Below are 72,089 nucleotides of genomic sequence, written 5' to 3'. Positions count from 1 at the left end.
ATACCCTGTAACATTACAAAGTGTTATTCTTTCTAGTCTTTCTGTGTTAAATTCTTGCCTTGTGTTCTTATTATTGATTCTTTGCCGCCTGTACTGACCATTTGCCTGTTACTAGTGGTGGGCAGAGCAAGGCTTTATGAAACATTGAAACAGTCGAAGCAAATGTGTTGAAGCTTCGAAACGTTTCGAAACCCGTTTCTACAGTGACACCTGTAGACTACGTTCCCGTTAGTCTATTGCCGGCCTGACTACTTCTTAAAAAAACTACACATGGATACTTAACTTCATTGTCCAACGTCCCACAGTTACAGCAACACAACAAATATCCAACAAAATAAGCATATTGTAAATTATATTGTGCATTACTATTACACTTAAAAAATTACTTACCTTACTTTTTAAAAAATGAGTAAACTTGTTGTCTAAAAAGCAACAAGTTGACATTACTTTAAAATGTGAGTAATTTTATAATTATGCTAATATTATGGCCCGTTTCCACTAAGTGGTACGGTAAGGTTCTGTTTGGTGCGCTTTTATAGCCGTTTCCACTGTCAAAAAGTGTCCCGAACCGTACCGTAGCCCTTTTTCGGCACCCTTTCGAAAGGGTACCAAACACGAGAAAGGGTACCAAAAGGCGGAGCTAGACGCGCAGCTGAACGCTATTGGTTTACAGAGATACGTCATTCGTTTACGCAACAAGCCAGAATGAAAACAAAAAAACCGCCATGTTTAAAATACACGCACAGCCGAGAATTACAGCGGAATTATTTATACACATAATAACGAGCCATGGTCGATCCGGGCTTAAACAAACCTTGTCGTCATCTTGATAAACAGCCACAAAGCCATAGAGTAGAGCAGATTTACACTGTGCCGCGTATTTTTTTTTACGAGGCACTCTGAAGTGCGAGCGGTTTCGCTTTCTTCCTCGCGCTCGCCGCGCGTCTATTTCTAAAATAACAAACTTCTTGAGCTGATGATAATAACGTGCGCTTGATTATTGACGTGCTTTTGAAACCCGATCCTGTCAGAAACTGACAAACGCGAGAGTGAAACGCAAAAAAAACAAAGGAGAAACCGAAAAAAAGGGGCACGTTATTTTTCAGCAAACATGAACAAAACGTCGTGTATAACTTATTATCTTCACTTTTGGACTAATATGAACCGGGAATGACGGAATTACTGTCTAACAGAGGCTACATGTGCTGCTGAAGATTACAGACACAGATAAGAGGTTTTTACAGTAGGCTATATTTTGTGTTGCTTTTGAACCTAAACACAGACAAAATGTCTGCTATATGTAGTTTTTCTTTTTTTGATAACATATCAGAGATTGTAAGGGGCTGTATGTGTTTATATATGTTCATTTATTTATTTATTTAATATAATTACAGACGTTACAATAGGCTGTTTAACACTGTCATTTATCTGCAGTTATAATCAACTCATGTTCATAGAAAAGTTAGTAATAAACATTATACTGAAGTATTTATGTGTGTAAAGCATCTGTTTTGTGAGAAGTGCTTCTCATATGATATGCGAGCGACCTGTACAGCTTTACTGTAGACATTTCCTCGAGCGAGAATGATGTCGACTGAAACTTTCTGTCGTACACCACGCACACCAAAAGGGTACCCTTGTTAGTGGAAATGCAAGCCTGATAAAGGTGACCCGTACCAAACCGAACCGTACCGTACCGTACCAGTCCGTGGAAACGAGCCAGTAAAGCAACATTTTTTTACGTACAGTGTACTTAAAGTGGTCTTTTTACAATGTATTTTACTCTTTAACCTTTTAACTTTTCCCTCTTTAATCTAACAATTGACTTAATTATTATTTCCTTTTTTGTCATTTTTTATCTTTTTTTAAGTATGTGAGATGTCATTTAGAAATGAATGTTAATTTAATGTTAAATGCTTAAAAAGCAGTTATCTAACTGTCGGAATGACTTTTTATTTTTAAATGCAGAAGAAATATTATCCTTAGTTAGCAGAAAAAAAAATACAATTTTCTTAAAGGGACAGTTCACCCCAAAATTAAAATGTATTCACTATTTACTCAATCTCAAGTGGTTTTAAACCTTTATGATTTCCTTTATTTTCTGTTGGACTGTAAAGAAAATAATCTGAAGAAAGCTGAAAAACTGCACCCGTTGACTTCTATAGTGAGAAAAACATATACTCTGGAAGTCAGGGGTTACAGGTTTAATAATCTTCTTTTGTGAATAGAGAAAATAAGGTAAACAGGTTTTGAACAAGTCACGAGTGAGTAAATGACAAAACAAAAGTGATCTTTCATTTAACTTTATGTAATTCTAGACATTTTTGAAAATCACTTTAAAGGGCACCTATGGTGAAAAATCTACTTTTCAAGCTGTTTGGACAGACATATGTGTAGGTATAGTGTATAGACCGTCATATTGGGGTGACATAAACACACCCAGTCCTTTTATTTTCAATTTAACAACATAAAAATGGTGGACCAATTGGAGCGGTTTTCAGATCGACTGCAAGTTTACATAGGAGAGCGGTCCCCCCACCCACCAACATTGATTGACAGGCACGTCATCATATCCTCAGTTTGTTATTTCACATCCGCCATTTTCAGCGTGAGTCGAAGCGATGTCACTAAAGAAACACCCTTGCTCTGTTTTTAGATGTAAGGAGCTCATTGGGCTCAACACAAGATCAATATTCTCCACATTATCGCTCTAATCGGAATTATTGTTTGTAACTTTAGGTAGGTTTGCAAACATCTGTACTTTTCATTGCGTCTACCTTAAACTTCAGCCATTTCTCCCAGTCACAGAAGCTCCCTGTGATCTTAACTAGGTGCAGCTGGAAAGTGCGAGCGCATTGCCTTACGTGCGCGTCTCTCTATTGGAAATAAAATAACAAACTTGCCTGCAGGTCACACACTAGAAGCTCCGCTCTGCGTGGCGAGACACTCAGCGTCGCGCCACACAGCGCCATGCATTTTTGAATTCTAAACATAGGTTTCTATCAGGGTACACACAATGTCGGCGGCTGTCCACGGCGCCCAGCCATTGGACACTTCATGTTTCTGCCGTACCACAGAGCGCCATCTGAATAGTTTCGTTTTAAATAACATCCGAATGTGCGTGTCTGAGTGTGCCGTGTCGCGGCTCCGAGCGGCGCATCCGGTGCCTCAGTCAGTTTATTCAGTGTGCGTGGTTATTAGTCTCAGTGTACAGGCTCAGAACTTATAACTAGCACACAGTTGGCTGTAAAACTATACAAAGACACAAATGATTTTCTACTCTCTGTTTGGTCTTTGTCTGAGTCGTACATGTACGGCTGAATGCTGATCCTCTCACTCATGTTGCTTCTTTCTGTCTGCCTCTCTGTTGCCAAACACAGAGCTGGGGAGCTCTTGGCTCCGCCCCCTTGTTACATTGGGCGGGAATTTTAAACTCATTTTCATGTGAAGCAAAACACCCCTAAAACAGCGAGCAGTGAAGACGACCCCAAAATAACACTTTTTAACACATTAAAATAAAAAAAAAATCTGAATTGTGTTTTGAACTGAACCTAAACTGGCACACTCAGAAGAACCAAAATATTATTATTAAATCATAAAAAAGGGGTCAACTAGGTGCCCTTTAATTAAACACACTTTCTGATGAATTGACTGGCAATATTATCCATCTCGAGTCAAACTGGTAACAGTGTCACTCTTCTAACCTTGTAAACAAATTTAGATCTTAAAAGGAATTTATTGATTGAAATAAAACGTTGTTTTCATACATGTTATGTTTTTATAGTCACAAAACTAGTGTTTTAATTTCACAAGAGTTGAGTAATCAATTTTGAGTGAATAACCCTGATTTTCCATCACAACAAATTGAAAACACTGACAAACTGAAATTTTTAACCCAGGCTCATTCTGATTACATATCCCTATATACATTTCTGGAGAGTGCCAAATACTTCCTAGGAGCTACGTTTGTTTGCAGTTTAGTTTTGGTAAATCCACCAGAGGCCGCTGTGTATGATTTTTAGATCGACTGATCGACTGTCCCACCCACCTCCTTCCCTAAACCCAACTGATAGTGTTTTCAAAAGCACAGATTGACACAAACACCCACTAACCCAACCGATTGGGTTTTCGAGTGTGCCTGATTTTTTTTTTACCGCGTTTTCAACTATTACCACATTCTCACCCTGTTATTTATTTGTTTGTTTAATTTTTTTGGCTTTTGTTTTTGTCCTACTTGCTTTCTGGAACCTTTCTTCACCGGACTCAAACACCGTCATCGCGGTCAACTCTACTCCACATCACAAGTCCATGGCGAGCCACTGGACAAGCTGGTAACACCGGAAAAGCTGTCCATACGGAGGTAAGCGGTCAGCTGTAAGCGTGAAAACTATCCATACATTCCTTTGGCTACATTATTTGCGATCTCCAGAATTGTACTATTTCAGAATGAGCCTATATGTTTCTGAACAAAAACAATTACTCTAAATCAGTGTTTCTCAACCACGTTCCTGGAGGACCACCAGCTCTACACATTTCCCATGTCTCCTTAACCAAACACATTTCCCATGTCTCCTTAACCAAACACACCTGATTCAGATCATCAACTCGTTAGCAGAGACTGAAAGACCTGCAATGGGTGTGACAGACAAAGAAGACATCCAAAACATGCAGTGTTGGTGGTCCTCCAGGAACGTGGTTGAAAAACACTGCTCTAAAGGATATTTTATGTTTGATTTGCAGATATGTTGTCATACCTTTATAGAATAAACAAATTGTAACATTTTAATCAAACCCATATTTAATAAATCCAGAGAAATCAATATTCTCACATTTTTTCAAGAAGCTGTTTTTACATACCAAGTCAATAACTGTGAACTAAACTTGAGTCAACATCTACAGACATTTATTATCATTTCTAGCATATGCAATATATATATATATATATATATATATATATATATATATATATATATATATATATATATATATATATATATATATATATAAAATTTATCTATATATTTTTTTTATTATAGACTATTGACTATAAAGTACGATAAAGTGTGTGTGTGTAGATCTAATTAAACATGCTGATTTCTCCATATGTCTGTTACGTTTTAATCTGATTCAAAGTGGACAGGAACATAAGGGTTTGCTCTATAAATGAACATGAAGAGGCACCATAAAAACAGAAGCGCATGTGAAGGATCTGTCATAAAAGCCAAGGTCATAAAAAAAGATCAAATAAATCGGAGACAGCGCATGGAAAAAGAGGCAGATTGAGGTAGTAAATACCTGCTCCTTCCCCCATGATGCTCTTAATAGAGGTGGTGTAAAAACCTAATGCCCACTTCTGGCTTTTTGGCAAAGAGTTGGACATGCTCCATAACTCTGCTTCATTACATGTAGACTAAATAACAGCAAACAATGCACTACAGCGAGTCTTTGAAGAGTATCTGTGTGTGAATTAAGCTGTCTTGAAATGTCGCAGATTGTAATTTACTACATGTTTAGTTTGAAATGTGTCAAAAATATGTGTCATTATCACACTAGCGAAGTATGGAAGGACATTCTGCCAGATGAGTAGACAACAAACAGTGCTTTGATAGTAATTTTGATGTAAGAATTATAAATATATATCGGAATGATTAGATAAAACATCATGCATGAGTGAAAATTCTGTCAAAGTTTATATAAAGGTCACAATGTCACATGTCAAATTTGACAGTTGTTATGTGTTGATTATTTCAATGTTTTAATTTATATTTTTGTCATAATTTAGAGTTTTTTATCTCATAATGGCATATATATATATATATATATATATATATATATATATATATATATATATATATATATATATATATATATATATATATATATATATATATATTTATATATATGTGACCTTTATACTTCACTCCCGAACCCACTTCATTCACCCTTCAGCAATACACAGACACTGGACTCGGATGAGGAGGATTTTATTTTGCCCTGCACACAGAGCAGTAACAGTGAGATCAACACGGTTTATCTTAGCATCCACATCCACAGCAGTTCTCCCTAACTCTGCTGCAGTCTATCTTGAAAGTTTAGATCATTATTATATAAAACAAAGATAGAAATATAAAAATACAGAAAATGCGTAACTAATATCGCTGAATAAACACATTTAATACCTAAACACAAAATATAATAGAAAATTACCTGCACACAGAGCAGTAACAGTGAGATCAACACGGTTTAACTTAGCATCCACATCTAAAACAAATATACTTCATTAGCACTTGCTGTATAAGCACATGGGGGAAAACATTAAGATGAGATTAAAAGTATAAAAATCAAACAAATATGAAAAGAAAACGCACTCTATCGATCAATAAATGTATATAAAGTGTGCTAGACTTTTAAAGCTGCATCCAATCAATCATTTAAATGATATTTTTATATTTTAGTGTGGAGCTAACACATAACCCGACTCACCCACAGCAGTTCTCCCTAACTCTGCTGCAGTCTACACAGACTCTGTGCTAACTAGCAGGAACTGCACTTCCATTAAAACTATTAACATGGTATATATTTATTTCGTATATTTATTTATTTCATGGTATATATATATAACTTTTAATGCTCAGAATTGTGACTTACACCTAATTGTTTCTCAGATTGTGTCTTATTAAAATGTTTTATCTTGTAATAACATTTTGCATAATATGAGCTTTTTATTTTATAGTTATTTCTTTTATGTAATAAATGTAATTTAATAAGACTCATACTGTTACTTATATGTTTACTTGTGGGGAAGAAATAGGTTTCTGTTAAACATATGAGAAAGAAAGAAATCTTTAATCACTTGAAACATTAACTATTAATATTTTACTTCATAATAAATTATTTGGTAGTTTACATAACCTGTCTTTTAATTTATACTATAATTTCAAAGAAAGGCTATGTTAACTACCAAATAATTTCACTACTCTCAGTTTTATTAGGCTATGTCTATCCAGTTAATGTCTGCATTTTGTCTAGTTGTTTTTAGCATTGTAACAAGTACGAGGTCAACAGTATGGTGTCTCCATTGTTGCATTTTGTGCTTCAAAATGCGCCACAGATTCTCTATTGGGGACAGGTTGGGACTGCAGGCAGGCCAGTCAAGTTCCTGTATCCTCTTCCTCCACATCCAGGACTTTGTGATGTGTGCTGAATGGTTTTGTATTGTCTTGTTGAATTATTCATGAGCGTCCCTAAAAAAAGAAGGAAGCATATTGTGCTCCAAAATCTTTATATACTTTTCAACATTAATGGAGCCATCACAGAAGTGCAAGTAGCCTTTGCCGGGGGCACTGACACAACCCCATACCACGACAGACACTGGCTTTTGGACTTGTTACTGGTAACAATCTGGATGATCCTTTCCTTCTTTGGTCCGGAGCACACAATGCCCATTTCTCCCCAAAAAAAAATTCTGAAATACTGAATCATCTGACCAGTACACATTTCCACTGTGTGATGATCCATCCCAGATGCCTCTGAGCCCAGAGAAGTCGACGGCGCTTCTGGACACTGTTAACATAGGGCTTCCTATTGGCACAGTTCAGTTTTAACTGGCATTTGTGGATGTAACTACGTATTGTGGTACTTGACAAAGTTTGCCAAAGTAGTCCTGAGCCCATGTGGTGATATCGCTTATAGATAAATAGGGATTCTTTATGCAGTGCCGCCTGAGGATCAGAGATCACTGTTGTTCAGCTAAGACTTGTGCCATTATCCCTTACACACTGAAATTCCTCCAGATTCCTTGAATCTTTTAATTATGTTATGCACTGTTGAAGGTGAAATATCCAAATGTCTTCCTGTCTTTCTTTGAGGAACATTGTTTTTAAACATTTAAATCATTTTCTGATGTATTTGTTGGGAAACTGGCGATCCTCAGCCCATCTTTGCTCCTGAAGGACTAGACCTTTCTTTAATGCTGTGTTTGTACTAAATCATAATTACAGTCACCTGTTGACATCACCTGTATCAAATCACATCTTCATTTAACTAATTTACCTGATTACTAGCCCTAAACTGCTCCTGTTCAGACTTTTTTGGAATATGTTGCAGGTCTTAATGACAAGAAAGGGTGTGTATTTACAAATGAAACGACATTGACCAGAAAAAAACATTAAATAATTTGTGTTCATATTGTCTGCAGTTGAAATAAAAGTCATTGTAAATTTGGAAATCACTGCTTTCTTTTTTTATTTGTGTTTTCCATACTGTCCCAACTTTTTCTGATTTGGGGTTGTATATTTAAGGTAAATGCACACGATCATATCCCATCTGTGGTAAATATAATGAAAACAGGCAAAGCTTCATAAAACCAACAAGAGAAAGAAATATTGAATAACATGTGAACAGTAACAACACATGTAATTTGTTGTATACATTTAGTTTCTAACCACTTCAGTTGTGTCAGCCTTCACAGGAACAGCTCATCATGGACTGACTGAACGTGTACTGACTTGTTTGTCGAGTGCTGCACAATGTTTTTACACATCTGCACCATTTTACATCACTCTCAACAACAGCCTTGATAAATTTAGGAGTGAGATAAGAACTGCAGAATGAGATTGTAGTCTAATATTTTCAGGAAATAACATGTATTTTTGATCTGTTTAGCAATACTGCTGTTATTTTAATTCCAAAACGCAAATACATGATTATATTCTGCACCTGCTACACAAAAACAGTAAAAGCGCCAGAAGCTTCTTTCACCTGTGATCAACGGCGCCCTCGAGAGGCATTTCCTTGCCATTTAGTCATTCGGCAGTGAAAAACATGGTCATATGTCTGATAATGTTTTGACAGTTAATATTTGATTTGATTTTGACAGTTAATATTTGAGTTAATTATAACCAGTGATTTGATGCTTCACCAAAGTTGCAGATGCCTTTACCAATATTAAAATGCTTTTGTAAACATCCAGTTAGTCTTTACACTGATTAAGAAACCGGCTACAATAATACTACTATGGCTACTATAAAGAAAATCTGCTCCAACTGTAAAACTAAATAAATTGCCAAGCATGCAGCCCACAACAAGGTGGACAGTTGTTGCGTATCATATTTAACAAACTGTTTTACTGCGAATTTTATGTAATTTTGCTCACATAGATAATTGAATATTAATCAGATTATGTCATTACGCTGCTGTGCTGTCAGCCAATTGTTGCATTGCTGATCATGATTTCAAGGATCGATATATCAGTCCTTCACAACATGCTCTGGATCTCAGATCAATTCATCCAAACATTTTAATCTGATTCACAAACTAGTTTGAAGAACCAAATTAGCAAGCGATCAGTTATCAAGATTAAAAGATCAACAATCTGTCAAATCATCTTAGATCATTTAAGTGAGCTACGAAGAACAGACCCCTGAAGTATTTGGCAATAAATGTCATGTAAAATGGCAGTCAAACTCACATTATTAGCATTTAACCCTGAACTAAGCACATGAGGTTTACCTGAGGTGATCGTTGCCATAGTTTTCTGTTGTTCCTCCGTATTCTAATACGGTTTAAATCAGTCGCACATGTCCTCAATCTGGCAATCTGCGCTTGCGGTTGTTTTGATCAAGGAGTGCAATACCTAGTTCAACCACTGGGTGTCAAATTTACATACTGCACCTTTAAAAACTACAGACATTTCAGAGAAAAGATGGATGCAGTACTACTCTGCATGTAGTCAAAATTAATATGCGATTGGGCAAAAATGCCCTAAAAATACCTTTTCTTCATTCATTCATTCATTTTCTTTTCAGCTTAGTCCCTTTATTAATCTGGGGTCGCCACAGTGGAATGAACCGCCAATTTATCCAGCATGTGTTTTACGCAGCGGATGCCCTTCCAGCTGCAACTGGGAAACATCACACACATACACTACAGACAATTTAGCCCAATTCACCTATACAGCACATGTCTTTGGACTGTGGGGGAAACCGGAGCACTCGGAGGAAACCTACATGAACACGGGGAAATACCTTTTTTCAGTGAATTAAATTGCATAAATGAATTGTTTACTTAAAGAATAAACAATGTGCACTAGCAAAATAAAAAGTGTAAATTCGGATTTCACATGGACTTTAAAAAGATCTGCCAAAGAATCAATTAACAGCAAACAAACCGAAAAATCTAATTATTTTCATTTGTGTTTGTAGACAACGAGATGAGTAGAATTTAGAAAGAAAAGAGAAATAATAGGGGGCAGGGACATTTTAGTCCATTTGAGGGGCCCGTCTGCCTGAGCAGCGGGATGTCCCATCAAGTGAAACGCAAAGTGCAGACAATTACGGTCTTCAGAATGTGGGAGGGATGAGCAAATGTAGTGAAGATGCAGAATTCAGACTCTTCTTGATGCTCACGGGGGGTCACTGAGGGATTTCCCCCATTTAAACACACAGATATGGCCAGACTTGCACGACCTCCATGTCCTAATTAAAATCAGGCAGCTTATCCTTTAAAAAAAAAACATAAATATTAATGTGGCCCCAAAGTGTTGTTACATTGTGCCACTCTTGTTAGGTGCACAGATGAGCTAATAGAGTCATGTGGCTGCTTGTGGCTTGCTGAAAAGATTGCTTTAATCTCTCTGTTTTTTAGAAAGAAATCCCTCCCAGTGAATAAAGACAAGGAGGAGGGTGAAGCCCAGGCCTTGTTCACCCAATCAATAGAACAGCAGGGGTGAAAGTACAGGCAAGAGGCCCCAACTGTCCCCCTCTGATGAGCCCAAACATATGCTTGTGATCATTTTAGTGAAAGGTTGCCATAAGGGAAAAATACAATGTATCTTTTAGTCAACAATGCCGCCATGTGTGAATGAGACAGAGATGGATGTTTAGCTTTGTTTTAGCTAAAAAGTGTATTGCTTGACAAGTCATTCACTGAATCAATCACCCTTGATATAATCATAACATTAATAATATAATCCTAACACTTTAAATATATGCAAATTATTTACATATGCAAGTTCATATTTGGATTTTACATCTATGTGTCATATATTCTACTTATCTTTAAAATTGCACCGTATATATAAAATAAAGCCTATATATACAGTATATAGCCTAAATAAATACTAGTATATGGGATAATTTATTAATGCCAGTTTGTATCAAGCAGGGGCGGATTTAACCAATAAGCGAAATCTTGGGACCCCCCAAAAATATCTAGAAGCACAAATTATACCTGTAAACTATATATAACATATATTGCACCATATTTTGTATGGTGAGAGTTACACATACAATTTTAATGTAATTAATTATTATTTAATACACAATTGAATATAATATTATTATAATAATGTAATGTTATGTAATGTTATTAGTATAACAAAATACAATATCCATCATAGAGCAGTGCAGCAGTCAAATTTTAAAAAATATATGTATATTTATTATTTTTAGTTGTAAATTAATTTTAAGAAAACTAATCATTTAAAATGTAGAGATTGCATTAATTTAGAAGAAGATAGAGTGATATAAAAAAATAGCAATATTGAAATATATTAAAAATTAGTGATGGGCCATTATCGGCATTAGCGTGCTGCGTTAACGCGAGACTTTTATCAGGCGATAAAAAAAAAAAAATAGCCGTTAATCTATTCTCAAATATGGGTTGGGAGCTGGGTCTATTCTACGCAAGCTATAATGACTTTCACCTTGATATTTTAGCGCGGAGGTTAGAGGTGTGAACCTATACTGGTGTCACGGTTCGGTTCGGTTACGATTATCATGCCATCGATTCGGTTCAATTCGATATTTCGGTGCATCACGGTGCATTGACACAGTGTTGTATTTTGGGGGGTGGCTAACAAGCTGTCTGTATAAACACACACACACACACGCATGGACACACAGCACCACACTGTCTCTCATTCAAACACATACACAAACATAGACAGCAGCAAACAAACAAACGCACACACACGCACGCACACACACGCGCACGCACACACACGCCACGCGTGCTTGCTTGCTCGGGAGCGATATTGTGAGACTGCCCACTCCTGTTAAAATTACACCAGAGTTACCAACCGCTCCCGCGCTTTATTCGGAAATTTATTCCCACGCCGCATGAAATCTGGTTGGGTCCCGCGATAATGCACAGGTACAGCCGCGGGAATGCATACACGCCAGCAGCCGAGAGGAAAAGTCACACCAGCAGGTGAAATGGGCCACAGTGAGAGAGAGAGAGAGAGAGAGAGAGAGAGAGAGAAATGGAGTACTGTCATTCCCTCAATCACAGAGAAATAGGGGCTTCTGCTGTAAGTGCCAGTGAAAGACTTTCCAGAAAACACACACACAGTGAAATTTTTAAGTAGTTGGTGCCTGTAGTGTTGTAAATACCCGCGCTCGCCTCCCTCGCGACAGAGCGCATATGAGATAAATGATGTCAGGACATAATAACCGGTTATGATTATTACTGAACCGATACCAAATTGTCCGCGTCTGCATCGTAGTGCACCAAAGAAACAATTAATTTTGACACCCCTAGCGGATGTATACCTGGCCGAATTGCACTATAGGTGGAGTCTTCGAACCTGTGTGTATTCCTACTGTGAAATTACCACATGAAATGTGACGTGCTAACATGGATGCAGCTCACCAAAGTAAATCTGATTAATGTCAGCTCCACATCTAACTGTCAGGCACCTGTAGAGTCTATGCATTCGAGTAAAACAAACAAATAAAATGGACTGGGTGCTTTTTACAAGGAAAGTCAAACCGGTGTGCTGTCTGACAAAAAAAGTGCCCTTCTGAATCAAATCAGCTGGATGCCCTTCTGGATCTTTCACTAACTTTGAAGACACCACTGTCTACGCTTACGTGGACATCTGTGATCTAGTTATTTGCCTTAATAGACAAAAATATAATTAAGGTGTTTACGTGAAGTGCTTTCATATAAGAGTTTCCTGTTATTCTGGGTGACTTTAACTGCAGTTCAGCAGTTTCACCTTCACTCATTAACATTTCATTCATGCCCCCTTGACAAACTGGGGTATTAGACGCAAATAAGGAGTAAGGACTGGTGAGAGTGTTATGGAATTTAATAACGTACGCCGAATGTAATGTGTGTGGATCTTGTCAGAAAATATGGCGAAAAATCAGACATGACGGTAATAGTTTGATTGTGGTGTTTACTTCAATAATGCCACTAATATCTGCATACTCCACATGTCTTAATTCCATTTCTGTTTAGATCATTTATGACTTTAGTCGGATTAAGGTCATCAAAAATCACTGTTTGGAGCTTATGTAGGCCTACAGTTCAAAATCCATGTTTAACTGAATAAACAGTTAGTAAACATAAGTACACCTTATTGAACATCATTTATTTTTATTATCATAGAAAAACAGTTTCTCAAGCAGTTTATGATGCATTTTGGAAACCCCGTTCTCAAAGACTTACTTTTAGTCATTATTTGGGAAGCACACATATTCTGAATAACTTCAGCAGAACTCAAATGAGCCATTTTAATCTAGATTAATCTGGATTAATTCCAAGATTACATTGAGATTAATCTAGATTTAAACAATTACCTATGCCCACCTATAATAAAAATTAAATAAAAGTAGAAAGGGTGCATTTCAGGACTTGGGCCCCATGGCTAGAATTGCTTAGGGCCCCAAAATCACTAAACCCGCCCCTGGTATTAAGTTGTAGTTCATTATTAAAGCATTTGTTCACTGCCAAATCTAATTTCTAAATTTATTTTCTCGATTTACTCACCCTCATGCTGCTCCAAACATTTTCCATTTTCAGAACACAAACAAAGGTATTTTTAATGAAATCAGAGAGATTTCTTTCTCTCTGATAAATGTTCAGATGAAAATCCACCCGAAACTCCTGATGATTCAAAATGTTAAATTAAAATTAAATGTGGTTTTATGTGATGATTAGATTTACTTAATGTGTTTTTAAATTCTCAGAAGCCCAAGCATGGTTTATGTGGCAAACACAAATTAACCATGATTTTGCTGTACTAGATTTACCATGTATTTGTAGTAAATATGAGGTTAAATCCATCAGTAGCCTACACAAAAAAAAAAAAAACGTAATAAAATAATTTATCTATAGTAATCAACTGTGAACAACAGACAGTGAAGTAGTAAAGGAGTAAAATAACTGTTTAATAAGGATGTTTTAAATTAAAAAAAATGTTATGACTGCAAAACTTAAATATCATTAATAAATCCATTGTGTTTGATTATAGTACAATTGTAGAAACCATACGTTTATTTGTTTATTTATTTAGATTGATCGCAATTTGTAACTGTGGTTAATTTGTGTTTATTTTTAAATATAACTCCTTGCTGCACCATTTGTTTAATGTTGTTTTGCAAAATAAAAGTGTCAATTTAATTTTATAAAAGAGACTGAATAACTTTTTATCCAGGAGAACATTAATATTATGATGATGAGTCTTTGGCAAACATTACAAAACAGCACCCTCTATTGGCTACAGTGCAGAAACACCTCCAAATTGATCTGAATAAAAGTGTAACGTGTAACTTTTATTCCTCTATAATTTCCTGGCCTATGACAGATTGAGTTGAGTTGACCTTATTAGTACCCATAGGTAGATTATTTTTGCAGCAAATTTTGGCATTTGATACAAACAATTAAATCACACATATACACACCCACATATACACATACAAAGTACCTTAAAATAAAATATTAAAGTTTATTCAGCGCGACAATGGATGATGGGACAAAGCTATTTCTGAACCGTTTTGTCCTACTAAAAAGCAACTGAAACCTTCGACCCAAAGGGAGCAGGATAAACTCCTCAGACAGAGGATGAGAGCTACAGCTACTAATGTTCAGGGCAATCTGTAAAAGCTGCCTACTATACAGGGTTTCAATACTCAGCTGTGATTCACCAATTAACCTGCTAGACCACCTAAAAACCTGGCTCAGTCTATTCCTGTTTTTGAGAGACAGACCTCCAAACCATGCCACCAGAGCAAAGGATAGAATAGACTCAATAAAAGCACAATAGAAAAGAGTAATATTGGGGCCAATGTGAAAACGTGATAGTTTCCTGAGACAATATAGGCACCGATGCCCCTTCTTGCACACAGCATCACAGTTTGCCTTGAAATTTAAAGATCAGTTAATAATGGTATCCAAATATTTGTAGTTCTCCACACATTCTACTTTTTGACCCCTGATATTAGTCACCTCAGCTGCTGTATGATTCCTTCTAAAATCAATAAATATATCCTTGGTTTTTCTTGCATTATGTTTTAGATTAGACTCCTCACACCGCTGAACAAAATGATCCACTTTGGGACCATGTCTATTTTCATCTCCTCGGAGGAGGCTTACAATCACAGTGTCATCTGCATATTTCAAAATAAAATGATTTTCAAATGTGCTCTGACACATGTTTGTGTACAGAATAAATAAAAGTGGGGATAACACACACCCCTGAGGTGATCTGGTGGAGGAGCACAGGCTTTCTGACAGGGAATCGTTTTCTTCGCACTCTTTGTGTTCTATTGGTTAAAAAGTCTAAAATCCAGCCAACAAGATTGTTGCTTAAGTTGAAAATGATCTAAAAGTTTCTGGATTAAAATATGAGGATAAATTGTATTAGAAGCTGAAGAAAAATCTATGAATAAAAGCTGAGCATGAGCCCGCTTTCCTTCAAGATGCTTGAAAAGTAAATGCAGCAGAGTGATTATGGCATCTTCCACACCTCTATTAGGCCTGGATGCAAACTGCATTGGGTCAAGAACTTGTTCTGTACTTTTAACAATTTCTGTCCTAATCATTTTTACAAAAATATTCTTAGGGATAGAAGTCAGAGCCACAGGCCTTAAACCATTTAAATTTGAGAGGCTACTGGACTTAGGACATGGGATGACAATAGCGTCATTTTTCCAGAGACTGATTAAAAATATAGTTAAAAATTGTGCTCAGCTCTTCTTCGCAGCTCTTCATCTGGTCCAGAGCTTAATAAGAGCTGATTAAGATAAATGCCACATTGAATGTTCCATTAGGAAATTTACGGTAGAGCTTGTTTACGGTTAAGAAATTGTTTTTACATACTACACTGGAGTATAGGAAGTTAAATAATAATAATAATTGACACACTGTATCTTTAAATCCATCAAGTCAGCTGGTTTCATGCCGTAAGCAGCTAAAACAAATAAATCAATTTGTTTTCTTAGGTTTTATAGATATGCGTAATATATTATTTTGTTGTCATTAAAGTACATGCTTCAACGCATGTACAACTTGGTAAATTTAAACTATATTATGTATTTTATTTAGAAAATGTGGAAATGTCTGTGTAACAAAGCTCCATGACCTCAGTAAAGTTAGTTGACGTTTGACATTCATTAGACATTTAGTTTCAAACCAATTCAATTCTTTCCTTCTGTTATAGTTTGAGTCAAAAATATGTCAGAGATATAAATATGTGCCCTTTATGTTGCATAAGGATTCATTTCTTGACAAAAAAAAAGAAAAGTAACCATTAATGAATTAAACAATTCAACCATATAAAATTATACAACAAAACCAGAAGCTAAATGTTTAGAAAAACATCCTGGTTACTGCACAAGATTTATTTTATAATAATTAAAAAATACACTGTAAATACGAATACACTGTAAACCCTTAAATGAACTAAACTCTGACACCATTTGAGATAAAAAGATTCAAATCAACTCTAAATTGTCTAAATAATATTCTCTATTCATTTAATTGTTTACAGTGTTTTCGATATACTGAAAATATGGATTCATTACTGTATATAAAACAACAAAGGCGTAATACAAAGCTAAATGTAAAATATTTAGACAATTTTAGAGTTGATTTGAATCTTTTATCACAAATGGTGTCAGAGTTTAAGTGACTTTTTTTTTTTATTCAGATTTTTACATTAAAAGTTATTTTTAAATTATTATAAAATAAATAAAGTGCTAATTCCAAAAACAGAATCTTGTGTAATAACCAGGATGTTGAACATTTTTGTCCTGGTTTTATTGTATAATTTCCTATGGTTCAATTGTTTAATTTCTTTAATTCGAGAAATTAAGCCTTGTGAAACATAAATGGCACATGTTTATGTCTATCTGACATATTTTGGCTCAAGCTATAACAGGAGCAAAGAATTTAATTGCTTTGAAACCGAATGTCTAATGAATGTCAAACGTCAAACTAACTTTACCGCTCTGCGACAAAAGACAGCCACTGCACTCCCAACGAAACGGTAAAGGTTTTTAATCTAATTAATACTTATTTAACATTTTTAATAGGCTCCTGAGTGACAGATATTTGCACTGAATAACTTTCATTTTCAAACTTTCTGCTATTTCATTGTCCAGATCTGAGGTCAACTATCTGCAGCTTGTTTCAGTATGGCAATGTCACGTAAAACGCACTTTAAACTCACATTGGTAGCATTCAACACTGAATAAAGCACATATCCTGAGGAGGTAATCCTTAATTGCCACAGTAGTTTATGCTGCTGTTCTGCCGCGACTTTGCAGAAATAGAAACTTTCTTACAGTCACAAATGGTTAGAACAAAAACCCCTTTCAAAATGGAAAAGATACCTTTAATTGTGTAATTTAATCAAGATAATCTATCTGTCCTAATTAGTTTCTCTGTATAACATACCTTGCTCAGTAAGTACAGTATACATCCCAGATAGCATACGAATGTAGGCCACTTTAGGCAGTTGTGCAGCACTGGTGGTCTTCCTTTAGCCCAGACAAAATAAATGTGAGCCTGAAGTGGCTCACCTGTATAAAGGCGGAGGGGGGCCCAAGATTCCAATTCATATATGAGCCATTTAAGGCAAAGATTGACACATGGCAAAATGTAATCTGAATGTGAGCCTAATGTGGCCCATGAGGAAAATAGTAAATTTGGCTCAAATGATGGAGGACAAATGTGGGCCACAGTTAGCAAAAACGTGGCATAGTCATTTAAGGGTAATCTGGGTTTAAACCTAAAGTGGCTCACATGTGTAGGTGCAAATGTGGCCCAGTTATCTTAAGACATATGTGGGCCACTTTTGGCAAATATTAAGCAGAGCAAGCTCTGGCTAATCTGGATTTGAGCCTAAAGTGACCCAGAGAAGATATGGCAAATGTGGCCCAGTTATGCTGAAACAAATGAGGGCCACTTTTGGCAAATATTCGGCACAGTAAACTCTGGCTAATGTGGCTTTAAGCCTAAAGTGACCCAGAGAAGACATGACAAATGTGGCCCAGTAATCTTAAAACATATGTGCACCACTTTTGCCGAATATTCGGCACATTAAGCTTTGACTAACGCGGCTGTGAGCCTAAAGTGGCCCAGAGAAAATATGGCAAATGTGATCCTTTTATTTTAAAACATATGTGGACCACTTTTGGCAAATATTCAGATCCGAATTTACAGTAAGTGTTTGGTGTGGGCGGGATTTGAGCCACATGAATTTTGCAAGCTGGGATTGATTCAAGCATTTTAGCAAAATATTTATCATCTTTTCCTGTCACCCTGATAGTACAAAATAAACAAAACATAAGTTCATTTGATGGTTTCAATAGCATAAAAATATGCTTTTGTCTTTTTATTGCCACAACCATTTAAAATGGATCAATAAAACAATTTGATTGAAACTTACATTTAGCCATGATTACAATCACAAAAAACAGACGAGCAACTAAAGACCATTAAAATCCACTTCACAGTTTTGATAGTCAGCGAACAATTAAACACAAAACATAACTAAAACACTTATCGTTGTTCAAACATCAAACGTTTTTGGTGTGCTTCAGTCTTTACAGTATGTAAAACCATTGTTATCTTCACTGTGATTACAGCTGTTATGAAAAATACATTCACATAAAGGTGACTGCACTGAGGTGATAATATGTGAACACATGAAGGTGTGACATCCATTAATCCTGACAGCATCAAATACCTCATTCTATTTTCTAAAATATAAATATCACATTCAAGTCATGGCATACTGCTTGACAGCACCCCAGTACTGTAATCTTCGAATTAGTTGTGCTTGTGCATAAATACTATGATTGCATTACTAACATTACGAATACATATTTACCTGATTGCTTACTGTTGTAGAGGGAATAACTTAAAATCAAGTATTGCTTGTGCTCTTTATGAATTAAGAGGACATTTGTCCAGATCTATAGTAGAAGCGTGTCTTTGAAACTGGACAGATGATCAGGGCAGGAGGTGACATTGAGCAGGACGGTCTCTTCAAGATCTTGGAGCGGCAGTAAATTCGATATACTCACCATTCTAGAAAACAGAAGTGAAAGAATTTAAGCATACTTCAAACACAATTTCTGATATTCAGTATGAACTTTTGTTACTATAATTGAAATAAACACACACACTTATATGTACTGCAGATATGCAAAATAATCATACTTAAGCTGTAAATTTTTTTTAACTAAGTAGATTACTTGTAAAAAAAAAATCATTAAATTATTTTAGCTAGAAGGAGTGAGTAAATAAATTAAAGTTTGCTCTAGAGTTAGGTGTTGTGAATAAAATATAGGCTAAATTAGAATTATGCTAATTTTATATTATTATAATTTATATCATTAATTTTATAATAAAACGCATTGGCAGATATTTAGAGTTGTATTTAAAGCTTACATATATGAAAACAGGCAGGATTTAATATCAATCTCTACTTAAAGAGATGAGTAATTAAAGTAGTTTAAAGTATGAGCTAAGAGATATGACACAATGCATAAACGTGCAGTAAACACTTATATTCAGCAGTTTGTTGCCTCATAACAAACATGTGCTGCACATTTCACAATATACACGTTAAACTAACAAAATATACTGTTAAAAAGACATTTGCCTTATATCTTTTTTTAAGTAACACATTAAAGTAATGCAGTAAAGTAATGCATCACTTTTTCATCTATAAGAAAACATCTGAGTTACTTTTTAAAAAAGTAATGCCAGTTAATTTATTTTCCTATTTTTTCACTGACAGCCTTTTCGGTCCCTATGTTGAGAGAAATCAGGAGAAAGAGATGTGTATGATGTGTAAACTATATCATAAACTACTGTATTATGATACTGTATTTTTAGGTTAAAAGCGAACATGTTCTTACTCGTGTCACTTTTACAAAAACAGGTTCAGTATTCCTTATATTGAATAAAAACATTACTCGGGATATTAATTGTGGGATATTCATCCTATTCTCCATGCAATTCAGAAAGGTTTTTGAGTTGTGCCTAGGGATGCACCGATACCATTTTTTGGAACCGATCTGATCCTGATCCTGATCCAATCCAAATTGACCAATACATATTCAATCCCGATACTGTGCCATTTTATTTATTTATTTATTTATTTATTTATTTATTTATTTATTTATTTATTTATTTATTTATGCATGCATGCATACATGCATAATACAGTTTCTATAGTCCTGGTGATAAAATCAAGTAATATATCTTCTTTAGTAAAAATAACAAACCTATAGGCCTACTGTATATGACAGACGACACTGTATATGACATGATGCTTGCTGTAAACTAGGCTACATTATTTAAGCATTCGTTATGGCATTGATCTGTTGTGGTTCAGCTAATGTTTCCTTTTTTAATATTAAGGTTTTCCTTTGAACTCTGTAACAGGCTACTATTAACCCTAATCAAAAAACAAACTGGTCTGTTAAATAAAATATTAATATAAATAAAATTAGAGTGAAATATTCCGTTTCAGAGTAGCCTTTATTAGGCTAAATAATTTTCTGTTAATGACAATCCATATTGCGTCCGTCAGTTTCACTTTTATTAATTTAATCAACTTTGATCACAATGAGCCAGGCTTTATAAACTATTCGCAGCATTGAAAGTATTCCCCTTGGAAGAATAAACTCAGTCAGAAGGATGTGAGAACAGAAATATTTAATATTACAGAATAATTTTACGGAGCGGTGGACATCGCGTCTGCGCAGCTGGATGCATGAATGAAGAGCTTGATGCATCACTGAGACTTCCAATTCAAAACAGTAGCAAAAAGGGAAGCAATCAGTGCGTTGAGGATCTGTCCAATGTATTATTAAGACTTTTCTCATTTAAAATTTCAGGTAGGCCTACTTTGTGTGTGAAGGGTAGGTAATAACCCTCTCTACTCCAGTGTTGTGAATGTGATCTGCTGGTCTAACAAACACAGCGCAACATGATTTAGAAACAGCAATGAACTCCTTGTTTCAGGTCAAAATGAACCCATTTAATGCAAAACTAAATGCATTTCTCCACTAATTACATATATTAATAGGAACAAATAGTCTTAGGGAAAGTTTTTCAAGTTGTCATGAACGCGACACGCAGTTTGAGTAGTGAATTAATGGAGAATGATTGACAGGCGCGGCAGCAGGAAGCGCTGAATTGAACTTGAATTTAAGCACTTGAATATTTGTCTGTGCTTCATTTTAAACTATAGAATAGCTTCAGAGCATTTGAGTTATAGTAGGCCTACATGACAACTTTCTAGGCACTTAATAGGCTATCTTCATGGCTTTTGTTGATTTATAAATTACACAGAATATAGCACACTCGCAAGATCGAATTTGGATCGATACCAACTGGCTGATACGCGATCCAGCAAAAATATGCGGTATCAAACCAATATCTGATCCAAGTATCGGGATCTGTGCATCCCTAGTTGCGCCATCAACTGTAGACTATATATGATATATTTCAATATTACTTCTCTATTATTTATACAACAGTTCTGTCTGGTTCTTGAATCTGTTTGGCTGATAGCCGTGTGATATTCTGCAATAACAGCATTTGTACAGCCTCCTCACTTTTCTGTATTACTCTTATTACTCCAAGAGGACACTTTACAATTGGACAAATATTGCAGCTGTTGGACAACATAATGTACGTTTGGGGCTTTTTTTCATTTGAGAATGTCGTTGTTTAGATTGCATCTATGCAGTTTATTTATAAGGATAGCGCCTATTTCAAAATATTTATAATTTCTGAGAGATGTCAGCGTCCATTAGCCAATAACGGTTGATGTTGTCTATCCACAAGATGGCACCAGGACCTCATAATAAGCCCTTACTTGAAAGATTAAACCAGTGTGATTTCTAATTACAGCTGATCAAATCATTATTAAACTGGTAAGTGATATAAGTCGATCTCTCTCTCTTGTATAGATTGCAACTATGCAGTTTATTTATAAGGACAGTGCCTATTATAAAACAGCTACTTTCCTATCTTGGTTCTCAACAGTGTTATTCAGAGACCTCACCTCAAACACCCCCTCCTTATCGCAAACAAAGTCTGGAGTCTGGTAGTGATTGTGCTGCTTTTTTCAGGGTAAATTATTGTGATATCCCGATTGCAACAGAAAAATACTGTAGATTGTAACACTGTAAGAAGATATCTCTGTAGACAGAGGGCATTTCATGTCAAGTTCAGCCTGAAAATCTTAAAATGTTAGCAAAATGTTTTGTCATCACTTTATACATTACACTTGTAAATCATTCAAATACTAGCTCTAAGGTGACTTTGGTGATTAAGTATCGGCTTCTGCTGTTTTGACATCAGCTGCAGATGTGAATGAATGGCGGAAGAAAGTAGTTCCTAATACAAAAGGGTTTATAGACTCTCCGTGTTTGATTTTCTTTTTTATATACACAATTATGCCGTCGCACTGTTGTATAAACGCAATATTACACTCATAACAGTGCTATATGGCTGTATATCAGCACTAGTTGGACGCACTGGTTGGACGCAAAGCACGCCTCCCACCAATGCTGATATACAGCCATATTGCACTGCTACGAGTGTGATATTGCTCATATATATATATATATATATATATATATATATATTATATATATATATATATATATATATATATATATATATATATATATATATATATATATATATATATATATACACACATTTCTACTCAAAGTATATACATATATATATATATATATATATATATATATATATATATATATATATATATATATATATATATATATATATATATATAATACTAAAAGTAACTTTCTGTCACATATTACGAAAGTAACACTGTCATTCACAGCACAGCTCAGTGTAAACTACAACAGCACCTGAACAGATCAATGTCAAGTGTGCTGAACAATAGACAGCTCAACACACATTTACCTCATCCTCATCCTCCTCAAAAACTGGCTGCAAGAAAAAGACGAGGGATTGTTAACTTTAAATGTTGATTTCTGCTTACTTCACTGACACATCAATCATTCCACAAGACTGAACATTTCATGAGCACATTTTCACACTGGTGGATGTTTCACTTATACGACAACAGACCATTTACTCATTATGAATCTCAGGAGATGTTTACATGACAAGATTTTCAACTAAATACAGAAAATTCATATGTATTTTGACTTTTAGTTTAGAAATCTACAGCATTTTGGGATCTTGAAAACAAGTTTCAAACTCTGCCGCCCATGATCTCATTCTCATAATACTCATCTCATACCTTTACAACTCATACTCAACCAGATCGCTGTACTATTTAATATTTGCGCAATTAAAATTGTACATATTCGTTGCATTAATTCATTTTGAATTGTACATACCCACTGCACATATACATTTGTAATTATGTTCATATCTATCTGCATACTGCTGATTACTAATAGAAACCTGTACATATATTCATCTATTGTAAATCTCTGTTCATAGCTATTACAACCTGTATATAATGTTCATAATACGTCCATCTGTAAATATTACTCATAGTTGTTCTATAATTGCACTTTAGAACTTATACCTACATCCTGCACTTGCTGCTATTGCACTCCTGGTTAGACCTAAACTGCATTTTGATGCCTTGTACTTATACATGTGTAATGACAATAAAGTTGAATCTAATCTAATCTAATCTAATCTAAAAGTTTCAAAGTGCAGTTTTTTGAAAACAAAACACTTATTGTCTATACGTAAAGTACAACTTCACAACCAAACCCTGCAAGTACTTGACAACCAAAACACAATGGTGGACTAAATTAGTTGGATTTGATTTTTGACATAATCCAGGATAGTTTTGTTTTTCAAAACTCATCCAAGAGTTGTTGTCATAGCAACAGGTCTGTAAACTCAAACATGTTTGAAAGCAGGATTATTTAATATAAACTGATACTGAAAGTATGTACCAATTGCTGGTAATATCTTACAAAAATACTAAATTGTTGAAAATAACAATATTTATTTTTTTACAAAGTAACATCGCCATCTACTGGCCTAGCATACAATGTCCAGCATGTTTATTTATATTTAAAGGCTCTATTTTAACGATCAAGGTGCAAAGTCTAAAATGCATGGTGCAAAACAGGGGCGTCGCTAGACCCAATTTTCTGGGGCACGTGCCCCAGTAAAAATCGCCAGTTCCCCAGTAAATGCTATGAGATATGATTGACTTCATATGAAAGTGTATTTATTAAGAGTGGTAATTCTGAAACGTTATTCTCTATGTGCAATCGAACCAACGCTGGCGAAAGCAATGTGTTTAATCAAAAAGCAAACTGACGCATCTCCTCTCGCACGCACTGCTCTTCTCCTGGTGCGAGTCCCGGTAGTTCACATGCACGCCAATAAAGTTGGCTACTTGTTGCTCACACACAATTCATTCATTGTAAAACCAATTTTGCAAGTTGACAAAACTAAAGTTTAAATAATATGATGTTGATCCTGGCAGATTTTTTGTATGAAGCAAAAAGGAGGGATGACGAGTCAGGGAGGTAACACTTAATAAGCCCAATTCTCTGCCATGTGTCAACAGATAATTCTATAAAACATATTTTTTGTATTCTATTGAATTGTCTATAGAATTTCTTTCAAATTAAATTAATATTCATGCAAAAGATTTCTTAAATGATCTTAGCATATCACTCCAGTTGTGTCTTAACATTGTTTTCCAGTTACAATAACGCTAATACTTTTTTATAATAAATATTTGTTTTGTATTTATAAATATATATATATATATTATTAGCTTTATTTCTAGCAACGCCCCTAGTGCAAAAGCATTAAGGGCGTATCTGAATCCACTTTTACTATTTTATAGACAGAAAAATATGCTCTGCGCAGCGGCACATGGTCTAACAGGGTTGTGCTTATTCTTTTAATGATTTATTGGTGTGTTGAGCTTAACGTGCATTAAACCAATCAAGAGTCTCATCTCCCATTACCTTTAAGAGTCAGCTGCGTCACGCCATGGCATATTTGCTATGGCGGACTTTGTAGAAAAGCTGAATGCTTCACTACCGATAAAACAGTAAACCGACAATCTGCAGCAAGGATAAAGAATGAGCCTCCTCCCCTTGGTCTATTTACCTTCTCTTTACTTTTACTCTTTACTTTACTCCTTTACTTTCATGGGTAAGGAAACAGTGTTGTACACACTCCACTGAAGACATCCATTAGTCTACATATTTAATTTCGTTTGTTAAGCGGAAACATTTGTTTCAAAACTATTTCTATATTCTAAAAGTTACAAGTATATCCAAATACACGTGCTATTCTTATGACCCGTGTGGTGATACATACGTCTCTAAAAACCAACAGATGGACAAATCTGAACTTATTTTTATTAAAACAAATATAAATATGCATATAATAAATAATACTGCAAATAATAATAACATTATACAAATGCAAATTGTCATGAATTATATAGATTATAATATATTTGATATGATAATTTATGTAAAAAAATTATGACATTTTAATCTTTTTATTTTTTTTCATATGTAAAGGTATTTCTGTACATCTTGGGTGTATTAAGCAATGTGTATGTATTTTAGACCTGCATAGTCACATAATTAACTTGCTCTGCACTGGACTTTAGATGAGCTTTTAGTTGGTAAAAATAGCAGATAACAATGCACCTTTAAAACACCTCCTTTCTACACCGGAACACCCCTGAGTCCCCAAAATAGATTTGCCATTTAAACAACGTGGAGCAAAATGTGAAAATTACTGTTGCACTGGTCTGAAAATAACAAATCACGCCAAATACGTCTTGTGCCTTATTGCGCCAGGCATATGATAGGGCCCTGAATGTCAACAGGGATCATTTAGACAATGGTGTCTTCTGAACATAATTTTTTAAAGACTTTTACATCTGTTGTTAGCATCACTGTCATGTAAACATAACCTAAAAGAAACATCAAGATGCCTTTCCAAGATACTGATGACTATATGGATGAATTATTATTTTTCCATGGGAGATCAACTCACTATCCACACACTGAGACATGCGCTTTCATATCACTCTCAAACATGCACTTTTTTAAAATGAAGATTCTGTGTGATCCTATACAGATTATATTTAAAACGAAATAATGACAGACATGTTTCAATTTTACTCTAAAGAGTAAAATAGCTTAAACAGTTTTACCTCATTACCCTCATCTGCCTGATGCTGAAAAGTGAAGAGTTCAGTGAATATATGCTTAATTATCCTCAAATACACATTTGTATTGTTTTATGTTCAGAATATCTATAACTTTATCATCTCTTTATCAAATCTGTGGAAAGTGTGATATATGTTGATCTATTTCTTTTGGGGAACTAACACGCATACTACTACATCACTGAGTAACGCATATGCTGTGTAAATAAATGCATACTGTATATTTCAAACATCATATTCATTATACATGCATCTTTAATAGAAGACATGCACTTCTAAAAGTCTACCATGCCACAGAAACATTTCAACTAAATCACTCAGTGCAAAAGCTTGAATAAACATGGTTCAAAAATATATACAAATATTTAAAAAACATCAAATACAGATCCCAAATGTCTAAAAAGTTAACTTTTCTAAATGACTCAAAAATGCTGTGTGTGTGACCAAGTACTACATTACTGTGAGTGTATGCTTATGTACAGTTTTATTTTTTCCTAATTTTTAATGTAAAAGAGGTTACATACAGTTAGTTTATACAGTTAATAAATATTTGGACATCGACACAATTGTAACATTTTTGGCTCTATACACCAAAACAATGATTTGAAATGAAACTAACAAGATGTGCTTTAACTGCTGACTGCTGAGGGTATTTCCATCCAAATCAGGTGAATGGTGCAGGAATTACAACAGTTTGCATATGTGCCTCCCACTTGTTAAGGGTCCAAAAGTAATTGGACAATTGGTTTCTAATACCTAGTTCACACTACAGGATTTTAAACATCAGCAGATCGCTGTGCTGTTCACACTACATGACTTGATTTTGTGTCTTTTAATCTCTGTGGTGTTCACACTATGTGACACTACGTAAATGATCCACCAGAGGGGGGTCACACACTACAAGATCTGACAACAACTAGTTCCCCAAAGCTACCAAACCACAGTCAATGAAATGTTGAGGGAGGAGTCGTCAGAAAAATCTGAACACTGCTTGTGTGCTGATGACATCACTGACAGTGTTTCAAGCTTTCAAGGAAGCATTTAAAAACATCGTCAATCAGCTGATGCATCAGCGGATCAATCGCTCATCTGTAAGGTTCGAGTGGATTGATACACAGAGAGTTTTTATTTTTTGTAATTAGTAACACTTTGAAATAGAACTAACATATTTATAACACCCTGACGTTTTCTGAATATCTGTGTATTTCTTTCTAACATTGTTATTTTTAAATAAGAGTCTGCAGTTAAAGCACATCTTGTTTGTTTCATTTCAAATCCATTGTGTTGGTGTATAGAGCCAAAAATGTTACAATTGTGTCGATGTCCAAATATTTATGGAACTAACTGTATTTATTTGTAACACTAAGGGGTATTGTTTACATACTTTTAAAAATGTATTCTTACATTTGATAATAGTATCATTAAAGCGTTCTCCCCAAAATGAGAACCCATTCTCCACTTGTTCCAATCCGGACTTTTCAGAGAAAACATTTGTCATACCAAAGAAGCTAATGGTTACCATCAACAGTTGGGTTCACAACAATATTTCAATATTTCTTCTTTTGTGTTCAGTTGAAGAAACTCATACACTATTGGAAAAAGCGTTCAATTAAATGATAGCATTTTCATATTTGAGTGAAATACACCAGATCGGAAGTCAAACAGCGACAACACAAACACTGCTGTAACCTCAACAAAAACTCTGCCTCTTCTTTCATTTGGTTGGAGAATAAAAAGGACGCAACTGATGTTTTTTTCCACTGCAGGCGCAAGAGCGCATTGGCAAAAACGTGAGGAACAGCAGACAGTTAAAACGGAAGGTGCGCAGGGCCAAAATCATTAAAAAAAGGCAAAAAAAATCACAAAAAGTACACTCTGTGTGAGTAAGGTCTTATGCAGCTTCATGCAACTTACTATTTTTTAATAAATTAATACATAGAAATGAGTGATATGTCAATAATATGTTCCATACCTGAGTTTGGTACAGAGCTGCCTGTTTTAAGAACTCAACAGACTCCACACATCCAGTGGCTCTTGCCTAAAGGTGAGAGAAGCCCATTCATTAAACATTACAGGACTGCTTCAATATATATATATATATTTATACAACAGTTCTGTCTGGTTCTTGAATCTGACTGGCTGATAGCCGTGCAATATTCTGCAAATAACAGCGCTCGTACAGCCTCTTCACCCTTGTGTATAACTCCACCCACATACAGCGACAAGCAGAGGACACGCTACAGTTTGACAAATATTGCAGCTGTTGGACAACATAATGTACTTTTTAGGCTTTTTGGCGAGAATGTAGCTCTTAGATTGCAAATATGCAGTTTATTTAAAGGATAGTGCCTATTTTAAATATTTAAAATTTTGGAGTATCGAATTAAGTGCATTTACCGCCCTCAGCCTGTCTGAGCAGAACAAAGAAAGTGACGGTTGACATTCTGCCACAAAATGGCAGAAGTCCTTAGAGGAGAAAACAGCATTTTCTCAGCCTATGTTTCAAATTACAGATGAACAAATCATTATAAATCAGGTTAGTGACATTCTGAGTCGATCTCCCTCTTTTTTGTATTTTGTAGTGCTTTATTTATACCTTAGAAACTGGAAGTGTTTGCTTTGCTCTGGCTTTTTCTGGCAATGGTTTCGGCTGTTCTGATGGTCAGCTGCAGATGTGAATGAGCGGCGGAAGAAAGTAGTTTCTCGTACAAAAGGGTTTTTGAGACTCTCCGTGTTAAGATTTTTTCTTTTACACATGATTATGCTGTCAAACTGTTGTAGAGATGCAATATCACACTTGTAGCAGTGCAATGTGGCTACGTACACCTCCCACCAGCATCAATATATTGCACTACTACTAATGTAATATTGCTCATACATAAATATATATATTTGTGATTGACTGCAAAAAAAAAATTGGGTTTGATTAAATTTTTTTGCCAAATCTAATATCACAAAAAATGTCTTGTTAACTCACCACTTCAATGGGTGTTTGTCCATCATAACTGGTCATGGTCAAATCAACCCCAGCTAACTGCCAAATCTCCAATCCTTCCAAGTCACCAGCGGCCGCAAGACTGTAAAACACACATTAGATCCTTTAAATGGATAATCAACAAGCGTCACAGCAGGTTCACAATGCGAAGACGACCAGCTCTGATATGAGATTACCAGTTCTGGCAATGTGTTCATTAAACTGTTGTGACCACACTTCCATTGAACTTTATATCAACGTGGCATTTGCAAACCCAGTTTACACAATTAAGTGTTCTATTTAACAATTAAGTGTTCTATTAATTTCTATAACTATTTAGATATATTTTTGGATGGATGGATGGATGGATGGATGGATGGATGGATGGATGGATGGATGGATGGATGGATGGATGGATGGATGGATGGATGGATGGATGGATGGATGGATGGATGGATGGATGGATGGATGGATGGTTAGATAGATAGATAGATAGATATTTTTAATCACGTTGCTTGCATTATTAAGATTGTGGTTAGCATGTTAACATAGCTATCATTTTGGTAAAATGTTTATACCATGTTAAGGCAAATTGTTTTTAACATCACTAGTAAGTTAGGACAAGTCGCTAGTGTGTTTTAACAAGTTGTTAACATGTTGTAACTAGCTGACATTTTGTTAACATGTTTTAGCACACTGTTAGCATTATTTGCTAAATTACTGAAAAATAAATAAAAGCAATAAGAGGAAAAGGGATTGAAAAGAATTTGTGTATGAAAACTAACCTGCACAGCTCTGTTCCAGCATCCGCCATTTCCTCCCTGGCAAAATGAGCTCCAGTCTTCCTCAGCAACTTCACGACATCTTTATGCCTACAGATATCATGTGCAAACATATACTGTCACTTCCTACAGTATGTTTTATTGACTTTACCTCATAATTAACCTAAAAAATTTTTTGAAAGGTATAAAAAAGGAAAGTAATTTTGTTTTAAAATGAAGGTGAGTAAATACTATCCAAACTATCAATGTAGATCTGCAAAGCTATTTTTATATCTATTTTAGATCTCTAAAACCAGCACATTCTTAAGAAATTACAGGGCTTGTGCTGTTGAAAATTTGAAAAGTTGAAAATTTAAAAGCCTGAAAATGACAATTTAAAAAGATTAAAATAAGCACTTTATATTTCTGTTTCAAACTGTAATTTATTATTTAAATACTAGAAGAGTTTGGTTCCAAAATGCTATTAATCCATTTGGACTCATTTAAAAAAAAAAGTGATTTCTTTATCAAGAAAGAGTCAAGGTGAAAACAAGACAGCATCTTTAGGTTATACTACATGTACCTAGTGGTACATTATACTACATTGAAAAGTCAAATGCAGATTTTGATCTTGAAAAATCTATAATAATACCAATTTATTTTCCCAAAATGCAAATCCATGACACTTTTTTTCCAAAATATAATAAATTAATCAATATAAAATTACTTTGTCATACTGAAACTGATGAAAACACACAACATGACAGTATAACTGAAATGGCATATCGAAAATTGCATTTTGTGTGAAATTAAAGGCTGTTCAATACTGACCAGGTACAATGCTGATTTTGCAGAAACTGATTTTTATATATTTGCTTTGAAACCAAACTCTGGGCTAATTATTGTGCTAAAAACTATGATAATTTATATGCTTTATTGTGGCTTGTTGCTTGTTCAAAGAGTTGAAAGAGATTAAATCCTCACAATTACAACCACCTACAACATATTATAATACCAAGGTATATAAAGGAATCAGAGAGTAAAATTCAATACCTTTTCAGACCTTTTTTAACACTCCTTTCATACATTTTAAGACCTCATCACCACTTTGTCTGAACCGCTAACATTGGCGACATTTTAAATATATTCACTAAATATGGATTGTAAGAAACTAATCCTAAACTAAAACATTATTCATATACTTTATAGAAATGTTAATCCAGAAGGTGTCACCTACAGAACAGCAAAAATAATGCTGCTGCCTTCGATACTGCCGTAAACAAAGCAGTGTGACATCAAGTACAGCAGGATTTTATCAATTTCATAAACTACATAGCATCCCAAAATATCAAACTTTAGCAAACAACTATAATTAACGTTATACAACTGTATAATCAAAAATGATGCTAAATTTTATAAACTGTAACCCCATTCAAGACTTTTTAAGAGCTTTAAATTGATTTATCAACTTTTAATACTCTTTAAGACCCCACGGACACCCTGAATACAAACATCATTAATTCATAATTCATAGCAGTAAACCATAAGCAATCATTTGGCCCAAATGCCGGTTCATTGACAGCGAACTCTTTTGAAACTTTTTAAACTGTCTTGTTGGATGCGCATTGTTTGAACATTGAAACATTTAGTGCTCACATTATTTAATTGTAATCATAGCTTTTGAAGGTCAACAATCACAAATATCCCTCCCTTAATTTAAGAACTCCTAAAATTATAATTCAAGGAATAGTTCACCCTAAAATTAAAAATGCACTCACTATTCACTCAGTTTCAAGGTTCCAAACCTTTATGAGTTTCTTTCATCTGATAATATTTCAAGATGATATTCTGAAGAAAACTGGTAACCACTGACATGCATATTAAGAGATACAAATAAAATAAAAGTCAATGGTTACCGTTTTTAACCTTTTTCAAAATAAAAAGTTTGTTTGTTTGTTTGACAGAAGAAGGAAACTCAAAATGGGTTTAAACAGGAAAAGTATGAATGAATTATCATTTTTGGGTGAACTATCACTTTTAGCTGTGCACTTATATGGTCAAATACATGCAAAAATGTGACCCTTGACCACAAAGCCAGTCTTATGTTTTCAAAACATAATCTTCTGTGTTCAAAAGAAGAAAGCAACTCAAACTGGTTTGTGATGGGTGAGTTAATGATAACAGAATGTTCAGTTCTGGGTGAACTATGCCTTTAAGACATAAAAAACATAATTCATAGCTCTCACTCATCAACGTTTTGGGGAATATCTGGCCCCGAATAGTATTGAAATGACTTCAATTAGTCTTGCCTGAAGCGAACAGCATTGCACAGAGGTGTATGGCCAAAGCGATCCTTAGCATAGACAGTGGCTCCTTTACCCAGCAGATATTCCACCACCTTCAGATGGCCTTCACATGCGGCAATGTGGAGAGGAGTGCGGCCGTCGTAATCTGCCATGCTCAAGTCAGTGCCCTGCAGAGAAAGAGGGCAATCAGAATGTCTTGCTAAACTGCATTTAGCACTTGTATTGTTGTCTTCATGTTCCTGGATCATTTTAATATAATAAATAAGCTGCTGCAGTAGAAGTTGAAGTGCAACTTTCATTGAGAACACTGATAATATGTTTAAAGGATGGCACGGTGGCTCACTGGTTAGCACTTTCGTTTCAATATGAGAAGGTCACTGGTTTGAGTCCCAGCTGGGCCAGTGTGGAGTTTGCATGTTCTCCCCGTGTTGAAGTGGGATTTCTCTGGGTGCTCCGGTTTCTCCCACAGTCCAAAGACATGTGGTGTAGGTGAATTGGATTAACTAAATTGGCTGTAGTGTACATGCATATGCTGGAATAGTTGGTGGTCCATTCCTCTGATGAATCAGAGACTAAACCGAAGTAAAATGAACGAATTAATAAATGAATGAATTTGTTTAAAAATTTATAGCTGTTTTTTTTGGTAAAACTTTTTAAATAAGGTTGTATTAGTTACTGTATTTACTAACATGAACAAATAATAAACAAAACATTTATTACAGTATTTATTCATGTCTGTTAATGTTAGTTCATGAGAATAAAGTTGTTCCTAGTTAATTCATGTTAACTCACGTTGCATAAACTAATGTTAACTAGCATGAATTTGTATTTTAACAATGCATTAGTAACTGTTGAACTATGATTAATAAATGCTTTATATGTATTGTTAATTATTAGTTCATGTTAGTACATATACTAACTAACGTTATCTAACAAAACCTTATTGTTCAGTGCAACCAGTTTATATATATATATATATATATATATATATATATATATATATATATATATATATATATATATATATATATAATTATATATATATATATATATTATTAATGAAGTGCTATATAAATAAACATCACTTTGATAGGATTTGGAATTATAAGATGCTTATAGCTACAGAAACCATCATCCAAACATCCATGTGACTTCAGTGGTTCACCTGTAATCGTATGAAGCTGAAAGAACACTTTTGTGCACCTAAAAAAACACTGTAAAAATGACTTATCTCTTCTGGGTCAGATTAAGATGCACATTTGAACCTTTTTGGACTTTGAACCAGGACAGGTAACTTTAATTCTCCTTTTAATCCCCTTTTAAATGGCATCTCCAAAACTCAAATTGCTTGTGTTCAATTTGCAGCTAGATTTCTTTTAAAAAAGAAAAAGAGGTATTGCATTACTCTGTACCTAAAGGCACATCACTGGCTGCCAGTTCAGTTCAGTATGCATTTTAAAATCCTATTATTTGTTTTTTTTATTGTTTTAAACACACTGTTTTAAACTACTGCATCACTGTATCCCTTCAATAAGTCTCAAATCTTCAGAACCTTCTGCAGTCAGAACATTGTGCCCTCCAGACACAAGCATGGAGGTGACTGTCTTTTCTCTGTGACTAGCTTTGGAATGGTCTTCCAGTGAGGATCAAACCTGACTCTTTTTAAGTCACTTTTAAAACCCAGTTGTTTTCATTGGCCTATTAGGAATTTTATTATTTGTGTTTCTATTCTTATATTTTATTCTATCTCCATTTTTTCATCTCCATTTATCTCTAGTCTTTGCCATGTTGTAAACCCCTTTGGTCAGTCTTGTGGCTGTTTTAAACTATGTGTGCTATATAAATCAACTTGAAAAACGTTTTGGGACCGCTGCTGTCTGTGAAGGATGAGAGAGCTCACAATTTAATCTAAAATATCTTAATTTGTGTTCCAAAGATGAACAAAAGTCTCGGAGGTATGGAATGACATGAGGATGAGTAATTATAAACAGAATTTTCATTTTGGAGTGAGCTAAGCCTTTAAATTATGCTAACCTGGGTTTCTGCAGGTTTCACCAGTCAAATGTAAGACTATTTAAAACCATTAGGAATGGTTTATGAAATTTCAGATGTTTACAGTGCTAGAGCTAAGGGTTTTTTTCTAAAAATGGGAAAAGATTTTTACTTGTCTCATCAAAAAAAATCTAATTTATTTTTTCAACCTAATGTGTTTCTGTTATAAAAAGTAAAGTTTCACATCTATTTATAAATATTATGTGCACTCCCCCTTTCTTCTGTAAATACTTTTTGTGTGTAAAGGCATATATTGCTCTGTTATTATCATGAGGATTTGTGTAATTGCTAGTTTTCTTTCCCTAATTAGGAATTTAATTTGGGGAATTTGCTGTAAAAACGTCTAACAGACGATGTGAACTGTACCTCTTTGCAATAATAACTTACAAAGACTTGTTTAGAATGATTTAAGAGCTACAACACAATATTTCAGTGAATGGAAGCCTTTTTTTAGGCTTAAAATGTTTTAGTTTTTTTTAAAGACTTTTTAAGAGCCTGCGGACACCTCAAGAAAGCAGGTTAAGTTAACTCTGAGTATGTTAAGCCTGAAATGAGGGAAACTCTGGGTATTCCGTTTCAAAAAGGAAGATATGTCAAACCTGGGAAAGCAGAGTAAGCCAAGCCCGTTTTTTTTTAAAAAAGAGAGGTATATCTCATACTCTGAGTCAGTTATTGTGGTAACTTTCTCTATGAACCCAACCTGGGGTGCATTTCCATTAGCCAACTATGGTCGCAAGTTTTGTCGTTACAAACATAGTTCGTTAATTTAGTGTTTCCAAATCATTCGTTCCAACGAACATTTGCAAACTGCGTCGCAAACTTGTATGCTTGTAAATACACCTCTAGAGCTGTAGTTAAGCACAGTTCCTGGCTTTGTTCTATTCCCAGTCATCCCCCATGCCCTAGTCTATGCTCATTTAGAACGTTCAAACATTTAAACTCGGAACATTAAGGTCATCTCTCTTAGGTGCAATTTGCTTTCAAAGTATTTTTACAGTTAATTTTTTTTCTCCCTTTGTAGTGCACTTTAAAAACATTTGTCATTTTGAACACAGCCATGGCTCATGACGAAAGCTATAGGTGACCTATTATTCAAAAGCAGAATCTACGTTACGCCTCCAAAGCTCATGAAAACAAAATATATAGCATAGGTTAATGGTTTTAATTTACAGTAGGTTAATTAAGAAAGGTGTCTGTAGCCTACTGTATATGACATGGGCCTAGTGGTTAGAACATTTCTGCAGTGGTTTGAAATGATTCACAGTTGTAAAAGTAGACTTTTCAAAAAAAAAATAAAAAGTAAATAAAATAAAAAGATAAATAAACAATATCCTACTTAATAATATAATAATAATAATCATAGTCATAATAAATAGCCTACTATAAATTACAACCATTAACGATTTATATGATTTATATATGAGATTATAATACGTGTTGTTAAGCGGTCTTTTACGTTTTAGCATGAAATATGGAATTTTCTCAATACTATTTGTAAAGGAGACATTGGCCTTATTTGTGCCATTTACATATATTCCAGTTAATATGGAAAACGAGTGCATGCTTTTACAAAAATTAATATTGGATTTTTTTTTATGTGTGTGCTTGTAAAACAATATAATCTTATACAAAAAAAATGATAAGCATTTCCTCTAAAGAAGTTGTTATTCCGCCCCGTTAAGACTGTCATTATGGAGGTTTTAACTAACGTGGTTCAAATGATGGATCTGTGGCAGAGAAACTATAGTTATGGGGAAACACTCGTCACTACATCATTCATTTCCCAAACGATGCATAGTACTATGATAGTTCAACCACGAGTTATGTTGTTGTTTTGGAAACGCACCCCTGGTGAGGAGCAGGTTTTCCTCAGCAAACCCAGTGTTTCTTTCACTTCTCTCCTTTTTTAAAGTGCAAGCTATGTTTAAATCTTCTTATTCAGTATTTTATTATATTTCAAGTACAAATATTAAAACAATTCTTAAATCAAGATGTAATTTAATATATCAGAAAATAATATAAGACATTGAAGACACTGAAAAGTTTCACATACTCATGTGTCCTTCATATTGTGTGTACAGAAAGTTAATAATATCTTACCATTTCCCTGATGGCCTCTAAGGCATCAACGTCTCCGATCTTGGCCGCAACGCAGACTAGAGTAGGTGTTAGTGCATCTCGAATGGCTTCAAGCTCCTGTGGACATCCATAATGATATAGTTCATCACGACGGCTCATCACAACCTCTTCTGCTTCTTAATGTGGTGATATTATATAGAGCTATGAAAAGGTTTTTAGGAACTCTCAGAATAGCTTATGCATGTTAATGGGTATGACAATCTTAGTGGATATGTTATGGTGGACTTTATCTGTACACTGAATAAGCATAGACGTCCTCCTGAAAACATGTATGATATTCATTCAATAACAATCATAAATGCCATAGCAGAATTAGACAAGTGGTGCTGGGGAGGTAGAGGGCCTCATTGGACACATATATATATATACATATACATACATACATACATACATACATACATACATACACACACATATACACACACATATATATATATATATATATATATATATATATATATATATATATATATATATATATATATATATATATATATATATATATATATATATATATATATAAAGATAAATCAGGATTTTATCAACATCCAACCCTCCTATAGTGTTTTATGTGCACAACAATGTTAGAAACAGAGAAACTGCAGGTCATATTACTGTACCTCTTTACAGCTGATGCTGAGGGACTTGGCGATGACCTGAATAAAGCGACTGTCACTGAGAGAAAGCTTTGCTCCACCTACGTCAGCAATCATTTCACCACGCAGGTTTCGACTCAGCATCTTATGAACAAACAACAACTTTAATTAACTTTTTTTTATGTGGTTTTTTATGTGTTTTTTTTTTTATAAAAACTTACTAAGAAGTACAAAAAATATTGCCTGGAAAATCAAATTCATGTGCTATAACTAATGTGGTACAACTAATGTACAGACAGACAGATAGATTTGAAGTGGATCAAAAAAGTTTTAATCTTAATGAGTGTTGTTCATTAGTTTCATGACAACTGATGTTTTATTGTGTTTATGATATCTACAGAAGACCCTGTGTGTCAAGGTCAGGGAGTCAAATAGACGTTGAAATGTAAATGGTTCACTTATTCTGTCATCTAAAATAAAAGCACAAAAACTACACATTTAGTCAAAATTCGGTTAAGGTCTAAAATAGGCTTTTGTAACATCTATTTTGTCTTGTGACAGAAACTGCTTTTCAACTTTTCCAAACAGTTTTTCAAACGGTTCTCTTTGATTAACCATTCCATTCTGAATACGGTTTAATTTTCCACAGTGTTGCTGATAATAGAGCTTGGAAATGTGTCAATCTTTGTTTTGGTAATGCAAGTAATGTATGTAATGATATTTTTGTTTAAGAACTAGTTTTTTTATGATAATTATTACGTTGAATAACAAAAAAATAATAAACACAGAAACACACACACACACTCTACCAGTTCAGCATGGCTTAACAGGGTTATCTAACCATCTAGAATTCCCTGCTAAGAACAGTTTCATGTGGAAATAAAACTGGAACCATAATCAACTGTTCTTAGAACAATTTTTTACAACAAAGAATAAGTGGTTCAACCGTGTCCCATTACAGAGAAAATAAAGCACTATCACCAACATGTTTGACTGGTTGGTATAAAAACTTTAAAGACACCATTCTCAGTTTTAAAGTGCGACGCAGTGACGCAGTAGGTAGTTATTAACATAATTTATCTCTTACACTACCAATTAAAAGACATTTTTAAAAGTCTCTTCTGCTCACTAAAGCTATAACTGAATACAATCGAAGCAGTGATGTTACAAAACATGACTACAATTCAAAGAAACTTTTCTATTTATGTTGTTTACAAGAAAGTAGTGTCACGATGCTGAATTTCGATACCAATTAGTAGTGAAATTTAAAAAACGTCCATTTCCTGCTAATATTTGAGCACTGTTTGCATTCTTAAACATTGTAAAAACGTTGTATAGCTGCGAAGATCAACTGGTCTGTCTATGAGCCTACATACGAGCGATCCGCTGATGAACTGACTGATCTTCGTGTTTAAGAACACACTCAACAGCGCTTAAATGTTAGCAGGAAATGGAGTTTTAAAAATACCGAAATTCCAGTATTGTGACAACACTACAAGAAAGTTGAACGTTTCAGCTCAAAAAAGCTCACAAATAATGTTTTATAACTCTCTGAAACTGCCCCTTTTAGGCTTTGATCCTAATTGTGCCATTTTGGAGACTCGCTATAAATTCTAATGAGGTTTTCAAACGAGGGCGGAGCTAAAATGCTTATGTGTCAGCATAGTGGCAGATTCAAAAACAAGACTAAGGTCTTTTGCTAATGAGGGGAAGATCATCACTAATGGGTGGGGCTTTCCCCCTCTGATGACTCTGCAGACAATTTTAATGAAGTATAAATGATTATCAATATATTTTTACAATTAGAAGCTGGTTATATTCATTGACTATTGCCACACAACTTTGTTTAAACCCCCTTATAAAAGTGATTTTTGCATAATAAGGTCCCTTTTAATACATGTGGAAACCATACCCACCTTCTTCTTCTCTTCTATACTGAGATTCTGTTTTGCCAGCACGTAGGACAGTTTTGAAAGAGCAGCTTCTGGGGTCATATCACACCCAGCGACCAAACCGGCGTCACTCAGAGCCTAAAAGGGAACATTAAAGGATTACACCATACTGTTGTGCACCAACATGTAGCTTTACAAAAGAAAACAACCATGCTGTACTGTACCTGTCCCGTGGCGTACGACGTCGTGACCGAACCCCTGAGACACTGGGTGCAGTTGATCATGATGAGTCCTCTCTGAGTGGCCTTACGGATCTCATCCAGCAGGTCCGCCCGGTTATCAGGAGCGTTACCACTGCCATACGTCTCCAATACTATCCCATCCATAGGAGGCTGCAAAAAGGCCCTGACCTGATGACAGAACAGATCTAATTTAAACATTTGACACTTCTTGAAGAAAATGTTTACTAGGGCTGCAACTAAAAATTATTTTCATAATGCATAAATTGGTTGATTATTTTTCAGATCAATTTATTTAGTAAATAAATTAAAGGGCACAATTTTGTTTGTTTGTTTGTTTGGTTTATTCTGAATTAAATTCACACACTGGATGGGTGTTAATAATATAAACCAGGGGTGTCCAAACTCGGTCCTGGAGGGCCGATGTCCTGCTGAGTTCAGCTCCAACTTGCTTCAACACACCTGCACATATTTTTCTAGTATATCTAGTTTGATTAGAGTTTGATTAGCTGGTTCAGGTGTGTTTGATTAGGGTTGGAGCTAAACTCTCCAGGACACTGGTCCTCCAGGACCAAGTTTGGACATCCCTGATATAAACAGTAGATATATTTCAGTGACCAGTATTTTGAGAATGGCATCAGTTACAGCAGCAGCTTCTTGCGGAGCGCACGTTTCTTTCTGAAATTAAATAAGATCAAATAAAGTAAAATTTGGTACACAAACACTTTATTAAACCAATGAAATAAAAACAAATATACAATATCTATGAATTTTCATGGATATTTGTGGTAGGGATGCAATTATATGGAATTTTTTATAACCGATATACCGATAACTAGAAATTTGGAGGCCGATATATTAGCCGATAATTATACATTTGATTGCATGATTTCAAAAACATAAGGCAAATAAATATAGTGAACAACTAATTTTATTTAAAAACTTTAACTTTAGAAAAGTTTGAGCTGAACTATTCTCAGAACTTTCTTAAGCCCCGGTCAGATCACATGATTTTTATTGTCTGTTACGAAAGTCACTATGTCCAATTATGCGATTTTGTCTCGATAAAATCCTGAGTTGTCGTTGGTAACAAATGTGCCAGACTAAGACCTAATCCCAATTCTATTTTTGTACCCCTACCCATTTCCCCTTGGCCCTTAAAACTGAGTGTGAAGGGGATAGGCTTCAAAATTTACCAATAAGAAATGGGACAGTGCTACAGCACCTGCACACGTCATCATATGTCATTGCGATCTCTTGCTTCATATGAGATTAGACAATCGTGACGGCTGTAGTTATTCCAGTTGAGATATTTTTTGGTATTTATCTTCAAGAAATCACTGAAGGCAACAATATCATGTTATCATAACGATATAATGTGGCAATAAGAGCGTAACTATACTGTGCATTTACAACGTGGCCATATTCATCTATGTAAACACACCAAAAACAACATTAACATTATAGCAGACACTGTAAAAACTCCTTCACAGCCACTTTTCTGACAGGTGTCAGAATGTTGTGGGACTGCTATACGTTTTTATTTTAGCGTTTTTTTTTTTAAGCATAATGGTAAAACACAAACGCGGTTATGAATATATTAAAGCATGTGCTTGTTTGTTGTAAAAATTTGTAATAATGGCAAAAAATAGTACTTTGTGGATCTCCTTACTTCAGGGTGCAGCTATCCTGCTGTTGTGGCTGGTGTATACAGGGAAATCTTCTAGCCCCTTGGTTTTAAGTGTGGTCCTTAAAAAATCTCAGTTTGAAGGGGTATCCCCTTAGCCCTACACCTTCAAACTAAACAGAATTGGGACACCCCTACCCCTTCACGGGAACGTGCAAAATGAGGGGTAAGGGGAAGGGCTAAGGGGTAAAATTGGGATTGGGCCTAAACGTTGAGTAGTTGACGGGTACGGGTACGTTAGCTATAACTTGTATGTTAATTCTAATGTATTTTTATTGATTAGTACTAGATAAAAAAAGAATAATGAATAACATCTGAGGTGACGTGCTTCAAAACCAGTCCGCTATATGATTCAGCACCAAAACATGAGTTGCCGTGAGATTGTGTTGGTTTGTTAAATAAAATAATAATCTAGCCTAAATGAAATTAAAGTGAAATATCCACAGTGTCAAAGAAGCCTATATTAAACAGTTTTCACTGTTAAATAAGTGAGACAGACTTTTACAATGTATTAGCAGCACTAAACGTTCCCAGATTACCCCGGAAGAACAAACTCTGTTGGAAGGATGAGAGAACTCAGTTGTGAGAATGAAGATGTCTGCATATTTGTGCCAGGCTGTCAAATAAAATTGCTTAAAACACCTTAATATTATAGAAAAAAAGTTTAAATTTTGCATAACCAATGATTGATCATATCCACCCATGACCCACCCATAAGTAAATTTGTAGCTAATTTTTTTAAACCTGACCGGCGCTTTAACAGTCAAGATAACAGAGTAATGATGTGCTTCTATTGCACAGTGACGGAACTCGTCGCGAAGAATGAGAAAAAAATTAAACATGCTAGACTTTCTGGTATGAATTGTTGTGAACTATTCCACATTACACGAGAAGAAACGATTGAATCTTGTATGCATCTGACATTTACGAATCCACATGACACCTTACGTCAAGGAAATTGTACCAAAATCATGCCAAAATCATGTGATCTGACCATGGCTTTAATCAATTATTGTTTTCTATTGCCAACTTTCTTTTATACAGATAAAATCTGCTCCCCGACAAAACAAATCCACTTTAAAAAGTTTACAGCTTACTTACTTTTTTGTCAATGAATTTATTATAAAGCTCCCTTGGCTTAGAGGGTCACACATCTTTCCACCACTCTTACTGTGCCTGTACTCTCAGCCATTCTGATTAATTTCGTCATGTTCCCATGCCAGCTAACCAATGATTTCATTAATTGACGATAATTTTCATAAACAGTAATTATTGATTTTATAGATTAGTTGTTTCAGCCCTAAAATTAATCCATTTATCTAGACAGCTGGTGCTGGAGGAGGTGGAGGGTCACCAAGAAACATACAATTGTTTGCTTGTCCGGTAACATATGCTGAACCAAACTATACTAAAAAAGCCTTGCATGATGGCAGAATAGATCTGATTTAAACATCTGAATCTTCTTAATAACAATAAATCTAATTCAAACACTTCTTAATGGAAATGTTTACCAATTTCTGTAGGCCTGAGCATCTTTTAAAACAAGGAACATGTAGGCCTGTCAATAATCAATATAACTTATCGCACAACACATGGACATGACCTCAATCATTTTTTGTGGTGCAATATACATCGCCCATACATAAAAACCATTTAAACTAACATTTTAGCTGATTGCGCAACATCTCTATCTCTATTGAAGGTGTCAGTGTCGGTATGGTTATAAAAAAACTATTTTTTTAATGTGGGTGTCTGACAACTGAAAATAGATCTAGCAGCCTCTGTTATTTTTTCTGCTAACATTTAATATTATTATTTATTTAGGAAATGCGTTTTCACATTCTGATCCCAATGCCTAATTATTTAATATTGTGATCATATTATATTTGTCATTCTGGCATTATTAAATGACTGGCATAAAATGGCCTCAAAATGACAATAATATTGTTTATCATAATATATTTTGGTGCAAAATATCATACAACAAAAAAAAATAGATATCATGACAGGCCTAAGAACATGTTCTTGTGCTGAATGAAGAGATTTGGGAAATAATTATGTGGCAAATAAAGGCAGACATTACCACACAGCCTTACTGTATCAGCAGTGATCCCTGGGAAGAGTCGCAGGAGACCCACGTTACGGTTCATCTGGGTGTTGACAGTGAATTTAGCGGTTGTATTGGCTCGCCACACAGTGTCCCAGTTAACTGAAGAGTAATAATAATAACTACAATTAAATTGGCAACGACTTAACGCTGGTTTTATTTGTGACTTAACACTTAAACATATTTTTTAATGTGTTACTACATATTAATAAACTAATGATAATTGTGAGACTACATGGAACGTTTGTACTTTTTAATTCATTTCTCACAGCACATGATTATTAAAGCGAAGAGCAAAAGAAATACTAAAAATAGGGAAAACACTTAATTAAAATCATAAAAATTGTTATTAATTTCCTTTTAAATAGAAAATAAAAATAAAATTGTATTTTTTGTTAAACTAGTTAAAAGGAAATTTATATTTTATATGATTTTAGTTCCTTTTTTTTTGCTGTTCACATTAGTTAAAATGTACTAAAGTAATCATTTACCCAACATTCAGAATGTACATTCATATGTACAGTACATTCAGATTATTAAAAAGCATAATAATGACTATTTTATGTTGCAGTTTCTTCCAAATTAAAAAAAAATTCACATTAGTTTTATTATTAAAAGGTATACAAAAAGGCTTAATTATTTACTCACTTCAAGTCAACCAATTAGGTTTTCATTCATTCATTCATTCATTCATTTTCTCTTTGGTTCAGTCCCTTTATTAAAAAGGGGTCGCCACAGCGGAATGAACCACCAACTTTTCCAGCATATGTTTTGTGCAACGGATGCCCTTCCACCTGCAACCCATCACTGGGAAACACCCATACACTCTCATTCACACACATACATTACAGACAATTTAACACCATGAGAACTTGCAAACTCCACAGAGAAATGCCAACTGACCCAGCCGAGGCTCGAACCAGCGACGTTCTTGCTGTGACACCCCAATTAGGTTTTCACAATTTAAAAAGCACCATAAAAAATATGAACTTTTGAAATATTCAAAGTCTTCCAAAATGGCAGCTTAATGCAAGAAACCAAGAAAAATACAAGTGATAATACACCATATATAAGCCACACAAGCCACTTTTATAACTTATATAACTTAAAGGGATAGTTTCCCCACAACTTTAAAATCGTTTGTAATTATTTCTCACCTATCACTCGTCACAAACTTGTTTGAGTTTCTTTTATTCTGTTAAATATAAAAATATATAAATATATTTTGAATGAAATTGAATTTATTTATTTAACAGGGACATGCACAAAAATACATTAACCTCGAAAATGAAAGAAACATTGTGCCAGGATTTAGCAAGATTGCTATTTTCTACCTGCAGTCCCTGGACAGGTAAATCTTAGAATAATCAAAGAAAAAAAATGAAATAATAATAAAATAATAATAATAAATAAAAAATTAAATTTACAGTTATTTAAAACATTCAGACTCAATCACATACAGACTAAACCCAAAATCAAACACAACACTGTTGTAGTTTGTGCATGTGATTAATTCTGCTGGAAGAGTATTCCATTGACTTGTGGCTATAAAAAAAGATGATTGGCCAAAAGAGGTTTTACATCTAGGGACAATAGACTCCCCTCTTACCATGGAGCATGTCAGTCGAGATGTTTTCTCTGATGATTTTAAAAATAAAACAAATGTTGGAATATTTAATCAGATTATCAAAACTCAAAAGGCTATGTTTTTTTAAAAGATATTACAGTGATGGTACAGTCGAGATTTTTTTTTCATGGATTTTAAGTGCTCTCTTGTATAATGATTCCAGAGGGTGTTAGAGATGATGGCTGGCTGGGGCCAGCTCGTTATACAAAATGTGGAACCTTTAAATACATACTAGAGGCATCATATATCAAGGAATCTCTAATATGTATAACATTTCTGAGATTTAAAAAAAAAAATTTAAATATAAAGTTTCTATGTTAGAACATGTTAGAAATCTGTAACCATTGGTTTTCATAGTATTTGTTTTTCCAACTATGGAAACCAATGCAGGGTTCGATGCTAAGAATTTTTTCTACTGGCCTGATCGGACCAGTGGTTCAGATTTTTATCTGCCCTGCCAATATTTTCACTGGCCCCAGCTGGCCACACGAGTGGCCCACTGGTCCCCCCCAAAAAAGAAAGGTTAATAGCTATTTCTTAGCCACATATTTTAAATAATGTGTCAAAAATGTTTGTAAATCTAGAATTTAAATATATAAAAAAGTTAATAAATATATACAGAGCAAAGTGTTATGCAAACAAAAATAGCAGTATGGAAAATATTTAGGTATTTTATTGCAAAACAAAAGGAGGCTGACCTGCCAAACTCACGGCAAACTGTACAAAACATAATTTCATTATTTTTTATGTTGTGTTGTACCCACGTAACTGTCTGCTTCCAAGATGTTATAAACAGACGTTTTCTTTTAGCATCATTATTTGATGTTTCCATCTTTTTGATGTACTGGTTGTTACGGAAAAAAAATACCATGCTCACAACTAGGCTTGGGTGGTAAAATAATATGGTATACCGCGGAATCTAAAAATAGCAACGATGTCAGTTTCAATACCGTTATACCGTCATAAAAACAATGCACTTATATAGGAGACAAGTATTAAATATTATTTATTTAATGCCTAAAAATGCGTAAGCATGACTGTTATCACGGGATAGTGTGGAGGAGAGAGAGAGAGAGAGGTGAGGTAGAATGGCAAGTGATCTGGTCTCGAAAAAGAATACAACCTCTGCAGTTTGGCCGTATTTCGGGTTTCGACCGAACGAGAAGGGAGACGTGGTAAATACAAACTAGAGGTCTGCATTCCCTCTGCTGTACCGCGGGAGCCACAGGACCCGACCAGATTTCTTGTGGTGCAGGAATACATTTCCGAATAAAGCCTGGGAACGGTCGGTAACTCTGGTGTAATTTGAACGGAAGTGGGCGGTCTAACAATATTGCTCCCGAGCGAGTGAGTGCTTTGGTGCTGTCTATGTGTGTGTGTGTGTGTGTGTGTGTGTGTGTGTGTGTGTGTGCGTGTGTGTGTGTGTGTGTGTGTGTGTGTGTATGTGTGAGTAAATGAGTGAGAGTGTCCTCCGCAGATCTCTAATACAAACCAGACAAACAGGTGACTGCAATCCTAAGGTCACATATATGGTATTCAGTTTTTGAATGGTTTAGGCACAAGCCAACAGTTTGGTGACGCTGTCTGAGCCTTACATCATTTTTTATTATGCACGGTAATACCATATACCGAGGTAAAATAGGGAGGAGGTTTGACGGTCTCAAAATATCAAAAATATCAACCACCCAAGCCTACTCACAACATCCAATCAGATATGAGGAACTGAAAAGATATAAGGTTTTTACAACATCACAGAGAAGGTAGCATTTAAAGGCTTAAAAGCACAAACTCTTTCTCAATTCTAAGACGCAATTGACAAATAGTCGCAGGCAAATTAAACTTTAATGACAAAGCAGCACGGTTCAGATCGGGCCAGTATCGATTCTGTCTACTGTCCCAAGCGTCTCACCCGCTGGCCCCGGGTCATCGGGCAGTCTTTATTGTTGAGCCCTGCAATTGTTAAAGATTTCTAACATTTTTCAAAATAACTTATTTAATGTCCAACAGTAAACGGAAACTCAGGAAGTCATGAAACAAACTTTTTTGGGGTGAACTATCCCTTTAAATTGTGCAATTCAGTCTTGGTCTCACTTTAAAGAGTAACTAATACATACTGAAAATTTTGGACAAACGAATCCATTAACACACTCATAAGGTCTAAGGAAATGGTGGCTCACTTTTAATGTCGACTTCAGCATTGGCCAATGGTGGCAGGTTTGGGGAGTTAAATGCGTTAAAGCTTCCGGCGTCCACTTTTGTGACCCGATTGCCCCTGTACAGCTTATGATGAAAATAGAGACAAACCTGGAAAGAACGAAAACAGAGCATGCTCAAAATAAACATTTTAGTCGGCTAAAAACACCAAGACTTTTCTCAAAAACACAGATCATTAGAGAATAATCTGAAAAAAAATGTTAAATGTCTAGTAAATTGCTTTGAAAATGTTGTTAATTCATTTTTTAATTCAATGTAATCTCAACTGAAACATAAAGAGAGGGCGGGACATAGAGTAGCCCCACCCCTCTATAAAAACCAGCCAGTAGCTTTTTGTTTTTATCACAGCTCTGCCAGTGAGAGTGTTTGCGATCAAGCGGATCAAATGAAAAGCAAATGAGAAGCATCCTGAAGGGGCCGGGCATGCCAGATACTAGAGAGCATTTGATTGGTCGAGATTTGATGAGACACTGAAGTATGATGACGACGTGAAAAAAACGTTTACACATTTAGCTGGAGGTGAAAAACTACCGTCTTTAGATGTTTATATCAGGTTTATATCTTCTAAATGTGAATTTTGTCACTATTATGTAGCACACTAGCTTATTTATGATTATTATAGATTATATATATTATAGATTATTATTAAAACTAACATACTGATACTGACAACTAAATAAAAAAAACTTTATTTTAACTTCATGGGAGCTTTAAAAACAATGTAAAAATCAATATTAACTTCTCATCCATTTTTTCATTGCTGTGCTCATTATTCTTGTGGATGTCTAGCCAAAAAGTGATGATCTCTGTGTTTTACGTAATGTTAAACACCCCTAAAACTCTGCAACCGGAAGAAAGAAAAAGCAAACGTGCAGTGTAGAATGGATGCTCAGCACCTTGTCACACTGCTGAAGTTAAAAAAAACATGCCTCTGTCATCAAAACAACTTGAAAAATATGCTAGTCTCAAGATAAAACTGCATTGGTGGACACACAGTCATACGGAATCACAAATACGGGACAGTATGTTGCTACATGGAACAAAACAAGACGACGACAAGGTTTGTTTGAGCCCGGGTCAACCATGGCTCATTATTATATGTATATATAATTAACGCTATAATCTCTCGGCTCTATTTTAAACATGGCGGTTCTTTTGTTTTCATTCTGGCTTGTTGCGTAAGCGAATGACGGTTCTCTGTAAACCAATAGCGTTCAGCTATCAGCTATCATGTTTGGTACCCTTTTGAAAGGGTGCCGAAAAAGTGGTGTGGTACGGTTCGGTTCGGTACGACTTTTGACAGTGGAAACGGCCATAAAAGTGTACCAAACCAAACCATACCATACCACTCAGTGGAAAGGGGCCAAAAAAAATAAACTCACCTCGGGGATGACAAACTGTCCAGCTATTAACAGCGCCCCCAATAGGTTGTCTCTCCCATCATTCCTCATCTCATAGATGGGCACCTGCCAAACACAAAATGGCTGTTAATCGAATAGACAAGTCAACATTGAGATTTTTTGATGATCAGTAGTTACACCATGCAGGGCTTCCCCAAAGTCTGAACTGCAGGTTAGAGAATTTCAGTTTAGAGAATTCAATCCACACTCTACACTGAACAAAAAATGATTCATTAGATTTACTACATTTTTTAAAGGTTAGTGATTGCAAACAATTTATATTGGCTGAATTTAAACAAACAAATTAAGTTGAAAATTACTAACTCAAAAATTTTGATCAAAATTTTAAATCCAATGAATGTTTTTTTCAGTGTACATCATATTTCAAGATCACCAATTATGTGTAAAAGATTAAAAGTGTGGATTTACTACTTACTACTTCTTGTACACATGCAAAACGTGGGTCACACTTTGTTTTAATGTACAATTCACGCTTTTACCAAACCATTAAGTAAGACTTTAAGCTCAATAGCCTACGTATAAACTAATAAAGCTGCTTCTTAATAGTTAGTAGAGGTTATTAGGGTAGGATTAAGGATGTAAAATAAGATCCTACTTTATAAGTGCTAATAAACAGTTTATAAATCTTAATAGGCAGGTAATAAGACAGTCGTAAATGGTGTGAATTGTTATCTAAAGTGTTACCAAAACGTAATAATGTTAGTTTTTAAATGTCTTATCAGCCATGGTCTGAAATGAAACCAATTGAAAATGTTCTTGTGTGTGACATAATTCTAGTATTTGATTTATGACAGGTGACAGCCTGAGCTGCTGTGCAGAGATTACAGTTCCTTTATTTACATTAAATATTAATTGGTTAACTTCTGCCATGCAAAATACATAAAAGTGGCTGTTTAGTTGGGAGAAGAATAGAGTAAATAGTCTAGTTACATAAACAGTGTGTATTCTGATGTGAATAAACCACTTTGTTCAATTATATTTGAAAATAATGGTTATTGCCATTTCCATTCTGGTGAAATACATCTATTAACTAAAAATGATCAGTTATCTGATGCCATCTCAACCAAAACTAAACAAGGTGGATTTCAGCTGATATCCAAAGAAACTGTGGTGTGGTCCGATTGAAATATGAATTCAACATGAATCAAAAACATCTAAATGAAACAAAACATTTTATGACATCACAAGATGCTACATACCAGTTGAAGGCAAAATTATTAGTCATTAGTCAAATATTTGTCTTGTTTTTTATTTTATTAAATGTTTTTTATTTAATTATTATTATTATTCATTCATTCATTCATTCATTCATTCATTCATTCTTCTTCGGCTTAGTCCCTTAATTAATCAGGGGTCGCCACAGCGGAATGAACCGCCAACTTATCCAGCATATGTTTTACGCAGCGGATGCCCTTTCAGCCGCAACCTAGCACTGGGAAACCCATACACTCCCATTCACATTCATACACTACAGACAATTTGGCTTATTCAATTCACCTATAGCGCATGTCTTTGGACTGTGGGAGAACCGGAGCACCCGGAAGAAACCCACGTGAACTAATACCCCCATAAGATATCCTTTTTTTTTTAACAAACAACTGTTGCCCAATGACTTGTCCAATTAAACTAACTTGCCTAATTAATTGGGCTAAGCCTTCAAATCGCACTTTAAGCTGAATACTAGTATCTTGAAATGAGAGCTAAAAAAATATTATGCACTGCCATTATGGCAAAAACAAAAGAAATTATTTTATTAGAAATTTGTTTTTAAAACTATTAGGTTTAAACATTTGTATAAAAATTCTCTTTGGAAAAGCTTCATATATAAATAATAAAAAAATTCACAAGAGGGCTAATTATTTTGTCTCCAAATGTATCTGCATAATAAAACCAGTTTTTATTTGTTGTTGTTTTATTTGTTGGTTTCATTTGGTTCTGATTTCAACATGACAGTGAGAATGCCAAGCAAACAAACCAAAAGAGGGAATTACATGTAAACATGGCGTAAGTCTATTTTTCAAAATTCGCAATTTGTGCTCATGAAAGAAAGTCATATGTGTTTGGTTAAACAAAAACGTGAGTCAATGATTTATATAGGTTACCTGTGATCCAGTAAGGATGACTGGTTTCCCCAGGTTCTCACACATAAAGGATAAGGCAGATGCAGTGTAAGCCATAGTGTCTGTACCGTGCAGGATGACAAAACCATCATATTGCTCATAGTGTTTCTGTGAACATGAGGAAGAAAAGTGATGTATTTACCAACATGAACAAACAATGAACAATTCTTGTACAGCATTTATAAATCATAGCTCAACATTTAATAATGCATCATTAAAATCCAAAACTGAGCTTGCTATAGGGTATAAGCGGAGCTTGGGTTTCTTCCCATACTGATAAACTTCTGGTGAATGGTTAATGTGACTTTTTCCTTTTACAGCATCGATGTTGTAATGTAATTAAAATACAATCAGTTAAATAGACTTCAGCATTCCTTTAGTTGCTCAAGTGTAAAACGAGACAAAAAGCCATTTACTCGCAAGTGCCTGTCAGGCTAGCGAAGAAGCTCCATTGAATATACTGGGGTAAAATAAATGTTCATATTTTAAAGGCATGATGGGGAAAAATGCAGTTTAATGCAGTGCTTCTTGTACAATCTAAGACCCACTTTATATCGGATATCACTCAGCCAGTGGAGATCTCTGATTTTTAAAGAAAACAGACCTTAAACGTGCCAATTTTGTAATGGCATACAGTTCATCGGATGCGCTTAACCCAGATTATTGACAAATTAAAAGTCCTTTAGAATACTTCCGCATATACCCTATAAGTTAATGCAAAGTGTATTAACAAGAACAATAAACAACTGTAATTTCACTAACGTTAAAACATGAATATTTTAATAAATGCATTGATTATTTTTTTGTTTATGTCAAATGCATTAACTAGCATTAATTGTGTGTCCTTCATTGTAAAGTGTTGCCGAAATATACGATTGTAATATACAAGCTGAACAAATGACTGTGTTTGGCTGCAATTTTTGTGATTTAAAGCTCATAAATAATTCTCCAAATTCCCAAAATGCATCTAAACTGTTGAATTTCACAAAGCAAAATAAAAATAAATAAATAAATAAAAGCCAAATGTGAAGATGGTTAAAAGTAAAGCACCTCGATGTCTTTTCCAATAGTGGCCCAGTCATCTGTGGTCATATTGCAGGAGTCGAGGAGGGGTGAGTACTCTAAAACTGTGTATACAATCCTCTTATTCTGTTTGGACAATCTAGAATGGGGGAAAATAGACATTTTTATTTTAAAAAAAGCTACATTTTAACACAATAACCCTAAAACAAGCACTAAAAGCAAAGCAAACTTCTTTATTAAAGCGATAGTTAAATTAAAAATGAACATTTTCTCACTATTTACTCACCCTCGAGTGGTTTCAAGAGTTTCCTTTTTCTGTTGAACGCAAAAAAAAGATATTTCGAAAAATGTTTGAAAGCCTGTAATCACTGGTTCCCGTCATAGAAATGGATGTCTATGGTTACTGGTTTCCAACATTTTTCAAACAAATTTCCTTTGTGTTCAACACAATAAAGAAACTCAAACGGTGTAAAAGATGACAGAATCTTCAGTTATGGGTGAACTATTATGAAAGTCAGAATGACCCATTATTTCAGGCAGATTATTTATTTACAGTGGAATTAAACTGACTGATTTCAAGGGCACCAACCTTAGCTAAATTAAAACCATTTGTGCGTCAATGGGAGAGTAAATGTTGTGAAGCAGCAGACTTCAGACTTTGCTCAAGGCTGGAGGGGTGGGCTCAAGGTGTTATTGTAATGAAGAGGGAAGCACTGGGGGATTTTCCACATTTAACAACAGACAGCGAGCACATTAGCATGATTTGTCTTAATTAAATACTGGCAGCTTATCCTAAAACCAAATGCATATTTATGTGGCCTGATGCTGTTCCATTGGGCCACCCTTGTTAGGCGCACAAATGAGCTAATAGAGTACTCAAAAGACATGCAGAAGGGAGCAGCCCAAGCCTTAAGCAGAGCATAAAAATGAACGCATTATAATCATTAACTCACCTTCATTTGTTTCCTAACCCTTATGAGTTTCTTTCTTCTGTTGAACAGAAGATATTTTGAAGAATGTTCAAAACCCATAGCTTTTGAATTCCATGGTTGTTATTTTTTTTCCCTACTGTGGATGGGAATGGCTACTGGTTTCCAAAATCCTCCAAAATATAATTTTTTTTTCATTTAACAGTAGAAAGAATCTAGGAAACAACAGAGGGTGAAGTTAATGATGACAGAATTTAAATTCTCCATTCCAATTTCCATTTAAAAATCCATTATGATTCTGCAAATCGCTCAAAAAATAAATAAATAAATAAATAAATAAAAATCAAGCAAATTTCACAAACGCTCCCAATTTTTTTATTGCCGCAGATTTCCTGCATATTTTGGGCAATTACGACACTGTTCAAGTTCCCACTGCACCACACAGTGTCAGTTTTATATTTGAAAACATCATAGTATTTGTGAATAAAAAGTGTGAGTTGTCAATACATGCTTTTTTCCGGTGTGTCACATGGCAACGCGCATTCAAAGCCTGTTTGAACAAGACCACATGAGTTGTATCAATCACTTTACTTCTATATACAACACAATCTCATGGTAATTCATAAACTTTTGATTAAGTGACTAATTCATATTCATGCCATTCATTAAGTGGCATAATCTCATTCGTACAATTTAGTTCGATTTGCTCAACCTCCAATGACGGTTGGGTTTAGGGGTGGGGTTGGTGCCGTGCCTCCTTTTTAAAATCGTACATTTTTGTAAGACTGAGCTCGTAAAAACTCATACGAATGAACCACTAAACTGACCGTTGGTAGCCAAATAAGTAGGAATGTAACTTGTCCTTGGCCGATATATCGGCAAGCTAAATATATCAACCGAAATTTGGCATTTTTCAAATATGGGCATGGGCGGATACATTTTTCTGTTAGAGGTGGGACTTTTTATTTTGATGGTGCAGGAGACTTTTATTTTGACAGCACTGCAGACTGAGGACATTGTGCTTATATTATTCCCTACATTTGAGCACATTCTGCACTTCGTCATATCAAAGACTATAAAATACACAAGACATGTAACTCGTATATCTTTTTTTAATGGGAAAAAGTGTAACGGAATAAATCCCCGCCTACTAGTACAGGATTTCTGTATGGCGAATAATGCCCGCCTTCTATTACAGGGGCCAATCATCGATCGCTATAGACTGACGATACTCTGTGGGAGGGGCTTGGACCAGACATGAGGTTCTGCAGATTTTGTGTGATTTGGATGTTTAGACATGAAACTAAAGAGACAGTTGTTGTTTAATTTTATTGGTGATTCCTAATTATGAAGTTAAATGGTAAGCTTGGCAAGCAGTTTTGGAAAGTTCCCCATTCAGACAGTATGCCCGAGCATACTGCCCGAGAGGTGTTTCAAAGATGGTCACCGAGTAAAATGACTTGCCTTTGAGGGACTTTGGTCATATACCGGTTGAAAATTGATTTAAATGTGTTACAATTCAAATTAGATGAGATGGCAACTTTTAAATGGTTTATGTGAAGAGATTATAACAAAAGTTTATGTGAATGAAACTTTCGAAAAAGTTTGTGATATTTTCTGTACATCTAACTTCTTATCATATTAGTGTTCATACAGGTAAGTTTACAGTGTTTACTTTGTTTACAGTGGTAACCCAGGCTTTTCGACACGGTAAAGTCTAGATCGGATATGCGGCCGGCCGGCCGGCAGTGCAATATGCACATTAATAAAGCAGCATTTTTTATGACACTGTATAACAATAATTAATATTTTTACAGTCAAGTGACGATTGGGTTTAGGGTTGGGGTGGGGTAGGCAATAAAAAATACAATTTATTGGGTAATTTAATAGATAACATAAATTATACTCGGTACAACAACTGTTTTTACGTTACTGTGACGGTTATGTTTAGGGTTGGGGTGGGGGTAGACGTTAATAAAATACAATAAATGGGAAATTTTATAAATAATTCTCATTAACTTCCGGCCACAAACGTATGCGATCTAGCAACAACCATTTCGACACACAATATCACTGCTGTTCATATTGCGCCACCTGCTGGCAGAAAGAGAATCGGCAGTTCATTTAGCTCGTCTGCTTTTTCTTTAAAAAGACCATTGTGTTTAAGATTTGAGTTTAATTATACTGTATACAATTTACATTAAAAACAGATCATGCTGCTTGTCTGCTGCTTGGATCATGAATTTATGAATGTAAATTTAAGTTCGTTTACGTGAAGAGATTTCTTCTGTTTGTGTAACTTAATAGATTTGTGGTTTGTTAATGTCTTCATCTCATTTTGTTTTGAAAATGCTAAAAGTGAGAACATTGAATCATGAATCGAATCGTTCAGTGAATCACTGTATCCCTACATATAAGCATACAGGTTTATCCATCCATGCATCTCCAAAATATTCTTGCATGCACAGCAGTGATAACAAACATATTGTCTGCAAGTAATAGCAAGCATCTCAGATATAAACAACATGCTATGTTACAACTGTTGAGAGAAAATCAATTTAAAATAAAATATGAGACAAAATACTATATTTATAACAAGGCACAAAACTTTGTAATATTTTGTAACATTCTTCTTTAGCATATATCTCTTTACACACATAAAATCCTGACTTGCCCCATTTATTCAAAGTCCAAATATATATGAAATATTAGCATAATGCCACCCATACACATGTGCAGAAACTGGCCAGGCTTTACTAAATTGTAGTGTTTTATTATTATGACATGAAGATGCTTTGTGTTTTATTTTGTGTTTATTTTGTCACAAAGTAAAAAAAGGGACTTGTACAAAGTTACTTGTATTTTCCGAAGTAATTTAATTGTGCATAATTACATGTAACTAACCCTAACCCCAACCATACGGAAAATACATGTAATCAATTGGTATTACTCAACAGTTAAATAAATACACTGACTGAAAAAAGTCTTGTCATCAATCCCAGTTGTAAGAGCAACAAATAATAACTTGACTTCTAATAGATCATTTATAAAGTGGCAGAAGGTCGATTATTCTGATGAATCATCTGTTGAACTGCATCCCAATCATCACAAATACTGCACAAGACCTATTGGAACCCTCGTGGACCCAAGAAATCAGTCAAGTTTGGTGAAAAAAAAATCATGGGTTGGGGTTACATTCAGTATGGGGGCGTGAGAGAGATTTGCAGAGTGGATGACAACATCAACAGCCGGAGACATCAAGACATTTGTGCTGCCTGTTACATTACAAACCACATGAGAGGGCAAATTCTTCAGCAGGACAGCGCTCCTTCTCATACTTCAGCCTCCAAATCAAAGTTCCTGAAAACAAAGGACAAGGTGCTCCAGGATTGGCTAGGCCAGTCACCAGACATGAACATTATTGAGCATGTCTGGGGTAAGATGAAGAAGGAGGCATTGAAGATGAATCCAAAAAATCTTGATGAATTCTGGGAGTCCTGCAAGAACGCTTTCTTTGCCATTCCAGATGACTTTAATAATACGTTATTTGAGTCATTGCAGAGATGTATGGATGCAGTCCTCCAAGCTCATGGGAGTCAAACACAATATTAAATTTGTTTCCACTGCACCATAACTTTATATTCTATACTGTACATTATTTTTGTGAAGTGGCAAGACTTTTGTCAAAGCAAAGTCAGACCTTACTGTCCTAATTGAATAATTAAAAATCAAGGCATGATCATATTTTATTTTGGTAAAATATGCGTAATCTAGAGGCCTTTGCCTTCAATACAAGCCACTTCTGATACTAAATGATCAACTAGTAGTCAAGTTATTATTTCTTGTTCCTGAAACTTGGATAGGCGATAAGACTTTTGCCAGGTACTATAACACGAACTCCATAAAACAAATACATATGTTTTTTTTTTTTTTTTTACTAAAAAACTTAATGTGAAAATAGTAGCTCAAATAATGCTTGTAAAGTTGATTCTGATCAATCTACACTATTAAAATCTGACTTGGACATGAACTGATATACCAGTGCCACATTTTTTTATTGTTTGTGCCTACTTCTGGAAATTTAGAAGATGAAATTGTGATTATTATGGGGCATTATATTTCAGATACACTCTTGAGGTATTCGGCCAATCACAATGCACTAGCATAGCTGGCCAATCATGGATTTTTCAGAAGAAGCAGCTTTGAACAAACCAGAACTCAATCAAATAGTTTCAGACAGAGTGGAAAAAAGATGCTGCAAAAAAATTTACCGTATGTAAAAAAAACTAATGTATATTTTGAGACATTTGCACCCAATAAACAAAATAACAAAAGGCTGATCTTTTAAAGTAGCAGTATACTGTTTCTTTATATAATGCCGCAATAAATTGCTCCAGCGAATGTATGGGATAAAACTGCTGTCAGCTAGAAACAAATGACAGTTCAAACTACTATCATATGGTCATATTTAATCTGCTATAGCAATCTCTGAGAGCTTGAAGCATTACTGTATAGCCATAACCACTGTACCGAGACTAACCAGCAAACTTATAGAACAAATCATGCAGACATGTTCATACAGAGTTCGGCAAACATGTGCAAGGACATAAACATCCCACAAGGGCAAACATTATGCTACCAGTAATACAGCACCCATGAAACAGAGGATCAGCTGTATGAGGGGACCTCCTGCCAAAACAACACACATTTATATACTTATATCTATATGATTTTCAGTTGTGTAAAAAAATGAAGAAACAGTATCCTGGAAGGAGACAAAAGCACTTTCAATAGAGTGTTTTATTTTTTTTTTTTTAAGATTTGTGTTTATTAATGTTCTTGCAGAAACTGTTACTGAATTATTGATTTTAACTAGCTAGCTAACAAATTGTCAGTAGTCTTGAAGTGAACAGTCTTAAAATTCCAATAAAATAAAACACAAGGGAATTTAAAGTGCACTCCATTTTTTTTTAAAAAACATCGATCTATTAAACAATTGAGTTTTACCACTTTACAATATATTCAACCGATCTATGGGTCTGGCGGGAGCACTTTTAGCTTAGCTTAGCATAAATCATTGAATCGGATTAGACCATTAGCATAAAAAATGATCAGAGTTTTGATTATTTTCCAACTTAAATTATTTCTATTCAGGCTCTGTGTAATATCATTGCACCTGCTGCAGTCATGGTACATATTGTATAGTATATACAATAGTATAGTTCCTATCCATATTGGCCTAAAAATCTCAACAACATCTCATTTTCTGTTGCTCTTAGTACACAACGTAACTACAGAAGACTCAAGGTTTAAATAGGAAACTTTTTTTGAGTAAGTTGCTAATGGTCTAATCCGATTCAATGATCTATGCTAAGCTAAACTAAACATACTCCCGCCGTACCTGGTGATCAACTAAATGGATTCAAAATATTTTAAAAAAAAAGGGTTCCTTTTAAGAATGAGGCAATAAAAGCAGAACACAAAAATGGAAACCTGCACTTTGCACACAAATAGAAGAGGTGCACCTATAAACACACCAACACCTCCACAAAAGTCTAATTTGATGGCATTTGTGTGACTTACGGCAGCACCAGCGTGTTCTCCGGAGGCTTGTAGTAGTCGTACAGTCTCGTCTGTTGTGCGTATTGCTCATCATGCAGAATGGGCAGTTTGCGTAGAGTTTCAACAAAAGCATTGGGCTCTGGAGACAAAACTGAAAATGTAGAAAAGAATAAAAGTTTTTTTTTGGAGGGAAGACATTATCTGATTAATAAAAAAAACATGTATGTGCCAAACTCATGTTTGCTACCCTTGGGTTTATGATGACCAGAATTCAGCAGAGATCATCCCATAGATATTTAATAGAGTTTGGGTGAATTACAAAAAAATATTCTAGTATATTTATGTAATTTTATGTAATATATGCTGGATGATTTTTCATGTTTGATGAAAAAAAAAAATTTGCAATTTAACTACACTCATAGAAATAAAGGTATGCGAACTGTCACTGGGGTGGTGCCTTTTCAAAAGGTACACATTTGTACTTAAAGGGTCCATATTGGTACCTCAAAATTATATATTAGTACGTAAAAATTAAGAGGAACACTTTTGTACTTTTTAAGGTACAAATATGTACCCTTAAGGTATTAATATGGACCTTTTAGGTACAAATTTGTACCTTTGAAACGGTACCACCCCAGTGACAGTTCGCGTACCTTTATTTCTGAGAGTGTACAGTGCGTATTAATACGTGCCTAATGGATAGACACACACACTTATAGAAAAGAGACCAGTTGAAAGTTCTCAATTTCTCTGAACTTAGTGGATTTACTAGGTTTGTGGTTGATTAAAATGTTTATTTATATTATAACATAACTATTTTATTTATATTTTACATAAATATATAATATATTATATGCGTAATTTGGAAGAAATGTTATCAGACATTTATAGACAATAGAGAGTTATTCCACAAAGAGAACAAATGCTATTTTTCTGAAACACATGGTTCTTACTTAAGGGTTTTTATCTTGTTTCTGGTCCAAATATGTAAAGTCTTGAATCAAGAAGTGTTTTCTTGACAAGCAAATAATATTTTCTAGCTTTTAAAAATCAAAAAAAATCTAAAAGTAATGTTTTTCTTTAAAATGAGCTAAATAATCTGCCAATGATCTAATTTCAAAGCGAAAACCAGCTTATGTTGCTTGTTTTACATAAAAACCTGCTTAGTTTTGACATTATTTCTCAAAACAAAGACCAATATTTTTTCTTTAAAAAATGCTGCTTGATTTAAGCATGTATATTATACATATATGCATTTATAAACAATATTGTCATTTAGAGCTTTTAGTCTTGGCCAGAATAACAAAGGTTTAATTTACTGGGATTGAAAATCAGGATTGTTCCACCAGATACTGCTCTTTTAACTCTTCTAAACGAGAAAACATTGCTTCTGTGTGTAAAAAAAGAAAAGAAAATGCCAATCTATTGTATAGTCAAGTCAATTAAATACCTTTACAACTGAAATGCAACACTGAAATCTTAAAATTCTAAGAAAAGTCCTTGGAGTCTTGGAGAATTGCTTGTTGACTTGTTGCAAGTTCAAGCTGTACAGTAGAATAAAGCAGCAGACTGTTTCCCATTTGACTAAAGTTGAGCATTTGTAACTAGCCAAACCAGTTTTTGTATAACTGAGCAACTTGGAGAGTCCAAATATCCATATATCAAGGTTGATTTACACTGTGTTTACAGTATTTCTGTTACATAATACGTCTTCTGCCCTTGAACTCTGAAAAAACTATTTAATAGAGTCAAATGTTTTTGTGTTTGACCTCTTTTTTGCAGAACTGTTTGTTTTAGATAAGATTTCTTTTAAAGATTAAGTAACGTGCAGAAACTGGTACTAAAGCCCAGTGTCGGTACAGATGACTTACTGTATACAGATGCCAATATTTGAACATCTATTCATAGTATTTGATAAAGTCATAAAACATAATCAGTGTCCTCTTCAGACCAATTCTGCTGGAATACTGTAAACAAAACCACTCCTGAAGCACTCCTCCCATTCACATTTATTACTTTATATAAGCATGTCACTATGTAATGTTGGGAATTCTTGAAAACAACCTTCCCTGGTGTACAGCATTTAGAGATGATCTTACTGAATCAGTCACTGTATTAAAGTAACATATTCATTTAATTTAGGTTTATAAAACATTTTAATAAGTGTCACGCTCACCTAATTTTATTTGGGTTTTCTATTTAATAAAACCATTAATATTACATCATTATTATTTTTTTATTTTTTATTTTTTTATTGCAATACATTTTAAATGTTAAAAACTTATTCTTGTGATGCAGATATAATTATTCAGTCTTTAGTTTCCCACAATCCTTCAGAAATCATTCTGATATGCAGATTTGATGGTTAAGAATTAACAATGTTAAAAAATGTTTTTGTTATTTAATATTTATTCTTCAGTGTTTGTATGTGTGTGACAATGAGATTAAATTGATGATAAGAAGAGCCATTATTATTAACTGCTTTAATAATGATAATTGAGCAGCAGCATATTTCAATACTTTTTGAAGGCTCGAGACACTGAAGACTGAAAATTCAGCTGTGATAATCTTACAAAAATTTTATCCAATTAAGGCAGCACAATTTATCGTTTCAGCATCTATATCGCAATGTGCGAGTCTGCAATAATTTAGTTGGGATTATAGTTGACCAGACAATACAGTTAACAGCATAGTGGAGTAATTTCAAATTGTAACCTTAGAGTTAAAGTTTATTATTTGAACGTGTTTTATGACCTGACTGTAAGAAATTAAAGCAAATTTAAGCCATTTGGGCACATAAAATGAAACCTTTGTAGCTTAAAGATTAATTGTAGATTATATTATTATTTGCTCAAAGCGATAGTGTTATTATTATTATTAATATTATTATTATTAGGTAATTATTTAATTTCTGCTTTTGAATGAAATCATAGAAGTCATAAGTTATTGTTTTTTTTGCATCTTTTCATTGTTCATTCGCTTGGCTTTATATGTATATATATAATGCAGATACACTCCCCTGCAGAATCATCCCAATCCATCTAAAATTATGATCTCTTTACAAGCTATTCAAGTCATCTGCTGAAATTGCATTTATATCGCAATATATATTGCAGTGAATGAATATATTGCAAAGTCAGTTTTTTTCCAATATTGTGCAGCCCTAAATATAATAAGTAATGAGTATAGGTTCATTTAATTGCCTTTAAAATGAAATAACTGAACATAGACATGAGAGGTTGAGAAAAATGCTCATTTTAGTTCAAAATTTTAGATGGCGCTTAGAGGTTTTTGCATCTGAACTCTTTATATAAATATGATATTATTTTTTAAATGACCTGGACTATTTTTGAGACTGACAAGACACAATTTAAACATAAATAAATAAATAAGAGTGTGATCACCTAACATCTGTAACACTGACAGATATTTAAATTAAAAAAAGATGCTGCAAAAAGAATTACAAGCTGTTACCTTTCTCTTGATTTTTCCTCTTTATTAAAATTCTACTTAATATTATTCCCTAACATATCTTATTCATATCATTGTTTACAAACGATACTTTGTTTTATATTCATCATAATGCAATTACTACATTCTAGGTTTAACACCTTCAAATTCTTCTGGGGACCACAGTAGATTCACCCTCAATTCATCATTTTCCAAAACATTTTCAAAGTTGTTGCCTTTTTTCTTTTTAGAAACATGTGGAGGTCATCAAATGCCATAAACATGTACTACTAGGCATGTTGTATCTGCAAGTATGCAATATTGCATCATACAGTAAGTGACCCCGCATGCAAGCAGGTGTTTTTCCCCACAAAAACAGCAATAACACTCATTTTTGACCTTGTGGGGACATTCTTGGTCCTCCTGAGGAAAACAAAATCATAAATCACACAGACTGAAGTATTCTGAAAATGTAAGACTGCAGAATGCAAGTTGAGTTTAGGGGTAACTTCAGGGGTTGCTTGAGGAGGACAGAATGTACAGTATGTACAGTACAAACATTACATCTTTAGGAAGTCCTCATAAATCATGAAAACTCCAATTGTGTGTCTGTGTGTGTGTGAGCTGCTGGCATTGTTTACCGTTATTATGATACGTCATCCCGATGGTCCCGCCGGTGTTGATAACCAGGACCCTCGCCTCGACATTGGGGCTCACATCAGGAGGAGACTCGGAGCTGCTCGAGAACCTCCGGCGACTCTGACCGGCTGCGCTCCGGGACAGAGACTTCTGCGACTGAAACGCGTCCGACTGATTTAACTTGCTGCGGGAAAGAGCTCGACACAGCGAAGTCATGCTTGCTGAGGACGGAGCCGATGTGCTGTGTTTCCATTCCGCCATATCTGAGGCGCTTTTAGCCATCCGAAAAGCGGCCGATCCTTAAAGAGACAGCGCGCTGATTCTACATACTGATAAGAGCACGAGAGACGTACAGTGGTACAACCTGTTTTGAAAGATAACAGTTAATGATAATTAAATAACACGTATAAAATGAATGGAGGAACGGATATTTGTCAATTTTTTTTAAACAAAAAGTCTTCAGTTGAAAAGTCAACGCTGCATTTTGTTTACAAAATAAACAGTAACTTTCTACTGTGATATGTGGTTGATTTAATAATTGTTGGTACACTTGGTGTCCAAAGTCATCTTTCTTGCCATAATATATATATATATATATATATATATATATATATATATATATATATATATATATATATATATATATATATATATATATATATATATATATATATATATATATATATATATATATACATACAGTTGAAGTCGGAATTATTAGCCCCCCTGAGTTATTAGCACCCGTTTATTTTTGCCCAAATTTCTGTTTAACAGAGAGAAGATTTTTTAAACACATTTCTAAACATAATAGTTTTAATAACTCATTTCTAATAACTAATTTATTTTATCTTTGCCATGATGACAGTAAATAATATTTTACTAGATATTTTTTCAAGACACTTCTATACAGCTTAAAGTGACATTTAAAGGCTTAACTAGGTTAATTGGGTTAACTAGGCAGGTTAGGGAAATTAGAAAAATTATTGTATAACGATGGTTAGTTCTGTAGACTATCCAAAAAATATAGCTTAAATGGGCTAATAATTTTGTCCTTAAAATGGGGTTTTAAAAAAATTAAAACTGCTTTTATTCTAGCCGAAATAAAACAAATAAGACTTTCTCCAGAAGAAAAAATATTACTGTGAAAATTTTTTTGCTCTGTTAAACATAATTTGGGAAAAAATTTATAATAATTCTAATAATTCTGACTTCAACTGTAACTATAACTGTAACTATATATATATATATATATATATATATATATATATATATATATATATATATATGTATGTATGTTGGTAGGTAGGTAGGTAGGTACTGTAGATAGATAGATTACTTTTTAGATAGATAGATACAACACTTTTTACAATTTACAAATCATACAAAATAAAAGGCAATGTATATATATATTCAAAGTCATAATTTTTTGAGCGTTTAATAATAAAATGTGTTACTTATTTTTATTGATCACAAGATGTTACATGCATGTATCTGTTAAAAAAATTATTGACAAAAAATATACTTTATTTACAAAAAAAAATGTATATTAACAAAAATCACGTTTTTGTCGAATTAGTCAGTATATCACCCATATGCTAAAATGTAAATTTCTACTGTGGTTCAGATATTAATTTTAGCAACATTACTCATGTCTTACGTTATTACTGTAAATTCTGCTCAAGTTGTGGAAACTGTGTATACATTTTAATTTTCAGGAATCTTTATAGGCTAAATTTAAAATTCAACATAACAGCATTTATTCAGAATACAATATTTTGCAAAATTATGGATCTAGAAGGTACATTAAACAATAGGCTACTAATTCACTATAATCTTGTTTTATAATAAATCTATGGAAGGAATGACACCAAAGCTTGCAAGTCATCTTTGGGAAGCGTTTGGATGTGGTTAAAATGTATTGTACATTGTGAACACATTGTGGAGTGAAGCCTGCTGCAGCTGCTGGACAGCCTCTACAGCACACAGAACTCCATACTCTGCTCCATTAACACATGATTTTTTTGATTTGCACAGTTTCTCTAACTTTCTGTATACTTTGTTCTGTTTCTTTATTATTTGTGATTCTTGTTTTATTTTAAGAAATGTGTCTGGAATTTAAAATGTAATGGAAATAAAGCTTTTTTTAAGTATTTTTAAAAACTATGTTGTTATTTACACAATTATAAAATTAATAGTAGTACTAGTAATAGTAGCAATAGTAATTCCAGAATGGATCAATTAACATTTAATCAAAAGAGCCCAATGCGCTGGGTTAACATAACCCATAGTTGGGAAGGTGCTACAACAACCTATAGTTGGGTTATATGTTAGGGTATTTTTAGGGTATCAACTATTGTCCTAAGACAAGAATGGGTGTTGTTTAATAATTTTAGAACAACTTTGGTGAAAGGTGACAATCCACTTCAAATGTTGACTACTGTATTATAGATCAGTGCCCAAAACACTCTTGGTAACTCAATTATAGATCATTGCGCAAAACTTGCTAACTCTATTATAGATCAGTGCCCAAAACACATTTACTGCCAATTAGCAGGCGTGTCTAATGACAGCTGAGATATAAAAAAGGGTGAGGTCCTTTTGTGTTATTATTTTAAAGTCCCTTTAAGGCAGTTATATAATTAATATGTGAACGCACCCAAAACAAACACATGCACAATAACCAAAGGCTATAGACTATACTGTATATACTTTTTATTCTAGCCTATATAGTCTTTGATTATTATCTGTGGGTTGCTTTTATGTTCTTTCAAACTTCAACATCATTTGGCAAAATTCGCTGAGAGCACCTTTAAAGTAATTTTGATGAATAAAAATAGACTTATTTTTTTTGGGTGGGGGGGGGCTGGGGTAATAATTCATGACAGTTTTTAGCATTTAGCATTTTAGCATAACATTCTTGAGCAGCTGTTTAGCTAGAATGACTGCTGAAAATTCTGCCTTCCCTTTACACAGTACATTACATTGTAACATGGTGTCACTTTATTTTAAGGGTCCCTTTAACACATTTTGTTGAATTTAAGGAACATTGCGTCTACATGCCAACTAATTCTCATTAGATTACAAGTAGACTGTTAGGGTTGGGGTTAGGGCAAGTAAAAGTTGACATGTACTTGCAAAGTTTCTTATAGTCAGTTAATTGTCTGTTGAAGGTGCAGTATCAGCAGATATTAAGCAGACATGTCTATTAATCCTCAAATGAGAATTAATTGTCATGTAGTTGCAATGCAACTTTTAGTCAACAAAATGTGCCATATGGACCATAAAAGTAAAGTCTTAGCCATGTATTTAAATAGAAAAGCGCTATTTAAAATTGAAATAATAATTCACAGAGTTATTGGTGAGCAGCAGAAGAACATGTTTAATGTTTCCAATAATTATAACTGATTTATTTTGTCATACCCTAAATTAATCGAGCAATAAGAACCCATATAATTTTACTTCAGTGTGTGTGCACATGTGTGTTGTTTTTGTTTACTTTGTGTGTTGTTATTTGTTTGTTGTTTACTTGTTTTTTGTTTTTCAGTGCTTTTTTTGTTTGTTTTTCCCGATTTTTAGTTTTGATCACTGCTTTGATGTCCAGACAAACAGCAAACAGCTATTGGAGCTTTTACTGTTTTTATTCATTTTATTAGCCATATCTGTGGTTATTTCAGACTTTAGATTAGACACTTTGATTGATGCATGCCACTTTTTTTCCTGCAGGTTACATACTTACGCCAGCAGGTGGTGACAAGTGACTGTCTCCCAGACTGCATTCAATGGGCATCAAATTAGTCTGATTACCAACATTATTCAACATATCTCCTCTTGTGCTCAACGGAAGAAATAGATTTAGAACAACACGAGGTTGCAGAAATATAACATGAATATTAAGAAATGTCCGTTTTTTTTATTTCCTTCATTTCTTCTGCACTTTTTTCAATTCATAATCACCTTCTAAAAATGTATTATTTAAAAACGTGACTGTATACTTCATGTTAGTAGTCGATTTGTTCGTGTATTGACGATACTGAAATAACCAATAATGTCATTCTTGCTAATTACCCTGAGCGTGTGATACCGAATAAAATACGTGCATTTGAAATGTGTACGTTAAAGTAAGCCTTCCTAACCCAATTCTCACTAAGACCTTTATTGTGAAAATCAGACTCTAACGGTCATTTCCGCTGGTTAGCGTTGACGTCGTCAGTTTCACACTGAACTCGGCTGATTTTAGGAGTGAACACCGGGGTTGAGACTGCTAGAGAATGCTGGGCCTCCGCAGGTAACCAAAACGCATCTAGTTTCTCTAAAATGAATGAAAACCAATCGTTAATGTTTATATTTCATATATCATGTCGAAAATGTGTGTAAAAAGTCTGTGTTTAGAGATTTTATTAGGGTTGTTCGGCCGGCTAAGCTAGCAGGCTAAGTTGCTTTTTTTCTGGCACTCCCTCTGAGCCTCTCTTGTCTCTCAGGGGCACGTGAGACAGTTCGAATTCGGGACGGTTGAAATTGATGCGGCTCCTCTTCGGACGGCCCAGATGACAGACTCGCCGCTCGGCCAAATGAACGCTTTTCCGCCGAGGCTTTAGACGTCTTCAGCTGCTCTCCGGTTACATTTTGGGGGAAGGACGTGAAAGAACCCTTGAGACGGACATTCACACGCCAAGAGGAAGTCTTGAAAGACCGCAGGCTCTTAAAGAGGCCTCGCCGCACTGAACACACACACAGGAAAAGCCCCGAAATCGCTACTTTGTCGCAGTTTGGTGGATTATTATTATCGACTGTGGCGTTTTTCAAAGTATTACCACCCTATAACCGAAGCAAAGTCGAACTTTGACCTTTACATTTGTGCGTGTTGTACTGAAAGTTTTCAGTACTGTCATTTATGCTAATCAACAGTACAGTGGTGCTTATTGCTTGGAAATATATTTCACATTCAGAGACATTACTCCTAAATTTGACATTCCCATAAAGAAATCAAACTTTATTAGTAATCCCTTCCAAGCGGTTTATAATTGTTTTTCTTTTGGAGGGAAGTAACCATTTATGAACAGTTTACAAGATGGGGAAGATGCTGTCAAAGATATTCGGTAACAAAGAGATGAGAATATTGATGCTGGGTCTGGATGCGGCAGGGAAGACCACCATCCTTTATAAGTTGAAACTGGGCCAGTCTGTGACCACCATCCCCACTGTGGGTTTCAACGTAGAGACGGTCACCTACAAAAACGTCAAGTTCAACGTGTGGGACGTGGGTGGACAAGACAAGATCCGTCCCCTGTGGCGACATTATTACACAGGCACGCAGGGGTTAATTTTCGTGGTGGATTGCGCTGATAGAGATCGCATAGACGAGGCCAGGCAGGAACTCCACCGCATCATCAACGACCGAGAGATGCGGGACGCCATCATTTTGATTTTCGCCAACAAGCAAGACCTGCCGGACGCCATGAAGCCGCATGAGATCCAGGAAAAGCTGGGACTGACACGTATTCGGGATAGAAACTGGTACGTGCAGCCCTCGTGTGCGACCACTGGAGACGGACTGTACGAAGGCTTAACTTGGTTAACATCTAACTACAAGTCTTAATGACTCTGGCACTGACTGTTTAGGACAAATGAACTGGAAATTGGAGAAAATCAGATCTCTCCAACAAATATATTCGTGCTGTTTTGATTTAGAGTTAACATTTATTTTTGGTTTGTTTTCAAACTGGGCCTTTTTCGAAGCGAAGTAATGGGGGTTGGCTTGCTTTCAGTTTCCTGTGTACTGTGACAGCTGTCACACACATCTCGGACTATTGCTTAACAATGATAAAGCATTCCTAAATGAAGATTCTCTATTTTTTCCCCTTTCTTTGATTGATTGTAGGTTTTTCTATATTTGTTTTCTCTACTTCAGCTTCTTACTTTGAGTCAAAAAGTCTTGGAGTTTGTCTCCACCAAACAGTCCCAACAGCGTGTTAAAGGCATTTTATACCGAAATGTATCGAGGCATCCACTGTAGCAAAGCACAGATTTGCTGAGGAGGTTGTAGCATACTAATTGTAGGTAGCTATGTGGTGTAACAGGTTTTGAACTGTGCCATAGTTATGATATCACTGACATCCAATGATAATCAACATGTAAATGAGTCCATGGAACATTTTATGCAAAAAGCCTAATCGTTGAAAGCGGGCTTACCACTGACATAACTTGTATTCACACAGCATAATCGAACTCAAAGGCTTGAAAATCCACAGGAAGTCCATGAGTGTTTGCATTGCGATGCCCAAAACCAGTTTAATGTTAAAAAGACTTCATTTTCAAACATCATAGGATGCCTTTTGTAGCCCTTTTACCATTTCAAGTAATTGCATTGGCCTGATTGTCATTGACACTCACACGTATCTCTCTCAAATGTGGGATTGTTACATTCAAGTGTAGTTGCTTGCGATAGAGTGGACTAAACTGTTGATTTTGGGGAGAAATGTTTCATTCTGTTCATTTCCTCTCTCTTTGCGTTAATCATTTTGAGAAAAATACATGTACAGAAACAGCTATGTAATTGTCAAATTAAACTTAGTCATTTTAATCCTTTTAGTTGGTTCTTGTTCTGACCGATTCATGATGCGTATTGATACCACGGGAGTTTCCACCGTCATTTGCTAAGCCAAACCAAAGTCATATGGAAAATGCGTTTTGCACTGGTAGAGGATTCCTCCACATTTCTGTTTTTAGTTGTGTTCTGGGTAGCGTGCATGGAAAATACTTTTTTTCTGCTTTTCGCAGAGTTTGCAGCACAAATGTATTTGCACAGTGTTTTCCAAACCGAGCACTTTGGAATCCACGGCAGATAAGATTCTGAAGAATGTGTGTTGGGTTTAATGTTTGACTGTGTCTGGCCACATCCAGGCACCTTACTGTGGCAAATTTAAAGAGGTTGTTCACCCCATAATTTGTTAATTTACTCAATCTCAGACCATCCTGTCGGCTATTTTTATTCTTTAGAAGTACATTTAATGAAGCTTTTTAGCTGAAATTGTGGTCCATAAATTGCATGTCACAGGCTACTGTTACTTTAAGAGACGAAAAAGCATATACAGACCAAACAAAATTAATAATAGAGTGAATCCTGATGATAGGGTCTATAGTAGAGACGCCCAAACTAGGGCCCGCGGGCCAAAGTTTGTCAATGGAAATATTTGATTTGGCCCGCCATCCCATCTGAGAAGAGATGGCGAATTTTGGGTAGGGTTGGGGTTAATGCATTTAATACACATTGTCGTTTCTAATTATTGTAACCTTTCGTTTGTTTGTTTTATTTGTAGGCTACAAAAAACTAGCATTGCTTAAATGTTTCAATTAGTTGTTGTAATTTTATTTATTTTTCATGAACATCCTTTTGCTTAATGGACAGACCACAATTCAGAAGTCCTTAGTGGGCAAATCAAGGCAAAGGCAGGTGCAGCTAGACTAGTGTATTCGGCATTAAACTCCATTATGTTATAAATAGAATTCTTATGTTTTCATTATAATGGGTTCATTATGAAATGTAAAAAATATATAATAATGCATTAGTTAATATGATTAATATTAATATGACTATAATCTTAATATGATAGAAAGTAATGTTTTCTATTTATTTTGAGATAACTTATCCATGGCAACTTTGAAATATAGCTTGATATATTTACCTTCTGCCTCACCGCTGTCAATCAAGTTTTTGGCCCTTCATAAGAAAAAGTTTGGGCTATAGGAAGCAGAATACTCAATCTGTGCAATAAATGTAACATTGTTGGGGTATTTCAGAAAGCGGGTTATGTGACATACTCCAATAAGTTAAAGTCCCCAAGAAATCAAAACATGGTTTTGTTAGCTCACATTGCCCGTTTTGTAGCGAACAATTCATGTTTGCCCTTCTAATCTTTAGTTGAAATCTGAAAATGCACTTCCTGTTTGTTTTCAGTTTTATTTTCAGATTACTTGATTTTGAGGTAATGGGAGGGGCTAACATATTAAACCAGGCTGGTTCAACTGTCAGTTTTGACAGCATACAGAAATAGTGAGCAGGAGGTGTCTATGTTGTAATAACTCTTGTAAAACCCCCTTCCCGATCTTTCTGAATGAAAAGCCTACTTTACTACATCCATTCAGCCAGTGGTAGAAAAAACAAGCCACGCCCTCTGTTTGTTCATTTAAAATTCCATTTCTCTTGGAACTTTAAAATTTTTATTTAAGTGCATAACCTAAGCTTTAAATAAAAAAAACTGAGGTAACTTAGGCAAGCTACCGTAGCAACTTATGCTCTGAACATAACCTGCTTCTTTTTCAGGTTTAGTTCACCTCCGAGCTTAATATGTGTGTTTCTTAATAGTTTTAATATATCCAAAAGAAAAAGAAAAAAAAAACTCAACTCTCTTTAAAAACGTTTATTTGTCCTTTTATTTAATGAAATCTTTTACATTTTTGACCTTTTCTGTTAAATGTGTTGCTTAATTTGTAATCTAGAAATATATCAAGGTTAACATAATCTGATTTTACCCCCTGTACCATGTACCATGTTTGAACTGACATACCTTAATTTAGATGGTTTAAGGTTAAAAATCCAAAGTTTGTGTTTTAATGTGGAAATAAATTAAACCTGCTTTCTGGAATACACCTATTATCTTTAATCTGCAGATGTTCTGTTCACAAGCCTCCTGACGCACAAACCTGTATCTCAAACTAGGGCTGGGCGATTTGGCCTAAAATCAAAATCTCAATTAATTGAACATTTTAACTCGATTATGATTCATAAATGTATTACTTTGCCCTCATAGTTCACTGACAAAATTTGTACAGTAAATATGCTCATAGAGATTTTTGAATAAAGGGTGGATTACTTGATTTTAAAATAGTTGAAGGAAACATCTACTGTCTATGATTATTTATTGAACATCAATGCTGAACAACTGAAATTAAAGCACACATTGGCCAAATTACTAATACTGGGAAATTACTAAATGAATTAATTTCAGTGTTTTTCATATTAAACGTAGAAAATAAGCAGCATCTCCTCTAAATAAAGTAACTCCTGTACATCCTGTAAATAATATTTTAAACCGTGCTTTCTTGCATCTTCTGTAAAGAAATATTTTAAAGTAAATATTATTTTTATTGGAATGCAAAATATTGCATCTCAAGGCATCTCTGGCGCAGCTCACACTGATCGTCAATGTAGTGCAAAGTGGCCACGAAAGTGTAAATCAGCCTAACAGAGTGGAGTCACGTGACTCCACATGTGGTAGGGAAAGTAATTGAAAAAAATCGTCCTGGAAAAATTTGATCGGTTATATGAACTGAATGTCGTTTTCGATTACTTTTCAATTAATCACACAGCCCCATCTCAAAGAATGGGAAATCTGTTAATAGTTAATCATACCGTTTGATCGTTCAGTTATACTTAGTCGGGGTAACTACAAAATATACAACAAGACTTGCTTTCTTCACCTGCGCATTCATCATTTAAAACAGGAAGCTGGCGCTCCAAATTTGTAAGTGCACTTAGAAATAATTACTAAAACAGTGGATTAAAGGTAATAATGTAGTAAATAATGTTCTTTTTTATTCACTTATCAATTGTTTTGCTTTATAAGATCTCAATGTATCATCAGAATCCATAGGAATTCATTTTATTTAGTTTTTTTTTTGACTGAAAGTACCACATTTTCAGCCAAAAAGCACCTTTAGTTATGACTCCTAAATCCTGGATGACTCAAAATCAACAGTACTATCTCTTTATCATTGTTTCACAAATATTTATCATATGACCATTTTAGTTAATCTCCCAAAATAAGGTATTACATCTACACTGCTGTTTTGAAACAGGT

At 34.7% G+C, this 72,089-nt stretch overlaps 2 protein-coding genes across 6 annotated transcripts; one reads left to right on the top strand and one right to left on the bottom strand.

Annotated features, from left to right (window-relative positions):
• Positions 1 to 18,566: 18,566 nt before the first annotated feature.
• aspg (asparaginase homolog (S. cerevisiae)) lies at positions 18,567 to 62,536 on the bottom strand. Of its 5 annotated transcripts, XM_056476825.1 has the most exons (19): positions 62,235 to 62,536; positions 58,165 to 58,294; positions 57,235 to 57,270; positions 51,680 to 51,791; positions 50,612 to 50,737; positions 48,471 to 48,554; positions 47,052 to 47,178; positions 43,237 to 43,349; positions 39,439 to 39,624; positions 39,239 to 39,352; positions 37,347 to 37,466; positions 36,688 to 36,783; positions 32,539 to 32,702; positions 30,254 to 30,340; positions 29,472 to 29,571; positions 28,467 to 28,532; positions 26,480 to 26,503; positions 23,215 to 23,241; positions 18,567 to 19,323 (listed from the first exon to the last, which is right to left on the bottom strand). In XM_056476825.1, exons 1-19 carry the CDS (start codon positions 62,512 to 62,514, stop codon positions 19,282 to 19,284), a joined length of 2,034 nt encoding a protein of 677 aa, XP_056332800.1. In that variant the 5' UTR covers positions 62,515 to 62,536; the 3' UTR covers positions 18,567 to 19,281. The 5 variants fall into 5 exon arrangements, with proteins under 5 accessions (XP_056332800.1, XP_056332801.1, XP_056332802.1 ...); XM_056476826.1 differs by lacking the exon at positions 26,480 to 26,503 and having other exon boundaries at positions 18,568 to 19,323; positions 62,235 to 62,535; XM_056476827.1 differs by lacking the exon at positions 57,235 to 57,270 and having other exon boundaries at positions 18,568 to 19,323; positions 62,235 to 62,535.
• Positions 62,537 to 66,428: 3,892 nt separating this feature from the next.
• Positions 66,429 to 68,812, top strand: arf6b (ADP-ribosylation factor 6b). Its single transcript, XM_056476755.1, has 2 exons — positions 66,429 to 66,517; positions 66,711 to 68,812. The coding sequence occupies exon 2, from the start codon at positions 67,301 to 67,303 to the stop codon at positions 67,826 to 67,828; it is 528 nt and encodes a 175-aa protein (XP_056332730.1). The 5' UTR covers positions 66,429 to 66,517; positions 66,711 to 67,300; the 3' UTR covers positions 67,829 to 68,812.
• The last annotated feature ends 3,277 nt before the right edge of the window (positions 68,813 to 72,089 follow it).

This window comes from Danio aesculapii, chromosome 17 (assembly GCF_903798145.1).
Source record: "Danio aesculapii chromosome 17, fDanAes4.1, whole genome shotgun sequence".
NCBI lineage: Eukaryota > Metazoa > Chordata > Actinopteri > Cypriniformes > Danionidae > Danio > Danio aesculapii.
The sequence above is the reverse complement of the archived record's forward strand: the minus strand, read 5'-3'. Positions and strand labels throughout refer to the sequence as shown.

Excerpts from the sequence above, each read along its gene's own strand:
- aspg (XM_056476825.1), bottom strand. The coding sequence starts at position 62,514 with ATGGCTAAAAGCGCCTCAGATATGGCGGAATGGAAACACAGCACATCG. Across the intron at positions 51,792-57,234 it reads GCTGATCCTCTGTTTCATGG|ATTGTCCAAACAGAATAAGA; the intron begins GTGCTGTATTAC and ends CCCCCATTCTAG. Across the intron at positions 50,738-51,679 it reads CTATTGGAAAAGACATCGAG|AAACACTATGAGCAATATGA; the intron begins GTGCTTTACTTT and ends TCATGTTCACAG.
- arf6b (XM_056476755.1), top strand. The coding sequence starts at position 67,301 with ATGGGGAAGATGCTGTCAAAGATATTCGGTAACAAAGAGATGAGAATA.